This window comes from Phyllostomus hastatus, unplaced genomic scaffold (genome assembly GCF_019186645.2).
Source record: "Phyllostomus hastatus isolate PE091 unplaced genomic scaffold, TTU_PhHast_1.1 phas_contig_37, whole genome shotgun sequence".
Taxonomy (NCBI): domain Eukaryota; kingdom Metazoa; phylum Chordata; class Mammalia; order Chiroptera; family Phyllostomidae; genus Phyllostomus; species Phyllostomus hastatus.
Window position 1 is genome coordinate 515,459 of NW_025333867.1, and position 72,089 is coordinate 587,547.

The 72,089-nt window shown below is 37.5% G+C and overlaps 1 protein-coding gene and 1 long non-coding RNA gene across 4 annotated transcripts; one reads left to right on the forward strand and one right to left on the reverse strand.

Annotated features, from left to right (window-relative positions):
• Nucleotides 1-5,120: 5,120 nt before the first annotated feature.
• Nucleotides 5,121-32,623, reverse strand: ECI2 (enoyl-CoA delta isomerase 2). Of its 3 annotated transcripts, XM_045841691.1 has the most exons (11): nt 32,496-32,623; nt 30,772-30,879; nt 30,382-30,544; nt 25,200-25,298; nt 24,780-24,968; nt 22,784-22,853; nt 11,908-11,998; nt 11,039-11,159; nt 6,870-6,959; nt 5,955-6,098; nt 5,121-5,366 (listed from the first exon to the last, which is right to left on the reverse strand). In XM_045841691.1, the coding sequence occupies exons 3-11, from the start codon at nt 30,487-30,489 to the stop codon at nt 5,211-5,213; spliced, it is 1,068 nt and encodes a 355-aa protein (XP_045697647.1). In that variant the 5' UTR covers nt 30,490-30,544; nt 30,772-30,879; nt 32,496-32,623; the 3' UTR covers nt 5,121-5,210. The 3 variants fall into 3 exon arrangements, with proteins under 3 accessions (XP_045697647.1, XP_045697648.1, XP_045697649.1); XM_045841692.1 differs by lacking the exon at nt 30,772-30,879 and having other exon boundaries at nt 32,496-32,621; XM_045841693.1 differs by lacking the exons at nt 30,382-30,544; nt 30,772-30,879 and having other exon boundaries at nt 32,496-32,560.
• Nucleotides 32,624-32,641: 18 nt separating this feature from the next.
• On the forward strand, nt 32,642-34,562 carry LOC123820761. Its single transcript, XR_006786015.1, has 2 exons — nt 32,642-32,788; nt 34,347-34,562. It is a non-coding gene; the product is annotated as an uncharacterized LOC123820761 (long non-coding RNA).
• Nucleotides 34,563-72,089: the final 37,527 nt, after the last annotated feature.

Below are 72,089 nucleotides of genomic sequence, written 5' to 3' on the forward strand. Positions count from 1 at the left end.
TAAGTCACATGTTCAGAAGAGCCGTCTCAGCAATTGTTTATTTACAACAATCTGATGCTTCCCTGTACAGGTGTTTCATCAAACTGATGCTCCAGCACAATCCATCTTCTTTCAATTTCAACATCGTCAAGTAGTTTTTTTTTCATATTTTTGTCAGATTTTAGTTGAAATTAGCGGGAGAGATAGGCAGTCACTGGCTTATGGTGACATAGTGGAACTGACACCCTGCAACACTTACTGGGAGTTTGACCCTGGAAAAGCTACTTAAATCTCTATGCATCTGAATCCCTAGTTGTAAAATGTTAGCAGCAACTGTACCTACCTCATTTTTAATTTTTGGCACTTTTTTAGAATAAAATGTGATTATAGGCATTAAGCATTAGTAACAGACAGTAAGTCCTCAATAAACATTGTTCTTACCATTAATGCATGTTCATAAGAGTGAACACTTTGGATTAGGATTACTGGAGTAAAAAAATTAAAAACTAAAAGTTAGAGGTTTGTTGGGTTGGCTACCTGATGCTGATGCTTGAAGATGAAAATAAAAGGAAGATATTTAGGAGACCAAATTTTTTATGCCAATTTTGCAGCCACTGGAATTATACCCTCATCATTTTCAACTGATACATATGGTAGTAATCAAAACAGTTTCAAGGATAGTTAGGGCAGCTTGCAGGTATGCCTTTTTTATAAAATACCAAGTTAAATGAGAAGGAAGACTTTACAGGGTGGGGCAAAAGTAGGTTTACAGTTCTGAATACACAAAACATAGTTTATCCTGATATTATTATCATTTTAGTCCTTACCCAAGGATAGCTTCTATTGATTTTAGAGAGAGAAAAAGGAAGGGGAGAAGAGGGAAGAGAGAGAGATAGAGAAACATCTATGTGAGAGAGAAACATTGATTAGTTGTCTCCTGTACACTTCCCAATGGGGGATTGAACCCACAACCTAGATATGTGCCCTGAAGGGGGATTGAACATGCAACCTTCTTAGTGTATGAGACAATGTTCCAACCAACTAAGTCACTCAGCCAGGGCTCTTAATTATTGTATTCCTTTTTCTTTTTTTAGTTGTAAGCAAAATTTAGGTCTTTTATTTTTTGTTTATATATGTATTTATTTTTTAAGTATATTTTATTGATTATGCTACAGTTGTCCCATTATTTTCTTTCCTTCATCCCACTCTGACCTGTACCCCATTCCCTCCAGCATTCCCCCTTAGTTCATGTCCCTGGATCATACATGTAAGTTCTTTGGCTTCTCCATTTCCTATACTGTTCTTAGCCTCTCCCTGTCTGTTTTGTACCTACCAATTATGCTTCTTATTCCCTATACCCTTTCCCCCCCACTCTCCTCCCTCCCCCACTGATAACCTTCCATGTGATCTCCATTTCTGTAATTTTGTTCCTGTTCTAGTTATTTGCTTAGATTTTTTCTTTTAGGTTCAGTTGTTGATAGTTATGAGTTTGTTGTCATTTTAATGTTCATAGTTTCAATCTTCTTCTCTGTCTTAGGTAAGTTCCTTTAACATTTCATATAATAAGGGCTTGGCAGGGATGAACTCCTTTAACTTGACCTTATGTGGGAAGCACTTTATCTGCCCTTCCATTCTAAATGATAGCTTTGTTGGATCAAGTAATCTTGGATGTATTCCTTGCTTTCATGACTTTGAATACTTCTTTCCAGCCCCCTCTTGCCTGTAAGATTTTTTTTGAGAAATCAGCTGAAGGTCTTATGGAAACTCCTTTGTAGGTAACTGTCTCTTTTTCTGCTTTCAAGGTTCTCTCCTTATCTTTACTCTTGAGTAATTTAATTGTGATGTGTCTTGACATGTTCCTCTTTGGGTCCAACTTGTTTGGGACTCACTGAGCTTCCTGGACTTATATGTCTATTTCCTTCACCAGATTGAGGAAATTTTCTCCCATTATTTTTTTTCAAATAAGTTTTCAATTTCTTGCTCTTCCCCTTCTCCTTCTGGCACTCCTATGATTTGGATGTTGGGATGTTTAAAGTTGTCCTAAAGGTTCCCAAGCCTCTCATTTTTTTTGAATTCTTGTTTCTTCATTCTGTTCTGGTTGAATGTTTATTTCTTCCTTCTGCTGCAAGCCATTGAGTCCTGGTTTCCTTTCCTTCACTGTTCATTCCCCGCATATTTTTATTTCATTTTGTATAGCCTTCACTTCTTCCTTTATTTTGCAGCCATATTCAATAATTTCTGTGAGCATCCTAATTACCGTTGTTTTGAACTGTGCATCTGATAGGTTGGCTATCTCCTTGTCACTTAGTTGTTTTTCCAGAGTTTTGATCTGTTCTTTCACTTGGGCCACCTTTCTTTGTCTTGGCACACCTGTTACATTGTAAGGGGCAGAGCCTTAATATCCCCCAGGGTGGAACAACCCACATTGCTGCATTGTGGCACAGTATGTGGGGGAGGGGTCAGAGAAAGAACTATGCCACTTGTTGAGCTCTTGCCCTGCTTTCAATCACTTTCTCCTCTACCCACAAGCAAATTGAACCCTTCTGGTAGTGATTCCCCGGTGGGTGAGCTTGTGTACATTCTAGGATCCTGTGGGCCCCTCCAATGAACTCTCCTGTGAGGCTGGGAGTTCCTCCTGCTGCTGCAGTCCCCACGGATTTTCGTAGCCAGAGGTCTTGAGGATTATTTGCCTGGTGCTGGAGTCCTGGGTTGCAGTCTGTCTTGCTCCCCAGTTGTTCATCCCGGTTTATCTGCATGTGAATGTGGGGCCACCCAGTTCACCAGCACCTGCCTCGTCCTCTTGTCCACCACTTGGTTCATCAGAAACTGCCTTGCCTGCCCATCAGGCAGTTGCTTCCTTGCTGTGTATCTTCTCCACCATGGCTGCCCACCTCCACCCCTCCTACCAGTCTGGATGAATGCTTCTTTAATCTTTGGTTGTCAGACTTCTATACAGTTCAATTTTATGGCAGTTCTTGTTTTTTTAATTGGTTGTTATCCTTCTTTTGGTTGTGTAAGAAAGCAAAGCATATCTACCTATGCCTCCATCTTGGCCAAAAGCTCCCTAATTATTATTTTTCATATGAATAACTGTAAACCTTTTGCCCCACCCTGTATAATAAATAAATAGTGATGTAGAACACTACTTTCCAGTGAAATTACCCAATTTTCCCTTCATGCCTTTTTATTAAATTATGGGGAAAAATGACAACTAAGCTTATATATTTTCTGGTAATACTTCTTCTTCCATTTGCTCTTCTGCTAGATGGCTGAAAAAGAACATGCAGCCCCCTGAAGATATTCAGTTACTCATCCAGACAATGTCCATGTTTGGGCCAATTACGTCAGTCAGACTTTGTGGATGGCAAAGTGCTATAGTGGTGTTTGAGAACATGACTTCCGCTTGCAATGCTGTGAATGCTTTTCAAAGCAGGACTCCCAGCTCAATGTTCTATTGTTCCTGGCAACGACGATTCATGTCAAAAGATGTAAGACTCCCTGTTACCAAAAACTGTTACCAAATAAATTCTTACTTTTTTAATTGTCAAAATGTTTATTGTGAAATAGAGTCTTAAAACAAAAGAAAGCAATGTTTACATCCAAATGAAATGTATGAAACCAACTTGGATTTCTGAATACATGTGGACTCTGTGCTGGAATACCATATTCTGACTATAAAGTCAATAAGTGCACAGTCCTACCACACAAGAGTAAAATTTAATCTTCCAAAGATTATACAAGATTTTTTGGCATAGGATTTACTCAGGATAATACTACAATAGAATAAATTAAGAAAAACATTGTTAAAAAAGAATAAAGTGATAATGCCATCTATTTAAGGCTCACAAAATATATTTTTAGTAAAAAAATTTTAAATCCGCAAAAGCAGTATGTACAGTGCATTGTATCTGACATTAAAGATTATTCTGCACATCGTGTAAAATAATTAATTTAGGTGCTTAAAACTTTAGTTTGAAGTATGATAAGTAATCACATGTCAGAAAGCTCCTCATAAGTAAGAGTGTAAACTACAAGTTGGAATCCTAGGAAACAAAGCTAGTTCTCCAGATTTCCTGGTAGACACATCACAGAAATGCTGCAACCTCTTCCCATTGGTTATTTATGTAAAATATTTAATAGTGATTTTGCTAAAGAAAAAAAAGGATTAAAAAGATTGTTAGGAAAAAGGGCAGCTTTTATATGAACTTGGCTACTTTGCAGAATTGCAGCTACCTCAGCATTTTTTTCACGAAAAGTTTATTGTGGCATCAGTGTAGCAGGTGAGTCAATTAGCTGGTTCAGTTTCCACCAGCATTCTTATGGGGAAAGAAACCATTTCCACAAGTGGGGATTTAAGATAAATGCAACAAAACTACAAAATTCAGATTGTCTACTAGTTGTAATTCTGAAAATGCATCTTTGGACTTGGGTAACTCTGTTTGGGGAACAAAAATTAGATGTGGAATGCTAAAATTGCCAGGTTGAACATGTTTCTCAATAAAGAAACAACACTATGGGTGTTTTGGATGGAATTCTTTATTTGGTGTGATTGTCCCTAGCATGCAGGATGTGACCATATTTGGCGCTGGGCACTAAATACACCATGAAAACCAAAAATATGGCCCAGCACTCCCAAACACCATTAAGTGACAGTACTACCCCAGCAGAGAACCGCTAGTGAGGTGTCATCAAATACTATATGATCAATTGACTCCTGGGCAGGGTGGGAGCAGCAGCTGGGGGCACCGAGCCCCTGCACATGGAGAGGGCAGGGGCGGCAACCTGGGGTGGAGAGGACTACAGCCCCACACAGCTCCCACGCTTCTACTGGAGTCAGGAGTTCAACATGAAACTTAGTTAATTTTTTAAATTTTTAACAATTTATTGCTTTTTAGAGAGAAAAGAAGGAATGGGAAGGGGAGAGAAATGTTAATTTTGTTCCACTTATTTATGGACTCATTTATGGACTGTATGTGCCTTGACTGGAGATTGAACTTGCAACCTTGGCATATCAGGATGATGTTCTAACAGGAGTATCCAGCCAGGGCAAACCTATGTAAATTCTTAAAGCTTATTTAACTTTTCATCAGGGCTCTGGTAAAATATAATCATCATAAATCATAATTCATCACTGAAAAAGGCACAGTGAAGTTCATTTATTTGAAATATTAGAAATCAGAAATCATAGCACATCCATTCCTTTGAAACATTTAACTTTCCTCTAGTAGTCATCACAGTTTTGCTTTTCTGGATAAGAAGTTCACGGCTGCATTTATGCATTCGTCGGACAACAATCTTTCTTGGAGGACACTACATTCTTCAGCATTAACAGCATATAGCTTTTCTTTCTCCATATTTCTGATGACCTGTTTTGAAATTCTCATGGACTATAAAAAACAAAAATCAACAATAGGTTTAAGAGGTATTCTAATAGAGTGGGAGTATTCTAAAATTCTAATTCTTATTTCTTCATTGTTCATTTAATCCAGTGATACATTACGATATATATGTAATGTAAGACAGTGCTTCTCAAACTTTAATGTGCATACAAATCACCTTAGGTACTACAGCTTCTGGTTCCAGGACCACAATTTTGAGCAACAAAAATGTAAGAGCAATCAGTCACTAGCTATCTATGACATATGAAAATGAAAGTGCTACATTAAGAATCTCCTAAAATTCAACCTATCTTATCTACTTTCTCAACTAGATTCAAGACTAAAAGTGTCCTATAATTCTCCTCAAAGTTTTCCCCATAAGGAACTGCCCCTGTGCCTTCATATCATAGAAATGGAATGCCTATTTGATAAGTTTTTGTAAAAATCAGAATTGCTAACATTATTACAGTTATTTTTAATTGCAAATTTAGATGTACTCAAAGCCAAACAAGTATTTTTTTTGGGTTGCTTATTCTCTTAAGGTTAATAAGATTATTTCCCTGTTTCATACAAGTAAAAAAAGAAAGGAATACTAACATTTGCGGGAAGCTCTGAATATGCTTTCAGCCTGGCCCAAACTTCTTTCTGAAAAGTACTATCAGGAAAAACTTCAGTAACAAGTCCTTGAGCACATGCTTCTTCTGCTGTTAACTTCTTTCCAAAAACAAGCATCTCTATTGCCTGAAATGAAAAGCAAGACTAAGAAATTAACTTTGAAATGTGAACTCAGCCTGTGACAGAATAAAGAGATTAAAAAAATATATATTTACAACAAAACCCTAAGAGCAATGAAAATAGGCTTGATTCCTACTCCCCCTTTCAGATCTTGAAGAATGTTTGCTGAGCCTTGTCATGATCCCTTTGGAACCATGTACACAGAGTGTGGGCAATTATGTTTCCATAAACTCAGTGACAGGTCTGAGCAGCCACTTAACTGCTCTAGGAGCCTTAATGCCCTGGTGAAACCAGCTGATGACTGGAAGTGGAAAACCCCCTGGGGCCTCACATCTGCTGGTACTTCACATGATTCTGAAAGTAAAGATGCCACTGTATCACTTTCAGCAGATGATGCTTATCCAGGAAGAATTTAAGAAGAGGAACGAGTCCAGCAGACCAAGGGAGGCTGGCACAGCCCTGGTCCTTTACCTGAGGAATACCACCCAGCTGTGGAGGATGCAGCTTGTGCCACTTGTGATGTCCCTGCCACTTACCAGCCAGCTGAATGATCAGTTTCCCAGATTTGGGGAGCTGCAGAGACAGTTTCTAATCTCCCTCCATACTAGACATTTCCCATAGCCTGGTTCTTCATATTTAAGACTTTTAGGAGTTGAGGAGCAGATAATTTGTTTTTCTTTTGTTTGAATTATCAAGTGAAAGAAGAGAGAGTATAAGATTACTTTTGGAATAGAGATGGGTCATTAAAATTTATTTTTTAAGGTTTCCAAAGGTTACCTTGGCTGGGCCCATTATCTTCGGAAAAGTATAAGAGGAGCATCCTTCTGGACTTAGGCCTAGGTGACTAAAAGGAGTATGAAATGTTGCCTATTTAGAGAAAAAAATAAAAAATAATAACTTTTGTAAGTGATTTTAAAAAATCATTACTTACTTAGTTGAGAAACTTTTTAAAAAAATTAGTATTATTGCCCTGGATGGTGTAGCTCAGTGGATTAAGCACGGGCCTGTGAAGCAAAGGGTCATTGGTTCGGTTCCCATTCAGGGCACATGCCTGGGTTGCGGGCTAGGTCCCCAGTAGGGGGCATGCGAGAGGCAACCACACGTTGATGTTTCTCTCCCTCTCTTTCTCCTTTCCTTCCCCCTCTCTAAAAATAAATAAATTAAAAAAAATTAGGATCATTGTTGTATTATATACTTACAAAATTCACTGTTTTAATGTACACAGTTTGATGACTTTTAACATATGTATAGTTATGTAGACACCACCAAAATCAAGATCCAGAATATTTCCATCATCCCTGAAAGTTCCCTTGTGTCCCTCTGCAGTCATTCATTCCTCTCACCCCAACCTGATATATTTGTCCCTAAAACTGACTTTTCTAGAAAGTTATATAAATGGGATCATATACTGTGTAACCTTTTATCCTTTTGTAGGCTTTCATCCTGAGCATAAGGCTTCTGAGAGTCACTGTTTGTTGTATATGTTACTAGTTTGTCCCTTCCTATTTCAAGTAGTATTGTATGAATGTCTTAATTTGTTCATCCTTTCATTAGCTCAAGCCATCAGGATTATTTCCAGTCTTTTGGCCTTTATAAGTGAGATTGTTAGGTACATTTGTGTACAGGTCTCTGCAGGAACATGTTTTCAGTCCTCATGGGTAAATAACTAGGAGTGGAATTGTTGGGTTGTGCAGTAAATTTTGGTTTACTTTATAAAAAGTTTATATGGTTTAACTTTATAAGAAGCTGCTAAACTATTTCCAAATGGTTGTACCATTTAACATTCCCATTAGCAATGTATGTGTTCCAGTTGCTCCACATCCTAGCTAAACCTTGTTAGTCTTTGTAACTTTAACTGTTCTAGTAGGTATGTAGTGGTATCTTGCTATGGTTTCAGTTTACATTTCCCTAATGATTAATAATGTTGTGCATCTTTTCATGAACTTATTAGTCATCTGTATGTTTTTGGTGAAGTAACTATTATAAGTACTTTGCCCATTATTTTTAAGTTAGTTTATCTTTTTATTATTGAGTTGTAAGAATTCTTTATATATTGTGGTTAATAATCATTTTCTCAATGGTGTCTTCCTTGTATGTTTTTAAGAGCTATTTATACTTTATTTTCTGTAGGCTATTTATGCCTCTCCATCATCCATTTTTATATTAAGTTGTTGACCTATCAGTTTTTAGATGCATTTTAAAAATATATTAGAGAGATTAGCCTTTATTAAGTGAATTAAAAAAAGTTTTCTCAGTGTCATCTGTCTAAATTTTGCCCCAGAGGTTTTTTGACTGGCTTTAAACTGGAAAATATTTCGATACTGGTTATTTAAAATATAGTCATTTTTTTAATATTTCAGAAATATCTCTGTGCTTCTTGATGAATATTGACAATATGTAAACAGAATATTTACATTTCATTTCCCATAATCATATATTATGTTTTTATTTTAATGAATATTGTTAAAAGATGTAATTATATAATTATGCAGCATACCACTCAAAATAATAAAAATATAAAGTAAAAAGTTACCAATGTTTTCTCTCCCCTTTCCCCTAAAAGAAAGCTTATTCAGGAAAACATACTGAGGAGTCACAGCCTAAGGAACATAGCAGTAAACCGAAACAAGAAAACCACAAACAGGTACATACAAAGCTGATGATAAGCAGCATTTAACTTATTTATAAGCATGTTATAAGTATGCATTCAGCTTATCTGTAGAAATGGAGCTGTAGATGTAGCTAAGGGTTTAGTCTAATGCTTTGGCGTCAGCCTGCTCAGTGGCTCTGCTCGTCCCTTAACCTCTCTGTGCCAGCACGCCCGTCTTCGGACTGGGGAAGAGGGCCCCTCTCAAGGGGCTGCTGCGGGCATTACATAAATGTTGCGCTGCGTACCGACAGAACGCCTATTATAGAGTGACTACTCAAATACTTATCATTTTTATGATTTCAACTTTTTTACTAACTTACACAATAAAGGTTCCATTTGTCGACAAAATAATAGGAATTCACTATTACTCATAATAAAGAATAATTTGGTTATATGGGTTAAATGTTAACCCCCATTTAATATGGTGTTTATTCATGAAGCTAATAATGATAAATCCTATTCAAAGAATTCTTCTCTACTGGTTCTTTCTTCTGTATCTTTCCCTAATTTAAAATTAAAACCTGTTTTAATTCATTTGGGTGAACTCTTAGCAATAGTCACTATTTGTTAGGTATTTTACTTTGGGCCAAATCTTAGCATTAAAAATGTGTATATACTTATATTTATATTTAATATAATAAGTACATTTTAAATATATATTTACATATATGTTCTCTAATTTCAATTTTAATTCCAATTTATATCAGAAGATGGAAGTCCTAGAAATCTTAAAAAAAATAATGTATATGATAGTCATTTCCATTACAGTGGGCAAATCAGGACAAGGTTCAAATATGATATTTCCCCTAAAAGTAATGAAGGATGAGACCCGAAATTCAGGCCAGGTATTCCTCATGCCATCCCTGTTCAAAGCAGGTCAATTAATTGGTCATTTAACACAAAGAATGTGACCAAGCACTATTGAGTTTTGCCTTTGAGCAGAAACTTCCACTTATAAAAGTTAGGCATGTAGCTCCTAGGATTTCATCTGCTCCCATTATGGGAAAATTATTAGTAAGAATCAGATATGCCAACTTGCCCACATGGTTAAGTGGGATCCGGAAAAGATAAACCAAAGAGTGAAGGGCACTATTATACAGTCCCATCTATCAATCAGTGGGGAAAACACCTCCAAGCACAACTAGGAATCTCGTGAGTGGTAAAAACCACAAGTTTCCCACCAGGTTGTAGATCAGCAAATCTTACCATCACATAAACAAGCATCACTCTAAAAATCGGATAACCCTGCAAGTGGTTATTAGTTCCACAGTAAACATTCTAGGGTAAGAGCTCTAAGATAAACATTCATCATATATTTGCTTCTAATGACAAAAATTGAAAACAGTCAAGGGTTCCAACAGTCAGAGACTGGTTAAATTAATATGTTAAATAACTCAAATGTTGCCCTGACCAGTGTGGCTTAGCTGGTTGGAGAGTCACCCCATACACCAAAAGGTTGCAGGTTCAATTCCTGGTCAAGGCACATCCCTAGGTTGTGGGTTCAATTCCCTATTGGGGTGTGTATGAGAGGCAACCAGGTGATGTTTCTTTCTCACATCAATGTTTCTCCCCTCCTCTCCCTTTAAAATCAATAAACATATTTTAAAAATTAAAAAAAAAAACGAATGTTAACACTGGTTATCTCTGAGTGGTAAGAAATAATTTTTAACTTTTTTCTTTGTACTTTTCCTTATTTTTCAAAGTTTTATTTTCTACTGATACTGATACATTCTACTGATATATACTGATACTGAAGTAAAAACAGAAATTAAAAATCTATGTAATTCAATGGTGAACACAACACTAAATTGTATTTTGGGCAAGAAACTTCTCTGAGCTTACGTTTTCTTATCTGCAAAGGAGGGAGTAAGAGCAGATAATGCTCTAAAGTCATCTTCATATTCTAAAATTCTAAATTCTAGAGTTCATTTACTTAGGGAAAAAAGTATCAAATAATCTACTTGTATAACCTGCAAAGATGCTACTCTCCCCTCCCCCAGCAAGTTTTCAAGGTCTCTGGACTATTTTACGGTAATATGAAAATTAAATGTCTGTTGTATAATTAGATTAAAATATAGAAACAAGAGTTGAAACAATGCTCTCAACATGCTCGATGTTTAGAAAAATTCAACTTAAAAACGCAAAATGAGTCAAATTAGCATAATTCTTTGGAAAAATTTAAATTTAGTCCATTCAACAACAACAAAAAATATCCGTTTACTACTAGCAACAATACAGGAGAATTCAAAGAATCTCATTCTTACTTGCATTAATAAGTTTCTGGGAACTAACGTACCCTGTCAGAGGCATACACAGCATCAAATAGCCCAAGGATGGTGACGGCGATTCCCACAGCTGGACCGTTTACCACTGCAATCAGTGGCTTAGGAAAATCTATAAAACTGTTTACAAAAATCCTACAAATAAATACAAAAGCATGTTTTAATGTTCCAAAGCAGCATTACTGAAGTATAGGCAAGACAGCAGGACTCTAGAATAACAAAAGTTTCTGGCTAGGCTGGATGTTTCCATATCGCCAACAGCACCTCCCCATCTTGTCACACCAGATTCATCCAGGACACCCATCTGAATGGCACCTGATGGAAGCTCACAGTGAGCCCTATAATTTGACCTTGGTTCAAATATTGTATTCTGGGCAGTTAGGTCAGGACTGTAGCCCAGCTGTAGACTTAGAGATTCAGATGGCAGACTAGGCATACACTCCAACATTAGAACTCAGAGGGACAGGCTCAGAGGGGATAAACAAAATGGGAAGAGAGAAGCCTTATATCTTCTGTGCTTTTTGAGACTACTTCGAAGTATTCTACAACCAGCAATCATGGAAGTCATGCATTCCTCTGGCTGGATGATAATTTGCTAAACTCCTCTCCTCAATATGAGAGAATTCTATTTACCTTATTTACTACAGTTTACTTTTATGTTTTCCAATCAAATCTCATGTAGGACAGCAGGATGAGCAGGTAACAGAAGTTAAAGTGATAGAATGAATTACCTATTGAAAGAGGCAGTCTGGAGAAATATGCATGTTCAAGGTCATAATTAATTACACTGACACAAAAAGTATTTATTTTACTTTTGTTTAACTAAATACCAGTTTGATGAATACAGATGAACCCTTTAGGATCAGACAAATGGTACTCTTACCTCACCATATCAAGATTATTTTTAACTTTCTCCTCTATTTTGCCAGCGAAGTCAGTGAGATCATTCCCACTACAGTAATAGTCACCATTTCCTGTAATTAAAATCACAAACTCACCATTTATTCATTTTATAATTATTGAGTATCTACTATGTACCAGGCTCTATGCTAAGCACTAGAAACACACCGGTGACCCAGCTCTGGTTCTTGCCCCAATGTACAGATTAATGAGTAAAACAGACACTGATTTTATAACACATTAACAAATGTGTTAATAATAAATGTAACCAATGGAACTATCATACAAAGGAAAGGTATATGATGATGATGTGCATATATGTCACAGGGGATTTGGTCTAATCAAGGGAGCTTAGGTAAGGGACTTTTCTAAGAGAGAAACAACTGAACTGAAATCTGAAGGACAGGCAAGGTTAACTAGAAAAAAAGGTGTGGGAAGAATATTCATGCAGAGGAAATAGCACATGCCAAGGTTCTGTGGAGGGGGTAGGCCCGGTGTTTATGATGCAAAGCAGTGCCATTGTGCCAGAGCAGGAGAAGCCCCGGGGAAGAAACTGGTGTAGGATGAGGATAGGCAGGATATAGCACGCGAGTCTTTGTAGCTCCTTCCTTCGAAGAGCCATAGTGGTGTTTTCTTTTTGAATGTTTTAAAGTATGATACATACAATAAAATGACCAGTTTTAAAGACTCGGCTCAGTGATTTTTGATAATTGTAAATACGTGTGTGATCACAATCCAAAACAAGAGATAAAACATTTCCATCATCCCAGAAAAAGTTCCCTTAAGCTCTTTCGCAGACATAATACCACCTCATCCTGTCCTGAGGCTCTCTGGCCTCAGTCTCCATAGTCTCGCCTATACAGAACTTATTTAGATAAAGCAATACAATATGTACTTTTTTGTGTCTACCTTCTTTGCTCAACCATATTTTAAAGATTCACCGTGTTTTCTGTGTGTATCGGTTATTCATTCCTGTTTATTGCTGAGCAGCATTCCATTGTATGAATAGTTAACATGTTCACTTATCCACTGATTGGTGGACCTTTTGTTGTTTTTGGTTTTTGGCTACTGTGAAATACGGCACTATGATTGTTCTTGTACAAAATTTTTAATAGACATATCCTTAATTTACCTTCAGTAATTGCCTAGGCATGGATAGGTGTGTCACTGGGCTGATGTGTAATGCTAACAAGTTGCCAACTAATACTCCAAAGTGTTCTCATATCAGAAATGCCTAAGAGCTCTGGTTGCTCCACATTATCACCAATATTGGGTATTGCTTGTTTTTGGATTTTAGTCGTTCTAGTGGGTGACATATTACATTGTAGTTTTAATGTATATTTCTTTGATGATTAATGACATTGAGCACCTTTTCATTTCATTTTTTTAATGAAGTGTATAAATCTTTATCCAGTTTTTAAAATCTGGTAGTTCATCTTATTAATTTGTAGGAATTCTTTACGTATTCTGAACATTAGTCCTTAATGAGATTTATGCACAGCAAATATTTTTTCCCCAGCCTGTAGCTTTATGCTCATTTTATTACTATTGTCTTTTGATAAGCAGACATTTTACATTTTGACAGTCTAATTTGTAAATTGTTTCTTTTATAATTAATGTTTTTTCTGTCCTGCCTAAGAAATCTCTGCCTTCTCCAAGGTCACAAGACATTGTTCTGTTCTAGAAGCTTTATATTTGTGTTCTATGTTTAGATAATTTTTAAATTCATTTTTGTGTAGGGTGTAAGACAGGATTGAAGTTCATTTCCCCCCATATAGAAACTTAGTTGTTCTGGCACCATTTGTTAAAAGATTTTCTTTCTCCACTGAATTGTCTTGGTGCTACTTAAGAGTTTTTTTTTTTGTTTTTTTTTTTGGAGGGCACCTTTCTTTTTATTTATTAATTCAAATGCCAGAGTTGATGTTTTGTAATGCACAACTTTTAAAAATTGCCATATTAATAGAAAATAGAACAAACATAGGAAGTATCTAAGATTTCTCCTGTCCAGTTCTCATAAAAATTTCACCGTGCATCCTTTTGTTTTTCACTCAGGGGTGCAAAGCATTACCATATTATAGTAATACATCATAGTAATATGTTGCATACTCATATTAAATAAGAACAAATCCAGGGTAAAACTTCTTATCCTGGTAACTCCATGGGATGCTTAGAATTAATGCAATTTAGGAACTTAGTTCTTATATCATGTCAAATGCTTAAATGTTGTTATTTAAATGGAAGGAAAGACAATTTCCCTAATGAGAAAACTTTAAGGAAAGCTGAATTAATTTAATGAAGCAGCAGCTCCACCAATGGTATCTTTTTCTTTTTTTTTTGATATGGTCAAGGTACTTGTTTTTTTTTGAAGCCCAAAATATTTATAGGAATACAATACAATCATCACTCAAGAAGGTAACCCAACAAGGTAAAATTAGTCATTGGTATCATTCAATTAAAAAATTAATTAAACATGGGACAACTGTAATAGCATAATCAATAAAATATATTTTAAAAAAATTTTATTGAATATGCTATTACAGTTGTCCCATTTTCCCCCCTTTACTCCCCTCCACCCTGTACACCCTCTCCCACCCACACCCCCCCCTTTAGTCATGTCCATGTGCCATACTTATAAGTTCTTTAGCTTCTACATTTCCCTTACTATTCTTACCCTCCCCCTGTCTATTCTCTACCTACAATCTATGCTACTTATTCTCTGTACCTTTTCCCCCTCTCTCCTCCTCCCACTCCCCTGTTGCTAACCCTCCATGTGATCTCCATTTCTGTGATTCTGTTCCTGTTCTAGTTGTCTGCTTAGTTTCTTTTGGTTTTGCTTTAGGTGTGGTTGTTAATATTTGTGAGTTTGCTGTCCTTTTACTACACATGTTTTTTCTTTATCTTCTTTTCTTAGATAAGTCCCTTTAACATATCATAAAATAAAGGCTTGGTGATGATGAACTCCTTTAACTTGACCTTATCTGAGAAGCACTTTATCTGCCCTGCCATTCTAAATGAAAGCTTTGCTGGATAGAGCAGTCTGGGATGTAGGTCCTTGTCCTTCATGACTTGGAATACTTCTTTCCAGCCCCTTCTTGCCTGTAAGGTCTCTTTTGAGAAATCAGCTGACAGTCTGATGGGAACTCCTTTGTAGGTTACTGTCCCCTTACCTCTTGCTGCTTCTAGGATTCTCTCCTTCATTTTTTACCTTGGCTAATGTAATTATGATGTGCCTTGGTGTGTTTCTTCTTGGGTCCAACTTCTTTGGGACTCTCTGAGCTTCCTGGATTTCCTGGAAGTCTATTTCCTTTGCCAGAATGGGGAAGTTCTCCTTTATTATTTGTTCAAATATGTGTTCAATCTGTTGCTTTTCCTCTTCCCCTTCTGGTTCCCCTATAATTCGGATGTTGGAACGTTTAAAGATGTCCTGGAGGTTCCTAAGCTTCTCCTCGTTTTTTTGAATTCTTATTCCTTCATTCTTTTCTGTTTGGTTGTTTTTTTCTTCCTTCTGGTCCACTCTATTGTTTTAGTCCCAGTTTTCTTCCCATCACTACTGGTTCTCTGTGCATTTTCCTTCACTTCTTTTACGGTAACCTGCATTTGTTCATCTAATATGTGCCCAAAATCAACCAATTCTGTGAGCTTCCTGATCACCAGTGTTTTGAACTGTGCATCTGATAGATTGGCTATCTCTCGGTCGCTTAAAATGATGAGTCCTGGGGCATTGATCTGTTCTTCTGTTTGAGACATGTCTCTCCCTCTCTCTCTTTTTTTTTTTTTTTTGGTCTGGTTGCTCCTGTTACGGTGAGGGGCGGAGCCTTAGGTGTTCACCAGGGCTGGGCACCCCAGTCGCTAGATTGTGATGTTGTGTGTGGGGGGTGGGGTGGGAGGAAACAATGGCGGTAGCTCCGTTCTCCATGGGACCTCAGTCCCTTCCCTGGGATCCTGGGTTGCACGCTCTGCCCTGCTCCACAATTGCCGCCTCACTGGGTCCTGCCAGCTGCTGTTTGCGTACTCAGGGTCCACCCGCTGCAATCTCTCGCGCCCCAGATGCCTTACGTGCCCCCAGTTGCCTTGTGTGCCCAATTCTCTTTGCTCTCCTTGCGGCGATCCGCACCCGGCTGCTCCTCTCCACCCCTCCTACCGGTCTGGATGAATGAGTCTACTTCAACTCCTTGGCTGTCTGACTTCCATTCAGATAAATTCTCTATCAGTTCTGGGTGTTATTCTGACTCTAAATTGTTGTTGTTCTAATCTTGGTTGTGTGTGGAGGTACGGTGAGTCCACCTATGCCTCCATCTTGGCCGGAAGTCCCCACTTAAGAGTTTTGAATGTAGTGAAGAGATTGTACTGGGCATGGGAGAGAGGAGGGCAAAAGAGGATCAGAGAGACTAGACAGGACTCACCAGTTCAGACAAGAGTCCATGGTGGCTTGTACTAGTGCAGAAAAGACAGGAAAAAAAAAGGATTGATTCCAGAAAGATTGATAAAGTGAAATGAGATTAGACTGGACTCGGGAGGCCAGGAAGGGCCAGGGGTCAATAATGAATGTCAGGATTCTGATCTACATAATAGTGTAGATGTGGAGCCACCACTGTGATATGGAAAACTGAAAAAGATCCAGGCAGTGAGATGTGAAGTACCCATTATGAAGTACCAGGTGGGTATACCAGTCTGGAGCCCTGTGGAGTGTCCTGAGATACTAACACAGGAATCACTGGCATATATATAAGACTTTTGTTGAAGTGTGGGCGTAAATGAGAGGGTCCAAGGAGGACATAGAGCAAGGAAAGAAGAGTGCCTGGGGTTAAACCTTCAGGAACTCTCCCATGTGATGGCTACAGAGAAGATGAATCAGCAAAGGATATTAGAGGTGCAACCAGGGACAGGGGGAAATCAGGTGCAGGCTGTGCTACCTGAGCCTAGGGAAGACAGAGCTGAAGGAGGCAAAGTCAGATAAAGCCTGAGAAATATATGAGGATTTAATTATACAAATGTCAGGAGAGACCAAAGCAAAAAATGGAGATTGCAATGGAATGGGCTCGAGGGCCAGTTTCAAAGATAAGATTTAAAGAATGAACATTTCTTTTTGTAGCAGGGCTTTACACAGTTATATGTGGGGTACTGAAAAGCAAAGAGCTATATTTGATTTCGATAATATTATTACATAATAAATTTATTCCTCAATTTTTTTCCTGTTTCCACCAGGAGCAAATAATGTCATAAATAGTATTTTCAATAATATTGTGAGCAATAAATCCCCCCCCCCCAAATTTTATGGCGATCTTCTAAATATATTTGTGTGTGTGTGTGTGTGTGTGTGTGTATGTATAAAACATTAGGAACTTAGATGTCCTGTGGATTCAAAATAGAAGTGATGAACCATAGAAAGAAATGAAAAGGTGTCTAAGAGCTCAGGAAAAAAATAAAAGAGAAAATCATTAAAAAATGAGGCCATCAGAAGCAGCGAAAGAAGGAGGAACATTGCTAAAAATACAATGAGGGTACTGGAGTACAGGATTGAGACAACTGAGCAAAATAAATGGAAGAGAACAGCATTAAGAATTCAGAGAAAATAACAGGTAACAGACCCAGCAGACCAGACATTTCTTTTTCATAACTAGAATTTCTCTCAAAGAGAACAGATCAATTGAAACCAAAACATTCAGAGATATTATCAAAGAAAACTTAAAATAAGGCCTTAATAATCAGTTTTTAAAATATATGCATTGCCTAGGAAAAAGTGATACAAATGGAAAAGGATTCCATGGCCATCTAGAGAAAAAAATGATCTTAACATCATTTTTAAGGGCTAAAAACAAAATTAATGGTAGCCTCAAATTTCTCCCCAGCAACATTCAATGCCAGAAAAATTGGGGCTTTATTTAACAGACCATACGCTTGGAAGAGAAGTTTAAGGATGTCAGGAAATTCATGTTCACTTCCTTGCCCTTCATAGAGACAACCGACAGATACTGTCCAAAGGGAATATACAAGCTAGAGATATTGACGTATACCATATAAACACATGGAAGTAATTGCTAAAAGCAGTAAAAAAAAACAAACTTCCAAACTATGAGAAGTAAAACACAAAGAGAATACACAATACAGACTATGAAATAAAAAATAACAAAGGAAGCATTATAAATAGAAAGCATGTGGGACACTACAACTAAAACTCAACATTTCTCTCATACATACAAGTCTAAATAGGTAAATGGCCCATTACAAGAAAAACTCAGACTGCATCAAAGGAGAAAACCCCAAAACATCTGCATAAAACTCAGTCAATAAAAAAAAAAATCCAGAAAAATGTAAAGTTAAAAGATGGGTACAGGTTCGCAGACAAATGTAAACAGTACTGAAGCAGGTGTTATGGTATTAATATTTGAGAAGGTTGGTTTTTCAATGTGAAAAGCATTAAATAAGCTAGATGGCCATTGGTAATAAAGAATAAACTCCACAGTGAAGGCATAACTATAAATCTTGTAGTATCATTAAGATAAAAACTTGTTTTAAAGCAAAAGCTGTTTTTTTTTTTTTTTACATAAAGGAGAAATTGACAGAAACACAACAGGAAACATCTATTAAGATGCCCCTAATTCACTTTTTTTCAGCCCAAGACAGAGTCATTATAAGGAAAAAACAGAATTTTGGAGAATCTAAATGTATATATAAATCAGAAAGATATGTCCAACTGACATATTTTAAACACTATACCTTAAGAGTAAAGAAAACTTACTTAATTTTTTTTTCATATAACTTATTATATTGTAGATTATCACATATGTAAAATAGCATGGAACTTACTTTTGAAGTTCTGGATGATCAAAAAAATGGGCCATTGTCTACTTTATTTTCAAGACAGAGATGTCAATAGATAGCAATATATACAAAACTTTAATATATTCTAAAAAACTAAAATTAGTAAAACTGATAATCACTGATTATAATGAATAAAGCTAGGAATTAAAAACAGAAATGGAAACTTTCTAGAAATTAAAGGAACTACTATTAAGTAATGCTTAGATCAGAGGAAACAGAAGCCAAAAGTGAAGTATAGAAAATAACCAATAAAGGCACTATTTCTCAAAACTTATCTTTCAATTTTCTCACCTATAAAGTAGAGTAATAATAGGGCCTACTCTCATAGCACTGTTGCAAGAAACCTTAGAAAAATTAAGAAATTAAAAGAAAAACTTAAAGAGAATTAAAGTGTTTAGAGTGCCTGGCAAGCAGAAAGTATTACCAGTATATAAATATTAAACATTATTAACATTGTTACTAAACTGACAATTTTACTTTCAGTAATACTAAAAGTAAAATTTAGCAATATAGAATATTGCTATAGATATTTTTGCATGTTAGTTGAAAGACATACATCCAAGTTTATTCACTGCAACACCTTTTTATTTTTTTTATTTTCACCCAAGAATATTTTTCACTGCTTTTAGAGGGAGAGGAGGGGAGAGAAACATCGATGCAAGAGAGAGGCATCATTTGATTGCCTATTGTACACACCCAGACCAGGGCCCAAACTCACAACCTTTTGATTACAGCAGGGGTCCCCAACCTCTGGGCCATGGAGCAGTACTGGTCTGGGACTGTTAGGAACTGGGTCGCACAGCAGGTGGTGAGTTTGAATGTAATGTGCTTGACTCATCCCAAAACCATACCCCACTTCTGTGGAAAAATTGTCTTCCATGAAACTGGTCTCTGGTGCCAAAAAAAAATTGGGACCGCTAGATTACAGGATGATGCTACAACCAACTGAGCCACTGAGCCCAACCAACTGACACCGGGGCTGCAACACCATTTTAATAGCAAGAGACTAAGTATAATCTACATGTTCCTCAATAGAGGAATGATGAAATCAATGATAAAATTCAAAAAATTTAGTACTTTGTAGCCCTGAAGAGAAAAACTTAGATGTGTAGGTACTGATGGAACAGTTTTCCAGGGAATGTTAAGAAAGGAAGTTGGGTATATTTATGTGTTGTATGCTTCCTTTTCTGTTTTAAAAAAAGTGGAGGAAAACTAACACACACATGCTTGGACAGTATATGCCTTTCTTCCTGAAAGGCATCAAGGAGAACTGAATTTTCCTAGGGAGCAAGACTGGGGTTCCACGGAGAGTGAGATTTAGTTTTGTCATGTACTTTTCATACATTTTGGTTTTGTAAAAACCATGTGCCTATGTTATACTTATATTAAAAAAATAGTTTAGAAAATATCAAACATTCTCCAGTATTAAACAAATGCTACTTCTAGACTACTGTTTTTCTCATCTTCACTCTCCTAAGTTACCTGGGCAATCACATGGACTATGAGGGCCCCTTCAACTCTTTGCTTTCATTCATCCCCTAGAATCAGCTATTGGATTTCTCTCTCTTCCCCTCTGCTTTTTAATAAAAGCTATCTGGTACCTCTAGATAATACTTATTTTACAACTTTTAATGATAAAGAAAAAAAATCACTCCTGCTTCTGCCAGGCCAACTTCTAACAAGTTTCTGCTGTGTGCCATGCCTGTTACCTGCATCATCTCATGTGATCTTCTCAACCATTCAATAGGGTTAATAAAACACTGACTTCTCCATTCAAAATGAGAGGTCACCCATAGGTAGTAGGGCATGAATCCAGGATTTAACCTCAAGTTGATCTGAGTCCCCACTAAGCACGGTGCCCTTTCCAAATCCAAACCTTCATTTTCCTTATTCTCATCCATTCAGGTCCATGGGCATCCATCATATGTTCCAGTTATAATCACAGCACTGATATAATTTCTAATGTTTTTTTATTATATCTTAAACATTTTCTATATTGTTGGTCTTTACACAATTATACTTTTTAATGCTTGTCTTTTATACAGTAGTGGGTATTCTGTAATTTGCTTTATTATTCTAATATGGCAACATAATTTGGGATGTTTTCTTTTTTAAAAGTATATTTTATTGATCATGCTATTACAGTTGTCCAATTTTTTTCTTCCCTATATCCCCCCTTTACCCTGCACTGCTCCAACCTCCAGCATTCCTCCTCCTCCTTAGTTCATGCCCATGGGTTGTACATATAAGTTCTTTGGCTTCTCCATTTCCTATACTATATTTAACTTCCCCCTGTCTATTTTATGCCTACAAATTATGCTTCTTATACCCTGTACTTCATCCACCCCATTCCTCCCTCCCCTTCCCCACTGATAACCCTCCAAGTGATGTTCATTTCTGTGATTCTGTTCCTGTTCTAGTTGTTTTTGTTTTTTTTTAAGTTCAGTTATTGATAGTTTTAAGTTTATTGTCATTTTCCTGTTCATAGTTTTGGTCTTCTTTTTCTTAAATAAGTCCCCTTAACATTTCATATAATAAGGGCTTGGTGATGATGAACACCTTTAACTTTATCTTATCTGGAAAGCACTTTATCTGCTCTTCCATTCTAAATGATAGCTTTGCTGGATAGAGCAATCTGGGATGTGGGTTCTTGCTTTTCATGACCTGGAATACTTCTTTCCAGTCCCTTCTTGCCTGTAAGGTTTCTTTTGAGAAATCAGCTAACAGTCTGATGGGAATTCCTTTGTAGGTAACTCTCTCCTTTCCTCTTGCTGCTTCTAAGATTCTCTCCTTATCTTTAATCTTGGGTAACTTAATTATGTTGTGTCTTGGTGTGTTCCTCCTTGGGTTCAATTTCTTTGGGACTCTCTGGGCTTCCTGGATTTCCTGGAAGTCTATTCCCTTCACCAGATTGTCAAAGTTTTCCCTCATTATTTGTTCAAATAAGTTTTCAATTTCTTGCTCTTCCTCTTCTCCTTCTGGCAGCCCTGTGATTCAGATGTTGAAACACTTAAAGTTGTCCCAGAGGTTCCTAAGCCTCTCATTTTTTTGAATTCTTCTTTCTTCATTCTGTCCCAATTGGATGTTTATTTCTTCCTTTTGTTCCAAATTATTGATTTGAGTTCCAGTTTCCTTCCCTTCATGATGGTTCCCTGCACATTTTCCTTCATCTCACTTTTATAGCCTTCATTTCTTCCTTCATTTTGTGATCAAGCTCAGTCAACTCTGTGAGCATCTTGATTACCAGTGTTTTGAACTCTGTATCAGAGGTTGTCCATCTCCTTATCACTTAGCTCTTTTTCTGGAGTTTTGATCTGTTGTTTCATTTGGGCCACATTCCTTTGTCTCAACACACCAGTCTGGATGAATGTTTCTTTAACTTTTCGATTGCCAGAGTTCCATGCTATTTGATTTTCTGGTGGTTCTGGTTGTTTACTGTTTTAAAATTCATTGTTATCCTTCTTTTGGTTGTGTGAGGAAGTGAAACATTTCTACTGTGCCTCCATCTTGGCTGGAACTCCCTAATTTAGAATGTTTCCACATTTTCACAACTATAAGTAATGCTGCAAAGATTATCTTTCTTACATTAAGACCATCCCCTTTGTTAAGTACCGAATTTTAGTACCAATAGTATATTTCTTACCAATATGTATCTGCTTTTTATAGACATCAATTTTGTGTCTATTAAATTTTTCATATATTTAGGAATTAGAGTATCTATTACTGAAAAAGATCTTAGAGCTTATATACTTAATTTCTTATCTAGTAGGAAATCCCTCAAAATAAATATTTAATTAAGAAACCTAAGAAAGGTTCTGTTCTTCTTCAACTACTTGAAATTGCCCATTCTCACTTCTGAAATCTAATACACCATTACCCTTCTTTTGTCCTTTGTCCAAAATGTCTTCTTTACCCAATGTTGCTTCACTGTCTTTGAAATTTTCATGGATTTATCATATCTGTGTGGATTCCCCATGCACATATATTAATATTTGGTTTTCTCCTGCTTAAAAAAATAATTTAAGAAAATGTCTTACCTGTTAAAACAGTTAGGACTGAGTTATCCTTGCTTGCAGCTTTAAGTGCAAGAATGATTTCTTGATACGTCTGTATGAAAGGGGGAAAAAGGGAAAAGAAATCCTGAAAATGATAACTATCACCCAGTAGATTCACCAAATGTCAGTCTGCAAGCCTATTCTCTGCAAAGTGCCAAACATTTATATTGGTTGTATTTAAATGATCAAAAAGCCAGCCCAATAAACTTGAAAGAATTGTCATTCCTTTTACAATACAACTTGTATTATGTACCAAGTGCTACAGTAGATGCTGGGAGAATGTATCCACTTTTTTAAAAAATCCTCACCTGAGAATACGTTTATTGATTTTAGAGAGAGAGGAAAAGAGAGAAATATCAATCGATTGCTTCAGGACACTCCAACCAACTGAGCAACCCAGCCAGGGCTCCACTTTTTGCCAAAAGTGAATAAGACACAATCCTTGAGTCTTTGGAAGTAATAGAAGAGGTAACTCTAAACTGGGTGGGAAGTACAAAGAAGCAGAGGAGCTCAGAGAAGGAGCTGATACTTATGTAGGGTAGACAGAATGGGAGGTACCCAGAGTAAAATTTCCCCAAAGCAGTTTTTCAACTGCAACCTGAAGAAAGAACACAAGTATCCCAGGCAGTCTGGGAAATATTAATGAGTATTAAAAGGCTGGGATTTCTAAGACACTGTAAGGATAGTGAAGCACAATAGGCCCAATATTTTAAATCAGCAATATTTCTGAAAATCTTGGATGTGTACTTGTTATAGCTTTTAATGCATTTAACACAGGTATAGTTTCTACCTTAGATAAGACTTCAGTGTGGGAGAGAATGATGAAGAGGGCTGATATTTATAGATACACAGACAATGAGAAAAGAATGCATAAACTTCAAAATATATGAATAAAGATAAAATCATTTTCATTGAGGGAGGGAATGAGGAAGTCATTTTAGTATTATTATAGTTATGATGATACAGCACAACAGGGTAACTGGCAAGAACCAGGATTAGGAGGTAGATATATTGGGGTTTCAAGTCAGGTTCTCCTGCATATTAGTTGAGTGAATTTGAACAAGTTACCACTTACTCTAATTATTTTATTGTTAAATAATAACAGTAGGCTCCTTGTGGGAACTAAACAAACCTTTGCATAAAAAGGGCTGACACATATTAAGCTCTGTAATGAGTAGCTAGCACTACTGTCATTACCATGATAACACAGAAGTGACTCAGGATAAAAGGGAAAACAGTTTTGAGAACCAAATGTTTTATTAATTGAATGGCACATCCAACTTTATGAAATTCTTATTTAAGACTATTTTAAATTAGTATACTCTTTCTACTATGATGTAGATGATAAACCCAATGAAAGGGGTTATAGCCCTCTCAAATTTTACTACTAGTTCGGCACCAAACATCCAATTAACTCCCTATAATTTTTTTCAAGATGAAAGAAATAAAGTGCTTATTTTTATTATCATTCTAGTTCAATGACAGATTCAGAAACTAAAGTTGCCCTTGTGAAGTAGCACATTTCAAGCAGAGACAAGTTATGATCTGTTTCAGATGAAGTCCTTCTCTCCTTTCTCCTTCTACTTATAGGAAATAAAGCTCCATACAGGTAGAACATCACTCACTCTCAAGTCTAAGTGACATGAAGATACTTCTGGGGGCAATCTATACCAACCTTAGAGAACCTCTACACACATCCTCTTATATTAGTGTAGGTTTCATTTATTTAGTCTATCTGTGCTTCTACCATTGGGAAAATTGTAGTTCCTTTTTGGCATGTAGAACCTACCTGAAGCTCACAAATTCTAAATAATGAAGGCCTAGCTCTGTTGTATAAAGAAGTAGTCGCAATTTCTAATCTTCCTGCACAAATCAAACAAGATAACACAAAAATAGGAAATGATGCTGAAACACTAATTCTGAGGGTAATAGGAGAAGGAAAAAAAGGAGGAAGAACCCCCAGGGAAGGTAATGTCACCTGAGTGTTGATTGCATTCTTTTTGGTGGGCCGGTTCAACATGATCTTTGTGATGCCGTCCTCAGAGGTCACCACCAGGTTTTCATATTCCTGCTGTTTCCTGTCTGCTCCAGGCTTCACTTGGCTAGAGGACGTAGAGGAAGAACTCAAACTGGACACCAAATCCACATAGCTCTGCCTGGCAGTTTCCTGAAGAGAAGATGACAAATAACTTAAGCCCATGGTCAATGAATAAGCATTTTGAGAAACTTACTATACTAATAAGTAGCACCTTGCAATGAAGAAAGAACAGAGGTTCTGACTCAAGAGTTACATGAAGATCTTAAAGTTTCCGTCTATAATGGATTGATAATGAGAAACACCCAACTTCCTTTAGGAGTACAGGAAGTAAAATAAAAGTAAAATAACAAATAAATTTACCTTGGGCATATTGCCAAGAGCATTCCATGCATCCCATTTAGCCTTATTGATAAAGTCAAACACACCTGGTTTGGGCATATTACAAGGTCCCTCAGTGGCCTGTGAAAAGGACAGGAGCAATTATTAGACAAATGTCCATGCAGATTGGAACCTTAAATTTTAAGATCCGTAAAACACACAACTAGGATGAATGTGCCTTCCCTACCAAATAGTTTCACAAGGTATATAAAACAATCTGAACTTTCCCCTTGTTTATCTGATACTGTTGCTAAAAAGGCACAAACAACAGAAAGAAGCCTGGAGGAAGACAAAATGTTCCATTTGCTATGAGTCCTTCAAATAAGTTATAACTGCCTACATATGAAAATACTGCAAAAGGTGGTAGGAAAGCACTTTCCAAAAATTCTAATAGTTCATTAGTTTTAAGTCAATGATCACATTTTTCACACACAATTAAAATATTCAAGCAAACAATATTCAAAGGTAATTAGCCAACAAACATTCAGAAACCCACAGTATACTCTGAAAGCCCACTCAAAGGTAGAAAACACTACCACTAATTCAGTGGTGGATTTCTGGTAACTGAGCAATGGAGTTGTAGCCGAGAGAGTAGGGTGAGGCTGTCAGAACCCCTGGCCCGTAGGGAACCAATCTAAGGGACATGTGAGTAGAAAGCAAAAAACAACTAGACTTTACTTGTTTGACAGTAGGCGAAGTGAATGTTTTCAGATGAATTAAATATCCTAGTCAACTACATTTTAGAAATGGTGATTAAAACTCCACATAATAACCATATTAAAAATGTTAAATATTATAATGTAATCAGCTAAAGAGGAAAGAAGAGCTCTGAAAAACAAAGGCAGTAAATGAGGCTAAGACTTACCAAAGACAAAGAGACAAAAGTGACTCCACAAGAGTTAACCACCTGAGAAATTAGAGGCAACGAAGTCCACAAGACTTCCCCTACTTGCAATGCCAAGTGCAAGGTTTGGGCGCTTGTGGTACCACCCTCAGGTTCAGTAATCTGCTAGAATAACTCACAGAACTCATGATTATAGTTTATTACCAGGAAAGATTACAGTTCAACATCAGCAGGGGAGAAGATGCGTAAGGTGAAGTCTAGGGATGGATACCCTCCTGCCCCCACTGTGGAGTCAGGACAGTGTACCTCTCCTAGAACTGAGTGACAATATACATGCAGTATCATCCACCAGAAAAGCCCACTCAGGCCTCAGTGTTCAGAGTTTTCAATTCAAGCTCCACTTCAATTAATTATGTAAATGAAGCCCCACCCTAAAACACAGTAGGTTGCTACTACCCTGTGGCCAGTCCCACTCTAAATCACTGTTAGACTGTAAACAAAGACACTCCTATCAGGCACAGCATTTCAAGGGTTTGGATATTAGGTGTTCTAGGTTTAGATATTAGGTAATCTAAGGTAACTTTGCCCAGAAGCCAAGGGCAAAGGCCAGACCTCTTTTTGGACAAAGTTAAATTCTTTACTATACACACTCATATGAAAGTAGGAGAGGCTCATAGCAATCACAGAAAGAAAAAAACAGGTAACACACAGAAGCCCAGAGGGGTTGACTTCCAGGGTAGTCTTTGGATATTGCTACTTAAACTTACATTTTTAAATTTTGTTACAAAAATTTTCAAACATACACAAAAATATTATAATGAATTCCTAATACTCATCACCCAAATTCAACAACTATTATTTTGCCATACTTGCTCCCTCCATTCTTTTCTTTCTTTTTTGCTTTATTTTAGTGACTCCCAAACACTATTATTATTTCACCCCTACATAGTATGCATTCCTAAAAAAACTACGACATTTTCTTATATAACCATGATATCATTAACAACAGTTCCTAGGTATCACCTACTACTCAGTCCATTTTCAAATTTCCCCAATTTTTTCAAAACAACTTTTTCGGTTGATTTATTATAATCAACAGCCATATAAGGTCTACAAATTTGGTTGTTACATCTTTTAAGTCTCTTACTCAGGAAAGAACCTGAAGGGTTTTTGCCTTAACAGGATTTAACAGTACAATATATAAACACAGGTATGTATGTAATGGGGTGCAGAGCACAGCCCCCACAGTCCTTAATTGAGGGGTGGGGGAGTGGATGATACAGCAGTTAAAATGCATTGCATAACAATGGCAAGTTAATAGCTGTGCCCTCCTGAAGGGAAGAGGGTGGCCGGCTCAGGGCCAATTGTGTACATAACTGAGAACTTCAGGGGCTTGTGATATGGGCGGGAGGGAGAGCTTACAGTTGAGATTGGGAGATTGGCATTCAGGGTGCTATGGCTGTAGACGAGGCAGAGAGTTTATAGAGCACCCGTGTGAGAGAGAGGCGGCAGATACCCTCCTTGGATGTCCCTGCATCACTGAGAATTTTTGCCCTGACTAAAGATGGCAACCAAAAGAAAGTGAAAGACACAGGGAACTGGCAAAAATGGCAGATACTAACACATCACAAGAGGGGCCAGATATGCAGTCATGCAGGTAGTTCCACGCTGAGCATTTAAATGAGAGCAGGCTGAAAGAGAAAAGAGTCACATAATCTGAAATAAGAGAAAGAAGGCCTGAAAGTTGGAAGTCGAGTGAGTTGCTGGAGCTGGCAGTATAGCTGAGGGGAACCTGCCCAGACACCCAGATTCGAGTCCGCCTGGACAAGACAGTGGCACAGCTGGGGGAACTGCCTGGGGGACCCACCTCGCCACCCAGATTTGTGAGGGATGTTTGGAGCTGAACCGTGATGGGAAATGCTGATCTGTGGACTTGTGCTTTTCTGAAAGGCAGTAACGTACTGGCAGGTTCTGAAACTAGCCTGGTTTGGCAAAGGGAGGTAGGACTACACGTTTTGGGTGGTTTTAAAAGGGGGTGGGACTTAATGGCACATATCTGCCATTATCTAAATCTGTATAGCCTTTAAATAAACAACCCCTTTTCTTTTTCACTGAACTCTTGCATTGAGAGTCATGCTTCCTGGTGGCAGGCAATTGAACCCCACAACTGTTCTAGAACAGCATCGGTGGGGTTCTGTAACAGCAATGGCGACAGCAAAGGGATGGTGATAATTGGCTTTAGCAGGCTGACCCCCTCAGGAGTGGGAGTGGGACTGTGGAGTTTCCCAGTCTCTGAGAATTTTTCTCTACATACCTTTTGAGGGCATTGAATGCCTAAATATGCCTGGCAGATAGAAAGGAAATGGGTCAGGGAAGGGGATGGGCTCTGAGAAGTGACCTTGCTTGGCAGAAAATTTGCTTGTGAGCACTGCCTGGAATAATGGAGTTGTGGGTTTTGCTTATATGTTGCCAGTTTACCTGCATTCTTTCAGTCATAGCTTTGGACTTGTACATCTAGGCCAATAGGGATGGTTCTATGCTGGTCCCGAGGGGTAGCCCACTGGGTAGAATTTTGGAGGACTGGAGTATGTACTGCCATTATCCCTAAGTCCAAGGAGGCACTGGTTTATTACTGTAATACTGTTTGACCTACGTATGTTTTGGATTGTGGGGAAAAGTGGCCCATGTATGGTTCCCTGAGTTGCTGTACCATTTATGCAGCTGGAACAGTATTGCCAACAGTTAGATGGGATGAAATTCATTATGTCAGTGCATTTATGTCGTTATATAATAGGGTTTTGTCAAGGTCAGAGGATCGCTTGATGGTACAAAGAAGGGAAGTGGCCTCAAAACCTCCCCCTGATGGTAAAACACAGGAGGGAAGGGAGAAAGAGGAGATAAACTTTATCAGTGTTCTGAACCCAGGGGACCAAGGATGGGTGGCACGGGGGAGCTTCCTTGCCATCCCCTTCACAAGCTGCCAAATGAAGAGACTACAGAGCCAATGGCTCCACCCCTGTATAACTGGGGAGAGGTCGCCCCACCGAAGACCTGTCAGGGCACCCAATTAGACCAGAGAGCCAATTCAGAGCAAACCAATGCCCTTTGAGTCAATATCCCAAAGGTACCCAAAGGTACCACTTTTGGGCCCATACTCTGTTCTCCTCTTGAGACTTACTGAATTGGAAGAACTCTAACCCCTCGAATAAAGATGATCCTCAGAGAATGGCAGATCTTATCACCTCCATTTTTGTCACTCATCATCCAAACTGGGCAGATGTATAGGCTCTCTTAAATATCTTGTTAACTGCATATGAGAGATGGCTGGTTATAAACAGGCCTAATGAAGAGGCCCAATATCTCCAACAAGAGGATCTCAATGGAACTCTCAATTCAGTTGAGGCAATTCCCCTGACAGAGCCTAACTGGAATCCAAATAGTAGGGGCCTAGCCTTCCTGAAACATTACAAAAAGTGTGTACTGGAAGCACTTAAGAAGGGGGTGTCCAAGCTAAAGAGCCCAAATATGGTATAGGCCCTTCAGCAAAAGCCAAATGAGGATCCTTCTGAATTTTTACAACGGATCTATCAGACTAAAAGGAAGCATATTGACACTGATCCACAGGCACCAGAGAATGTGCAGATGATGAACATGACTTTTATTGGGCAAAGTGCCCCAGATATCAGAAAGAAACTCTAGCGTATAGATGGGGCATTGGGAATGAGTCCCTCTCAGCTGGGGGACATAGCATTTAAAGTTTACAATGCCCAGGAAGAAAGGAAGACAAAACAGGCCACAGTGTTTTTAGAAGCAGGCTGGGGAGGCCAAAGGAAGAAGCAGGACCCTAAAGGGAGGAGGAGAGGCCCAACAGGCATCAACCAATGTGTCTATTCCAAGGAGGAGGGTCGTTGGAGGAATGAGTGCCCAAAATTCAAGAGGGAAAATAGAAATGAGAACCCCCACCAAGAAATGCTGAAGATGAGAGGAGAGTCTGATGATGAATGAGGAGGCCCAGGGGTTCTACTGGACATCTCCTGACGTATTACTATTTCCCCATGGGAGCTCCAGATACAGTTGACTGTGAGGAACAGGCCAATTGATTTCCTTGTATATACGGGAGCTAGATACTCAGTGTTGAACACAAAATTGCCTCTCACTTTGGCATTTTATTTTTAGGTTAATACAGTCTTTAAACAAAAAAGGCAGCAAAACAAACCCTAAAAATATTAAAGCTGAATTTCAGTAAAACATATAGCATATCTATTTGAGGAGCCATTTGCTCATAATGTCTCTAAATTATATCAGACCTTAGGCATTTACCTGCTTATACAGTGCATAGAGTTTTAGCTTCACTTCATTTCCTGGATCCTTCTTCAACAGTTTTACCTGATTCACTGCATTTTCAAACTCCTTCTGACTGGATCTCATTGCTGTTGCACTCACGTGCAACTGAAGTGATGGGAAATTAATGACCTGCAAAGGACTACAAATAGGCAGACTGATTTCTAATTATTCCCAACCTGTGTTTCTCTATAAATATTTTCCCTATACTTGCCCCAAGCAAGCTGGCTGCAAATGGTTAGTGGTTTCCAAAATGATCCCTAGATAAGAAATCAATACAGAAGCTAACTGCAGTAATTTAAAATAAAGGTAAAGGAAACTACTATCCAGCATGCTACCTGTAGCAATTCAAATTAAATACAAACATACCCAAGAGATAATGCTGGTTTCAGAGCACAGCAATTTTGCAACAGAGCAAGTTGCAATCTTTCTGCTGGTGGAGGCTCTTGCCTTCAGTTTGTAAAAAGATTGCAACACCTGTGAAGTGAAATAAAGTGCAGTAAAATGAGGTGTGCCTGAGCCCAAATAGCCATGTAAATTTTGCCACAGGCAAGAGGTAAATAAAAGGAATACAAGACAGAAGAGAGCATAAGACTGATCCAAGGGGGTAAAGTACACACAAAGAAGTTAGTAGTTTGTTTTCCAGTGCCCAGAAACAGCCTTTGCACTCACTGATTTAACAATGAAGCATGGATGGACCTGGAAACTATCATGCTATGTGAAATAAACCAGTCAGAGAAAGACAAGTAACATATGATTTCACTTATATATGGAATCTAATGCATGAAGAAAACTATCAAACAATATAGAAACAGATGCAGAGAATAGACTGACAGCTGTCAGAGAGGTGGGCATTGGGGACTTGGTGAGAAGGGTAAAGGGATTAAGTAAAAAAAAAAAAAAAAAAAAGAAAGAAAAAGACGGACACAGACAACAGTCTGGTGACTGCCAGCAGAAAGGCAGGTGGTGGTGGGAGGTAGAAGAGGGTAAAGTGGAGATAAATGGTTATGGAAGGACACTTGAGTGGGTGGTAAACACATAATATACAGATCATGTATTGTAGAATTGTATACCTGAAACCCAGATAATTTTATTGGGGTAACCAATGTCACCCCAACAGATTCAATAAAACAAAATAAATAGGAAAATAAAATCACAAAACCAAAAAGAACAAAAAAAGAAGCCCAGCTGAGCAGATGCAGATTCACTCCTAACCCCATGATGTTTTAACCAGTCAGCCAGGAGCAGAAACAGAGCTTGGCCAGATAAGTTTTTAAGCACATACAGTTAGCAGAGGGAAGACGAAAATTCACGGTACAATATTGAGGACACAAGCAAAAAAATGGTGTTCACAATGATGATCTTGAATAATAAAGTTAATGGTATCAAAGATGATTAAAATAATAGTTACAAACAAAGCCCAAACATAGCATATGTATTACCTCATCTACAATACCGTAACCTTCAAAGAGTATGAAGTCTAGGTTCGAACTTTGAAATATTATTGCATAATTCAACAAAACTGGTCTGCAGTAAGTTTTATTTTAAATATTTGATTAAGGTTTTCTTTCTTTCTGGAAAAACTCTGTATCCTACATGAATTTGGTACCTAGCATGTTCCACGGATAAGAAGCAAAATTAAAAATGTCCATAGAAGACCTAAATGTACAAGTTTTCAGAAAATAATAGTGCAAAGTTATTCTCCAAAAACACTTAGTTTAACACCACACTGACAAAGGATTTGCGTTTCTAAAGCGTTCAGCAAATAAGCAAAGCCCACTTAGAGGTCTTCCTAAGTACGTTTGTAACCTAGAAGCAGCCAGGGTGGCGGTGTGTATACAGCGTGCATACGCGCGGGGACGCGGGGACACACACCCGCCTAGGTGACGCAGCTTGGGCCTTCCAGGGGAGGAGAAGGCTGTGCATTTCAGAAGGGCACTGAAGGTCATTCTCAACTTGAAATACCATTAAAAGAATAACACTGATGCTACGAAGACAAGCTAACAGATATGGAGTCTCCCTACAGCGGGCGGCCACCCCCGCAAGGATGGTAGCATCCCATAGGCGACCTCGGGCCCCGGGTCAGTACTTACCTCTTTCTGGACACCAGCGCCGAGCCAGTGTTACTGCCAAGCTGCCTTAACGATTCTGGGGAAGTTGGCGGAACTATGTGGGTGAGGGTGCGTTTGGGAAGGGAAGGGACCCGATAGGTTCATCTGGGATGGGGCGGGGCCAGTGCGTAGCGTGATTAGGGGAGGGTGTGCAGAGTGCAAGGCCGAGGGCGAGGAAGGATTCCACGCCCCAACCTTCCCTTCCCGGAGCCGAGAGGAGGGTCCTAGAGGCCGCAGTTGGCGTGAGGCCAGGGTGGGGCCAGCGCACAGTTTGGGTAAGGGGGCGTTGACAGGAGTGCGGGGCGGGGCAAAGCTGGGGGCGAGGAGAGGGACAGAACAGGGAGGAGCGGCCTGGAAGCCAAAGGTCGGGGCGAGGCAGACGCGGGGCTAACTTGAAGGGGCTGGGCTCCGAGGCGGAGGGTTGGCGAGGATGCCGCAGATCTTTGCTTTGTATCGCTGGTGTGTATATTGAAGTCCTGAGATGTCAGTTAAGTGACTTTCCCAAGGAGTCGAGACTTGCAAGTGGTCAGAGCCCTAATTCAACCTAGTTCTCTGAGTCTAAGTCCCAAGTAATTTTACTCCTTGCCAATAGCCTAGTATTATTTGCGCTTCATCAGCAGATCAGGCAAATGGTGTAGGTGGGGGCAAGCTTGAAGGCCAAGTATAACAATTTGGACTTATTCTAAATATTTTTTCAGCTATTACAAGGTGATAGTTGGTAGAATGAGCTTAGTCAAAGACCCTGACCCCTCTCTCAGGCTAAGTTACGTGACCCGGAGGTAACGGAAATACACTAGTCAGAAATTGGCGATACTGGAAAATTCATTCGGCTCCAGAAGATGAAATATCTCTCATAGAAATACTATTTCTGTTTTTAAAAGGGCCTTACTGGTTTGGATTGCAAAACCTTTTGCAGTATATGTAGACCCTCCTCAGGCTTATGCCTACTGTAATTCACACAGAAAAGTGAGCTATGTACAACTAGCTATCTTTATCAACAGTATAATTTAACAAATATAGAAGGAGCATGTGCCAGAGATTCACCTAACTTACTAATTAGGGAACTAGCAGGATAGTAAAAAGAGTTTGAAAGAATGGTTTGTATAATCACTGTAAAAATGAATGCTGGAATAGATTGCAGGGTTAGATACAAAAATGATGACTGTCCTGCAGAGCAACAACATAACCTTTGGGGCATTTTTCCCACTGTTGGGCAAATTATTTGCATCTTTATCAACTGTCATTTACTAAAGACATATTAGATTGCAGTGTTGCAAAGATAGACATTCTTGGCAGATAATTCATTTTGGGTCCACCTTGGTCTTTAAACTGTTACCAGGAGTTCAGGCTGTGCCATTTAAACATGGTTACCATAGCCTAGTGAGTGAAGAGACAAGTTCTCAGTAAAAGGAAACCACCTGAGAATGAAGATCATTGATTTCATGGTACAGATTTTGGATTCTGTGTTAAGAGCAGGGAAGAGCCATTGAAGATATAGGAGGGAGGACTCCCCCCCCCCACTAAAAAACAGGAATTACCTTCTGGAGGGCAGGCCCCTTATTGTACAGCCTTTCCCCACTAGATAAGTATTCTAGGAACCCATCTGTATCAGTATACCAGCTGGTGTTGTTGTGAGAGGCTGCATTCAGCCTCAATGAATTTTATTTGAGAACTCAATGTGTTTTCCCATTTCATGATGGATGATTCACCAGCACATCTGCCTACACTGCACTGAGTGTTCAGCAGTTTTTGACCAAAAATGGCGTGACCCCTGTGTCACACCTCTCTATTCACCTAATCTTGCCCTGAGCGACTTTTTTTTTGTTTCCCTAGGTGAAAAGAAGATCCTCAAAGTGAAACGTTTTGACAGTGTGGAAGAAGTAAAATAAAAAATGGCAGAAGCAATAAAAGACAACAAAATCAATGAGTTCAAAAACTGTTTTGAACAGTGAAAAAGATATCTCAGTAAATGTATTGCATCAGATAGAGAGTATTTTGAAGGTGACTGAAATTTAAACATATAAGAATAAATGCAAAATTTTTAGTAAATAAATTCTTGTTTTTGGGGAGTCCTCGCTCATAAGTGGTGTGTCTGGTTATCCAGTTCTTAGTGAGATCATATACTCCTACTATATCCTCAGAGTGAAATTCTTTCAGATAAGAGTAAGAAATGAAGAAGTCCAGTCAAGACCTCATCCAAAGGTCTAATTTCTACTCTGTTACATGACTGGTTCCCTGGATGTAATGAAGGCCTTGGGAGGGGGGTATCCTATTAGGTTACATCCTATTTTACAGTATTGATTGTCAGGAGGGGTCTGCCTAGAATGGGAGTTGATGCTGTTGTTTGTACAGAATCCCAGACCCCCTGGGTGGTCACAGGTGCCTGGGAGGAGCTGTCCCCTGCTGTAATGACAGCTGTGTTCAGTGGTGGGGCTAAATATTTATTTTTTAAGAACACAAAGTAGAATTTAACATTTTTTACCCTCCTGTCAGTCATAAGGATTATTTTTATTTCTGATATTTAAATGTCATCAGATACGGTTGTTACAACACACAAAAAGTCTGCCGTATTCAGCCATGAGGAGCTATTTTGGCACCCTTGTCCAATTAACAGCGTAGAGTAGGAACCTGGAAGCATCTTGGATGCCTTCAGTCTCACTGATACCTCACTTCTATCAGTTTCCAAGTCCTAGTGATTCTGTCTCCTAAATACTTCTTCATTTTCTCTCTTTTCTCTTAACCACTGTCACAGTTCAGGTCCTCATGGTGTTTGGATTACTGTTACTTGAATTATCATTACTTAAGTTGCAAAACAGCCACTTAACAGTTTTTCTTACTTCAGCTCCACATTTGCAGTCCATTCTCTACCTGCTTCCTGAGTGATCTTCTGAAATTGTAAACCTGACACTACACTCATAATTTTTCTCCTTTGATAGAAAATCTTGTATCGGGATCCTTTGCCTTCTGAACAAATCTAAACTTCTCGGCCTGACTTATGAGGCCCTCAAGATTTGGCCCTTGCCTACCTGCCTAGTTCATCTCTCACCAAGGTTCATAATTAAACCTTCCACTTCAGATAAACTTGAGATGCTCAGCTTCTCTAAATCTCTGTATTTCCATGTTCTCTTAGTTCACTATCTTATCCAGGAAGTCCCCTCTGACCTTCCACTGGGTATGTTCTCTTCCAAATTCCTTTAATCTCCACAGGTTTCTCTTTCTAATAGTACCTGTGTCACTATGTATGCATATGGTTACTAATATATCTCATTAGTCACCCAAGAGCACATGCTGGGAGGAATTCTACCTTCACAGTATACCCATTTCCCATCTTCTGCCATGCTGCTTGACATAAAATATTCTGTCAATGTGTATGGAATGGTGAATGTGCTGTTGAAAGTTTCTATCTAGGCCATGTTTTTCCACATTTAGTAGTAAGTTGTGAATAAGTTGCTATCTTTTTATTAAGTTGTCATAAGGAGTAAATAAAGTGTTTTTGTGCTTTGAATTTTTTTCAATGAGCATGGCTTGAGGAAAAGGAATTTGACTATTGCCAGGTTCCTGCACTAAAGCAAACTAGGAAAAGTGATACTAAGGTAACTATAGTATTATTTAACTCTACATTTCTGAAGGAAAATTTGTGTTCTCCTATTAGTCATTAAAGGTATTAGTCTATGTTCTGTTTTCTGTATAACTGGTTTGGGCTTTAATTCTATGACATTGTTGGAGGTCAATTAAACCTGTGTATTATTATGCTCCCTTTACCAAATTATCCCTGCCTCACACCACGTTAGGCTTTGTATCATCTTTCTGTGTAGTCTTATATGTTCATGTCAGATAAATTAAAAAATAATATTTGGAATCTTATATGCTTTTGAGTATTCTCATTCCTAATTGTTATAATTTGGAGAAAAAGACATTTCAGAAGTAAACATTTGACTCACTGTATCACCTCAGCTTCAGTTTTCTGTGCCTGCAGGATTTGTTCATTCACCCAAGGCTATTTTATGCACTTGTGTGTGTGGGTGTGTTACACAAACTTTAAGTCCACTTTGTTCTCAGGGATTACTTTTTAGCTATTCTTATCTAGCAAAGAAATCTCTCTCAGGCATCTCCCTCTGAGAATGATTGAAACTGATAGATATTATCGTGTAAGAAATGGCTGCTTTTTTTCCAGAGTCTTTCCAGTTTTTCTTGTTCCAGAGCTTAATTTACAACCTGTCCAAGTGCTTAGAAAAGAATAAAAGCAATGGCTGCAGTAAATATTATCTGAGGAGATCTCACAAAGAATCATAAGCTATGTGTTCAGCACAATGCTATGTAAGTTGATTCTAGGCTTTGAAGGAAGTCAGAGGACGGCACCTGTGGGTACTGGAGCAGATGGCACCTTTGTTGACCAGCAAAAGTCACCCAGCCTCTCCTTTCTGTATAAGAAAGAAGTAAATTAAAATTCTATCCACAAATCACAAAATTAAGACTTTGAAGAGACATAGATAATACTCAATATATTCAGATTCTACATTTTTGAGAATTTACCTACTTGCTAAAACGTGTTTGTAACCTCAAAATACTTGCTTCCAGGCCTCCAGCAGTTATTCACACATGTGTGCAGAGATTGGAAAAATTCAAGTCTCTTTATATGCTTGTTCCCAGCTGAGGTCATCATGGTGATGCTCTGCTTTCTTCTTCTGGCTCGTACTATGAACAAGAGTCCTTTTCATGGTGTACTTAGTATCGGGTTTTCCACATTTTCATGTTTTTGGTGATTTTATTGCTTCCACACGTAGTGCTGATGTGCTGCCCAGCATACCCAAGAGCAAGAAAGCTGTGTCATGCCTTACGGAGAAAATACATGCTCTTGATAAGCTTCTTTCTGGCCTGAGTTGTAGTGCTGTTGTCCATGAGTTCAATTGTATTGAATCAATATATGGATTCATTAATAATTAAATTCATGTCTTTCAATAGAAGCACACATAAAGCAAGGTTATGTAGTGATTAGTTCATGCAAATGTGGTTCAAGGCTTGCAGAAACCTAACCCTGTATTTGCCCTAGGAGCAACAGTTTGGTACTCGTTAACTTAGCATTCATTGCAACTTTAGAAAATCTAACTTCCACCAATAATGAGAATTAACTGTATATGCAGCTATCTTCGCCTGAGTTGTACTAGAGATAAACCCCCCAAAAGTAGTTTACTTGGGAAATTATCCCAGGATATGTTGGTGCAGGTAAAGCAAAGGCAGCCAATGAGGGATCATTTATCAAGCAAATGCCCTCTGAGGGCAATTGAAGCTCAACCAGGTGAACTCTGGGAGTCAGTGAAGAACATGTGCCTTAGAGTTTAATTCCATTATGACCCAAGAACATACTATGTATGAATTCAACTATTTCAAATTTGTTCAGTTTGTTTTATGGTCCAGCATATTGTCTATTTTGCTGAATGTGTCATGTGTCTTGGAAAAGAGTGTGTATTCTATCATCATGAAGTGATATTCTTTAAAAGCCACTTACTGATGTCTCCTTCTTCTGTTGATTACTGAGAGAGGAATGTTGATGTTACCAAATGTAATTGTGATTTTGTCTATTTCCCATTCAGTTCTTTCAGTTTTTGCTTTATGCTCTTTTGTAAGGTACATATAAATGATTGTATGTCTTGATGAATTGATCCATTTATCATTATGTGTTTTCCTGTTTTATCCCTGGTAATTAAGTTCTTTAAGAACTACATAGAAGGTAGAGAGCTCTAAAGATAGGTATCTACTATATAATATATTCAAAGGAATAAGGACTCATTAGGATGGTGTATTTTTAGAGAAATAGTAGATAAAACTTGAGATGATTCATGAACTGTTTCAGCTTTTCTGTCACTGATCCTGGGTATTTAAAAGTAATAAATTCCTTCTTAACTCAAAATAATGAGAGATACTCCAAAAGCCATAAATCTTTTTAATGTTGCTGAAGTTAATTTGCTTAACTGTGTATTTCTAGTCAATGATTTCTTAAACTTTGTGGGTACTCAGCTTTATTAATTTTCAGAAGCCAGGATCAACTTTGTCACTGCTATACTTTCTAAAATTTCATATGAAGTACTAATTGTTGGTCTCAAGCCCATTTAAAAAGTATACATTGTATTCTGGATAACTTTATTCCTTTTTATTGAAATTTTCCCCAGGAAAATTTTTACTTTTTTGCTAAATTAAAGATATTGAAGATTGGAGTTCACTCCTTTATGTCTTCAAGAAGTGCTTATTGAGCAGTTACTATGTGCCAGGCTTGTCCCAGGCACCAGAGAGATGGTTGTGAACTACACGGATAGGGTATTGCTCCCATGGAGCTCCATCCTAGTGCAGGGAGGCAAAAATAATAGGTATACAAATAAAATAATGACAGATTTTAAATATTGTATAGAAGATATAACAAGGTACTGATTTTAAAATGTGCTGGGAGGGAGTTTGTCAGGAAAGACTTTGCAGTTGAAACCTGAATGATGAAAAAAAGCTACATATGTAAATATCTGAAAAAAAATGTTACAAGCAGAGAAAACAACTGCCAAAGCCCTGACACAGGAAGAAGCTCGGGGAATTCAAGGAACAGAAGAAAGACTAATGTGGCTTGAATGTAGCAAGTGATAGGGAGAATGGACAAAGCCAGGGAGCAAGAGTTGGAAATGACCAAATCATTTAGGACCTTGTAGGTTATGTTCAGAGTTTGGATTTTATTCTAAGATTAAAGAAAATACATTGGAAAACTTTAAGTAGGAAGATATCTTGATAAAATCAATCTGGCTTCCATGTTGAAAAATGGATTGAGAAGGAAAAGAGTAGTTTGCAGGTGGTGGCAATGTAGTTTGTATGGATAAGAGATGAGCTTGAACCAAGATGGAGCAGTGAAGATGGAGAGAAGTAGGCCAATGTATTTGGGAGGGAGAATCTACAGGGTCTTAAGATGGATGAATGGACAGATATGGAATATGAAGGAAAAATGAGAGTTAAGGATGACTTCTAGGTGTTTGACTTGAAAGATATGTTGGTACCATTTAGATAAAACTGAAGACCATATATATCATATATATATATATGATATATATATGATATATGATATGATATATGATATATGATATATATATATATATGATATATATATCATACTAGGGTATGTTCCAGCGATGGTGTAAATCCTAGTTAAATTACGCATTATTACTGCAAATATAATCTCAGGGCAAAACTGTTGGTCTTCAAAAATCCATGCTTGAATCAGCTCTTTGAAAAATATTGAAGTGACTGTTTTAGTTACCATGCTATCAGAGAAGTTATAATGAGAGAACTGGTGCAGACCTGACCTAATCTAGATGATGGTCATTAGGAAGAACATTCATTTGTAGCCTGTCGCCTATACTGCAGACATCAATGTGTTAGGTTTTCAGAAAACCCAGAAACAACTAAAGTTGTTTGTTTTCGAATCCCTTAGTCATCTCGCTCAAGGACAGATTACTCGAATTGACTGTTTATTATTTCTTAATTACTCAGTTTAGATGAAAAATATAAAGTATGACTCTCTGTTTCCAGGCTGTAGTTGTCTTCTGCTGTCTCTCCCTTCTCCTATAAATCCTGTTTTTGCTTTTGTCTCTTGACTGTAGTCTTTGCATCTGTGCCTGTGTCTCCCTCATGTGAACTATATGTCTCTAAGTTTATCCTTGGTACCTGTCATGTCTCTAGCATTGCAGCAGACTGGGATCAATGTATATTGGTGTTGACATGCAAGAAGCACTCCGGTCTGGTAAGGGTTGGGGGAGTGTGATGGCAAGAATAGCCTCAATCCTTCAGATATTCCAGAAAAAAGAATGATAGCTTTTGCTCTCCCTTTTTTAAATTATAAAACTTCCTGTCTCTTCTTTTATTTAATAAATGAGAACAACCTGATTTACTTTATGTGTTATGAAGATCGCTGGTATAGAAGATGGATTTGAGAGGCTGAACATGTGAAGGTAAAGAGCCAATGGAGTGACTACCTCTGTGTCCATCAAAATGGAGGGACCTGGCTAGTGGAGCTCTGAAAGGGTGAGAAGTGGGCAGATTTGGGATTTATTTTGGGAACAGAGTAGACAGGACTTCCTTATGGATGGTTGGGGGAAACCAAGGAAGGGGAAGAATTAAAAATGGCTCTTAGGTTTTTCTGGGCTGGGGAAGACTGAAAGTTGGGTGGGGAGGAATCCAAAAGAAGGGTAAACATGTTCAGGAGGTTATAAATCAGTTTAGTGCTGGATGTATTACAGACAAGTACAAATAGCTATATAAGTAGGGGGTTGGAAATATGGGTTTGCAGCTCAAAAGTCAGATTAGAAATATCTTCTAACTGGTTACTACTGATATGCAGGAAAGACATCAATATTTATACATAATGACTCCTATTTAAATATGATTGATGTGTTTCTAAGAAAATTTGAATTATCAAAATTTATGTTGGAAAAGAATATTTCAATGGAAAAAATATCAGAGCAGAAGGTTTCAAAAATACAATAGTATAATTTTTCTGGCAGCCATCTCTATGATAAAGATTTTATTATTTATACTTACAGACTCTATTCCCTAGTGTAAATTGTGTATCATTAAAACCTCAGAAAAATCGAATTTGTCTTGTATCCAAATATTTTTATACAATTTAAAAATATTTAATAGTTCTTATCCTTATTCTGTTGCTGAAAAATTCTATCCTAAAGCCACTACAAGGGTAAATCAAGGTCTGTGTCTGTGGAGGGGGTGGCGGTTACAGTTACATTGTTTATGTAGGAGAATGTCCTAGTTTATAAGACATATGCACTCAAGTATTCAAAGGTGAAGATTATCATAACAACTATTATCAAATAATTTAGGAAAATAATTTGTTGTACTAGCAACTTTTTAAATGTTTGATATTGTTTCAATTATTTTAAAGTAATTAAAGTAATAGTTTTTACCTGATGTACTTGGACTTTCTAGTTGCATAAATTTAAACATTTTTAATGCAAGTAACACAAACAGAACTTGAGCTAGTATAAACAAAAAAGGGAATTTATTATGAGGATTTAAAAAATGCTTCATGCAGCCCAAGAGCAAGAGCCTCAGGAATGAGTTGGAACCAGGGACTGATGTGAACGTCTTCACTTTCTCTCAGAATATCCTCTTTAAATTTTTTTTTTAATTTTCAATTGCAGTTGACATTCAATATTACTTTATACTAGTTTCAGGAGTACTGCATAGTGGTTAGACAATTATATAATTTACAAAGTGATCCTCCTGGTAATTCTATTACTCACCTGGCCCCAAACATAGTTATTACAATATTATAACTATATTCCCTGTGCTGTACTTTACACTCTCATAACTATTTTGTAACTACCAATTTGTACTTCTTAATCCCTTCACCTTTTTCACCCAGGCAGGCTCAGTTTTCTCTGTATCCATGGGTCTGTTTCTGTTTTGTTTGTTTGTTTCTGCTGTTTGCTTGTTTTGTTTAGATTCCACATGTAAATGAAATCATATGGTCTTTGTCTTTCTCTCTCTGATTTATTTTCCTTAGCACAATACCCTCTAGGTCCATCCATATGGTTGCAAATGTAAGATTAATACTCCATTTCATGTGTACCACCTCTTCATTATTCAGCTGTTTATTGATAGGCACTTGGATTACTTCCATATTATAGTTATTGTAAATAACAATGCAATGAACATAGGGGTGTATCTATTTTTTCAAATTACTGTTTTAGATATCTTTGGATAAATACCCAGAAGTAGAGTCACTGGTCATATGGTAGTTCTATTTTTAATTTTTTGAGGAAGCTCTGTATTGTTTTTCATAGTGGCTGCACCAATCTGCAATCTCATTAATTGTACACCAGGGTTCCCTTTTCTCCACATCCTCACCAACACTTGTTGATTATTGATTTATTGATGACAGCCATTTTGACAGGTGTGAGATGATATCTCATGTTGGTTTTAATTTGCATTTCCCTAATGATTAGTGATGCTGAACATCTTTTTATATATGTCTACTGGCCATTTGTATGTTCACTTAGGAGACATGTCTATTCAGGTTATCTGCCCATTTTTAATCAACTTCTGGGGGATGTTAAGTTGTATAAGTTCCTTATATATTTTGAATATTAACCCCTTATAGGATGTATCATTGGTGAATATCTTCTCCCATTTAGTAGGTTGTCTTTATGTTTTGTTGATGGTTTCCTTTGCTGTGCAAAAACTTTTCAGTTTGATGTTTATTTTTGCTTTTGTTTCTCTTGCTTGAGGAGACACCCCAAAAATTAGTACTAAGGGTTTTCTTTCTGTGTTTTCTTCTAGGAGTTTTATGGTTTTGGGTCTTACATTTAAATCTTTAATCTATTTTTATTTATTTTTGTTTAAGATCCAATTTCATTCTTTTACATGTGTCTGTCTAGTTTTTACAACATCATTTATTGAAGATACTGTCTTTACCATATTATTATTCTTGCCTCCTGTGTCATAGATTAATTGACCACATAGGCATATGTTTATTACACATATTTAAAAAATCATATTCTTGTTTCCCATGATCATATTTTCTACTTACATTTTTTCCCCCAATTTAGGTTTTTCTTTGTTTATTTTCCTCTTACAACACAAGTAACTAGGGCATATTTAAGTATATCTTGTCAATTTTACAAATATCCTATTTTCTGATTTACTAGCTTCTACTTTGGCCTTTTTTTTCCTTGTGCTTTTCTTGAAGATGCCTCTTTGTTTTTTTCCTAACTCTTTGAGTTGGTTATTTTTCTTTCTTTTAAATTACTAAAAGTATAGGTGTAAGAATTCCCTTTCAGTACAGTTTTGAGCCCATTCAATATGTTTTGGGTATGATTAGTAAAAAGTTATTTGTTTATTTACTTCTTTATATAGAAAAAAAAGTATATTTATTTCCCTATATGGCAATACAGAATTTATAACAGAACTATGTGTGGAGAAACTATTAATTACATTCCAAACACAATTAGTGTGAAAACAGTGTCACATAAAGATGCTTAAAAAAGTGCAGTGTGTCAATAAAGACACCATGTAATAATATACAACTTTTTGTGACCAGCCATATTAATATTAATAGTTTGATGACTAGAATTTAAAAGCAGTGATTTAGGCATTTCACATAGAATGAAATAATTATATTATATGCATTTCACTGTTTCATTTACATTTTAGTAATGTAGTTGGGGGGTTTGGGTGCCATATCAAGCATTATGTTTTTCTATTTAAATTATAAATTATGGTAAATTAGCTCCAAATTAGGGTTTTCATCAGGAAGTGATTCATAACTTTATGAGGGAGATTCCTAGATATATCTGTATGTATACATAAAAAAAATTTTTGGTAGTAATTTACTGGTTTCCTACCAGACATTTACTTTCCCCCTTTCCCTTCCTCTTCCCAACACTACTCCTAACATTTGAATATTGTCCCTTACCCCATGTAGCCCAGGTGGTTTGGGGGAAGCTGATCACACCCATGGAGGCAGGTAATGGTTGGCTGGAGCAGGACCTCCTCCTGTTCCCAGAAAGCCATATACCAGCCTATCATTCACAATTTAACAGTATATAAGGGTGGGTTTTAGATATAAACTTCTATTAGAAATAGGGCAGTACCCCCTAAATGTAAACCTTTTGTTTACACTAACCCAAGTTGTAATTGTTTAGCATGTAGTACAGATAAAACTGTTCTCTTATATCAAAGCACAAGGAAGGATTTGCTCAGTCCAAGGATGATATTGCTGGCTCTATATCCATTAAGATGTTAATGACCCTTCTTCCTTTCTACCTTGGAAAAATTAATCATGTTCATAAAGTGAACATTTTATTTCTAAAATGTAATTCAATAGTTTCACTATCCTTTATGAACAAAAATACTACTAATCCTCTAAGGGGTGATGAAAATTGAGCTTAACTACATGTCTTTCATGGGTATCATGAAATATTTTATGCCATAATAGCGAAGGTGATTTTTCCAATTAAGAGTCAAGAGACATATATTATAGTTCAACTGTTGAAAATGAACATATATAGTATATTGCAATATAACACACATCTTATGGTAGGGACGAATGAGACAGTGGCTCAGTTCTTTTCTGTAAATCAGTGAGCTGATCTATTTAACTTAGTCTCTATTGACACTTCGTATCTGCAGATTCTAATTTAGGGCTCAGATGGCCTTGCCATCCAAAAGAGTTAGCAATCATAATAGCAAATTAAAAGATACAGCAATTTTTCTATTTTAGATTATTATATATTAAAAAGAAAAAGTCTATAAAACTCGTGTTGCTAATAAAAATCTACAAAGTTTGTGACTATGCATCATATAGAATTACCTCATAATATTGTTATGTTTCAAGTAGTCCTTTTTAAGGACAGTACCTATCTGTTTCTCTTTCTTACATTCATACTTTCCTTGGAACTTTCATATCTGTGTAAATCTTATGACCATTTTTAATAAGATACAAAAGAATAAAAACATCTATGACATTTGGACAAATACATTACCACTCTAAGGTTCTTAGTTTAACTCATTCACTTATTACAAAGAGCTTCATAGAGCTGAATCTGATATTGAACACTAGTAACATCACTGCCCTCTGATGGTATCACTAATGTATAATTTTAAATTCAGCAAGCAAAAAATTATTGTAATGTAAAACGATGTTAAGTTTATAAGCTGCACAAATAATAAATTAGGAAAAATTCAGTATTTTCTACAAATATTCATTACTTAATGAATGACAAAAAATTAGTGTTCCTTCATATAAGCCCTTCAAATGATGTTTTAAGATTTTCCCTGATGATCAGTTTAAAGGCACTAAGTCCATACGTTTAAGGAAAAGTCTGTTTATATAACAAAACAAAAGGAAATGTAAGGCTAAGCAGCACAACTATAAATCACTAGACCATTTTATGAAGGAAAAATGAAATGGCAAATTTTAGTGTTTGAGATGTATGCAGAATTTTTACATGTGATGTACATATATTCAGTATTTAGTTTTAACTATTAAAAATGGCAAATTAGCCATTACCTGCAAAAGAGCAAATGTAGGAAAATAAGTATTCACTGAAAGATTTGGCATTTCCTAAGTCTGAAAATCAGAAGCATTTTCAATATTTCGATATTGAAAAAGCACTACTTTTCTTTCTGCTGTAGTCCTTTATTTTTTTCTTCACATTTTTTAATTGTTGTTCAAGTACAGTTGTCTTCACTTCCCAGCCCCCCCATCACTTTCCCTCACCCCAGCCGTTCCCACTTCCCACCCTTGATCCTACTGTACCCCACTTTGGTTTTGTCCATGTGTCCTTTATACATGTTCCTGAAAACATGTTCCCCTGCTTTTCTTTCCATAATCCCCTCCCACCTCCCCTCTGGTTACTGTCAGTTTGTTCTTAATTTCAATGCCTCTGGTTATATTTTGTGAAAAAGCACTACATTTAAGGGCACTAAAATTACAAAGTCTGAATCTTCATTTATTCCAAGAAAAGACATTAAATGGAGGATGTTCACTTGATTGCAGATATTAGTTATTGGCAGTAAACTCTCATTCATATTATCTTTTAGGAAACTGGCCATCTAAGTCTGCTCTCTGATGGGAGCCCAGGTGAAGCAATTTGTTTTCCTATTTTTTCCTTTTTCTTTCTCTTTTCTCCCAGAGACTGAACATTCAAAATGTCCTGAGGTACAGCCTCCTTCTGTCTTCTCTCTGCAGCCTTTGCAAGCTTTGCTCTTCTTACTTCCACGTTCTGGGAGGGAGATGTGGACTCCCGGAGATCTCAGACAGGGAAAACATAGCCCTGTCTAGAAAGCCAGTAGAGGTCCTTCCCACCACACACTGGTGAGTGCGAACTTCGGGGTAACACACGCGTCCCCAAGAGTTAGTAATTTTAAATCCCCTTTTGTCCCAAGAAGAGAGTTCTTTTAATGTCGTGTCCTGTCCTGCCCTGCCCTGCTTTCCCCTCTTCTCTCTCTCTCTCTCTCTCTCTCTCTCTCATTCTCTCTCTTTGACACACTTGTTATTTCCTTTGTTCTCTTTTTCCTTCCTTCTCCTCTTTCTTCTATTGCACATACACTATATTTTGGTTTATTTTCATCTTTTGTGATGATTTCAAAGATAGATGGTTATTTTTAAATTTGTTAAATATATACTTAAACATGTATTTCTTGGCATACCAAAATCAAGAATAAAACCACATTTTAAACTTATCCTTTATCAAACTTTTATTCCTCTAATCCTTTCTTGTTCAATTTTTAGTCTTTTAAAATTTATTCAGGGGTTATAAATGCAGATTTATCTTTCTGTCTGGATGTATAGCTTTTCTAAAAGCTTTTTATTTTGTAAATACACCGTAATTGCAGAAAAGTACATAAAACATGTACAGTCTATCAAATAACTATAGTATAACAACTTTTTCATTATTGAAATATCTTAAAAAATAGTTTTGTTTTTGTAGTCAATTTAGTATCATCTCTATGATGATTATTTTAACTTAATGCTACATTTAAATTAGTTTCAATGCTCAGTATAATTATTATTTTTTTCTTTTTAAAAAAATATATTTTATTGATTATGCTATTACAGTTGTCCCATTTCCCCGCTTCACTCCCCTCCACCCTTAACACCCTCTCCCACCCGCATTCCCCCCCTTTAGTTCATGTCCATGTGTCATAAGTTCTTTAGCTTCTACATTTCTCATACTATTCTTACTCTCCCCCTGTCTATTTTCAACCTACAATCTATGCTACTTATTCTCTGTACCTTTTCCCCCTCTCTCCTCCTTCCACTTCCCTGTTGCTAACCCTCCATGTGGTCTCCATTTCTGTGGTTCTGTTCCTGTTCTAGTTGTTTGTTTAGTTTCTTTTGGTTTTGCTTTAGGTGTGGTTGTTAATAATTGTGAGTTTGCTGTCCTTTTACTATACATTTTTTTCTTTATCTTCTTTTTTTAGATAAGTCCCGTTAACATTTCATAAAATAAAGGCTTGGTGATGATGAACTCCTTTAACTTGACCTTATCTGAGAAGCACTTTATCTACCCTTCCATTCTAAATGAAAGCTTTGCTGGATAGAGTAATCTGGGATATAGGTCCTTGTCTTTCATGACTTGGAATACTTCTTTCCAGCCCCTTCTTGCCTGTAAGGTCTCTTTTGAGAAATCAGCTGACGGTCTGATGGGAACTCCTTTGTAGGTTACTGTCCCCTTACCTCTTGCTGCTTCTAGGATTCTCTCCTTCATTTTTACCTTGTCTAATGTAATTATGATGTGCCTTGGTGTGTTTCTTCTTGGGTCCAACTTCTTTGGGACTCTCTGAGCTTCCTGGATTTCCTGGAAGTCTATTTCCTTTGCCAGAATGGGGAAGTTCTCCTTTATTATTTGTTCAAATACGTGTTCAATCTGTTGCTTTTCCTCTTCCCCTTCTGGTACCCCTATAATTCGGATGTTGGAACGTTTAAAGATGTCCTGGAGGTTCCTAAGCTTCTCCTCGTTTTTCTGAATTCTTATTTCTTCATTCTTTCCTGTTTGGTTGTTTTTTTCTTCCTTCTGGTCCACTCTATTGTTTTGAGTCCCAGTTTCCTTCCCATCACTATTGGTTCTTTGTACGTCTTTTTTCATCTTTTTTTATGGTAGCCTGCATTTTTTCATGTAATTTGCACCCAAAATCAACCAATTCTGTGAGCTTCCTGATCACCAGTGTTTTGAACTGTGCATCTGATAGATTGGCTCTCTCTTAGTCACTCAAAAGGATGAGTCCTGAGGCATTAAGCTGTTCTTGTGTTTGAGACAAGTCTCTTTCTCTCTCTCCTTTTTTTTTTTTTTGGTATGGTCATGCCAGTTACGGTAAGGGGCGGAGCTTTAGGTGTTCACTGGGGCTGGGCACCCAAGTTGCTAGATTGTGATGTTGTATGTGGGGGCGGGGGGAACAATGGCGGTAGCTCCATTCTCCTGGGACCTCAGTCCCTTCTCTGGGATCTTGGGTTGTGCGCTCTGCCCTGGTCCACAATCGCTGCCTCACTGGGTCTGCCAGCTGCCGCTTGCACAGTCAGGGTCTGCCCACTGCGATCTTGCGTGCCCCAGATGCCTTATGTGCTCCCAGATGCCTTTTGCGCCCAACTCTCCCAGTTCTCCGCGCCAACCCAGCGCCTGGTTGCTTGTCTCCGCCCCTCCTACCGGTCTGAGTGAACGGGTCTACTTCAACTTCTTGGCTGTCCGACTTCCATTCAGATAAATTCTCTATCAGTTCTGGGTGTTATTCTACCTCTAAATTGTTGTTGTTCTAATCTTGGTTGTGTGTGGAGGTACTGTGCATCCACCTATGCCTCCATCTTGCTGGAAGTCTCAGTATAATTATTTTTATATTATGCTGGTAATTCCCAGTCCATTTATAGTGATAGAAGGGGAATCGAATAAAATCTTAGAGGATATGATACATCTTCCATGGAGAGTGCATGTATTCATATGTACATAATTTGCATATACTTTTTAGGGGATTTTAAGGGTACCATATAGCATAGTATCATACAACATACTTTTAAGGGTACCATACAATGTAGTAAGAAAATATGGACTTTAGCACCTTTTGTTTATTGAGTTCCTACTTTTAATTTAACTTTTGGTCTGATGGACTTAAGCCATGTAAATCTACATTAATGATGAAATCCAGGGTCTTGGACCCCTTCTTGGTGACTGCACAGAAGGAGAAGTTAGGTGGTTTGGCTGAAGCTTTTGTTCACTTTTTTCTTGCTTAGTTTGGGAGAATATTTTGAATGCTTTATTTTGTGTTTATGTTTGCACACTTGCATATGTGTGTAAATGAGTATCTGTATAACTTCCTTTGTGAAATTTTCTTATCAGATAAATTTTAGTTAACAGTTTGCTTTCAGTAAATAACTTTGTAGTATAGGAGATAGAACAGTTCATTGATACTTCCGCTGATGATAATTGACAAGAAGAACCAGAAGGATAACATGAAGAACATGTACACAATGCAGGTAATTAAATGTAAGTGATTGTATTCTTTTTATCTTAAAACTGGATATATAGAGTTATAATAAGTAGAAAGCTTAATGTAGGGAGGAAAGCATTTTAATTTACTGAAGGATGAGTGAGGCTGAATGAGGGAAATTTTTAACTGAAAGGTGACTGGTTTTCATGCTACAATAGAGATGAACAATGGAAAAATGCCAAGACTGAATATAGAAAAAGGACTTATAAATGTACAGCAAGAATGGGAGTAATTAGCTGTAAATTACAAGGAGAACAAAGAGTGGTATTTTGTGTGGTACTGATCACTTTTATGGCCCATTTGCACAGGCTGACTTGTAGTCCAGCCTTCCTTTTTATCTTGTTTCCTCTCCCCTCTACTTTCCCTTTTCTGTTGGTAGCTCGTCAATTTGGTTACCAGAGTATTCCCTAAGAGGTGACAATGGCTTATTTCTTAACAAAATTTTTAATAGAAAAATATATTAGGAAATGTTTAGTAAATCTACTAAGAGCTGATAATGTCATATTAAGATATTTTATATTGTTGTATATTTATATTATATGTGGCCTAATAAGATAGATTAGTCAATATATGGCAATGGGATTTTTATTTTGATTAGCTAAATTGTTTAGGGTCTGTGCTGGAATTTTACAAAATACAAAAGCTATTCCAAGATGAACCCTCATAAAAGATATAAATGAGAGCAACCCATATGTGGCTGGACCTTCATTAAAAGTTGCTAGTTTGCCAGTGCCAACCTAATAGCAAGAAATTGCACATCACTGCATTCCACCAATTTTTTTATTTTAAATTTTTATTAAAATTATACATACATATGATTTAAAGAGTTCACTGATACTATAAAATTTGTCAAGACAGAAATCTTCAACACATCCACCCACCACACCCATGACAGGTACTTTCAGCCTCTCAGCTGATTTTGGTACTGCCCTTTATATTTCTAAATACCTATTTCTGCTTTTTTCATTTTCAGGTATTTGCCTATTAACTTCTGGCTCTTGGAGGTGTTGATTTATTTTTCCTTCCACCTCCCTTTCCAGCTCTATCCAACTTCCCCTGTACCTTCAAACTAATATATGTGTTACATGCCATTGACTCAGCTCTGACTGTGGCAACCTTATGAATGAGTGAGGTCCAAAATGTCCCCTTCTCAGCAGACCTGCTGAGGTCCCATAGACTCCTGCCTATAGCTTCTTTTATGAGGCCAATCCATCCTAATATAGTCATATTGTAATTTTAATTAGGTTAATATTAAGAGTTTAATTATTCTGATTTTTTCCTGCTATTAAATTGAGTTGAGTCATGTAGAAAAGTGTGATTAATTTTCTTTCCTGTACAGTGTTTTGTTTTCCCTGGAGATTATAATGTTTTTGTTGTTTGCTTGATATCTTTTTTATATACATATTACTAATCCATAAATTCTTCACCATTTATCTAAATTTCCCCTCAATACATTAATTTGCATAAAGTAATCTATTATTTTATCTTCCAAAAGAAGCCTCTCCTAAATGTTTTCACCTGTTCTAGTCTGGACTTGTTGTACTGTGTTGGGGCCAGCTGTCAATAAAACTCTTCATTCACCATTATGGTGGGTGTTCCCTTTGCCTCTTTCCAGTTTTGGATTTCCTGTTTCCTATGTTATGTGTCACCCTCTTTCTCAATTTACTTTCTTGTTTTGGTAGAGTATATCTTCTGGTGGCTTTCTAAACACTGTATATAGAAGTAAATTTTTGAAACTGCATCTCAGCATGTCTTCATTCTACTTGGCACATGATTAATAGTTTGTCAGGGTATAGAATTCCAAGTTAGAAGAAGTTATTTTCCTTCAGAACTTTGAGTGTATTGCTTTATATCTTCTGGCTATCAGTATTGCTCTTAAGAAAGGAAGGATATTTTGATAACTGACCTTCTAATATGGAACCTTTTTTTTTTCTCTCTCTCTCTCTGGAAGCTTGTAAGATTCCTTTATGCCCAGTGTTCTGAAACTTCACACTGAATCATCATTACACTGGGTACTAGTTGGGCCTCAATAAAGGACTCCCACAGTGGGCTAACTGAATACTTTCCCCAGTCCAGATTTTCCTTAGAAAACAGTTCCAGGGCCATCTAACATGAGGTTATGAAGATCCCTTCTATAGAACATGAATCTGCAGCATATTCCAAAAGCAGTCCTGGAAGTCTTCTATCAGCTAGGTATAATATGTAAAGGAAAGTTTCCCTAAAATCAGGCACTCAAAGTGAAAGTGAGAATAGCACCTTGGGTGTATGTAATATTTGCAGAATTGACTCCCATGAAGTAATTATGGTAGTATCATGGTTTCCAGACCTTGCTGTGCATTGGAATCACCTGGGGATCTTTAAAATGTACTTATGCCTGGCTCCCACACCCCAACATTTTTGTTTAATTGGTATGATGTGAAATCTGGGCATTGGGAGCCTTTAAAACTCCCCAGGTGATTCTAATGTACAGTAAAGTTTGGAAGCCTGTAAAGAGAATGGCTAATTGGAAATCCTGGTTTGGTCTACGTAGTTGTAGAAGGGAACATAACTAATTCAAGATAGAGTTGCAGGAGGTTAAGTGCTTCAGAAGAATACAAGAGATCAAACTTGAAGCTTCACAAATAAGGTAATGAAAGCAAATCATACTGCTACATCAAACATATCTTTCAGTTTCTTTGACATATATTTTGTTTCTCTAAAACTATGTATCAGGTAATGATTCTTTAAAAAATGACTTTTTGTGATGTCTTGCTGAAATATAGCAAATATCTTGAAAGCCTCAGGAATTATCAGGGTCTTCAGTAGTTCTCAGACATCTACAAACTGTAATATGTAATGGACAAAATTGAAACTCCCTGTCACCATGCATGATTTGCATCTCAAGTCTGGTTCCTATGGACTGGCCCACAGTCCTGTAGCCAGGGGCCTTAAAGTATGGAAACGAGATAGAGACAAGAGCTAGATGATTCCTGGAGCAGTTATTACTGATCGCTGTGACATCCAGAAAACTTCTGTTAGGAAACGATTATTGAAAAAGTTTTCCCAAGTTCCAGTCCACAAAATGGTTTGACCAGCCGAGACTGGGCAGTTTTTCCTCTTTACATCTTTGTTTCTTTTACCTAAAACATTTCTATTTTTATTAAAGTAATACTTAATATTTATACAAATTTTAAAAGTCAATAGTATTGTAAAGCTTATAATAAAACTACCCAGAGGTACTGCTTTTAAACTCTTTTAACTATTTCTTCATTTATTCCTAAATACTATCTAATTAAAAAATTTCAATATATGAATTTTAGAGATTAATGATTGATTTCATTCTGTATAAAATCAAGATTTTTACCCTTAGTTTTCCCTTTTCTCCATCCTCTCAATGGAACTTTATAACATTTTTTGGTTATATCAATATTCAGACATTGTTGTAATTATATTGATATTGTTCACAGCTGAGCCACCCTATGTACTATAGTTATATTTCTTTGATTTCTGACATGGTAGCAATCAGGTCTGGAAAGAAAGGAAAGGCCCTTAGTGTCCACCACTGCAAACAGGGATGCCTTTTGTGCTTAATCCACCTTTAAGATAGAGTGAGAAAAAAACCTCTGATGAAAAAGACTTCCAGGTTTCCTTGTGAGTAATCTACTTTAAGACACACTATACATTTTTATTTTAACGTATGCTAGGGGAAAACTATCTCTAAAACTATAATTAAAGTAGGATCTGACAAAGCTTTACCTGTGCAAATTCTTAATACAAATGAAAAAGTTCTGATTTATTTCAGGGACTGAAACAAATTTCATCAGCACCACCACTTTCACTGCTACCACCTACACTAGAACAACAACAAAACGGAGGAAGAGAGCCTGCCCATACTGAGTAATGTCATGCTGAGTTGTTCTAATATTTAAATAATCTGTCTCGTCACTGATAAATAGAAATCTCAAGCCTAATTTTTTGTTCATGGTGATATTATTTCTGTAATTTCTTTCAATCCTAAGTACCTAGTGTTCCTACAGTATTTTGTATTTATGTTGCCATGACACATTGCATTGTTTAAATTTTTTCTCCATTACCGATATCACCTCATAAACAACCAGGTCTATTCACTTTAAATTCTTAGTGCCTGGCATAGGGCTCAGTACATAGGAGCTGCCCAGTCCATTTCGCCAAATAAGTAACAGGAGTAAAGATAAATTCCCTGAATGTTAGGGATTTTCAGTTTTGCTTTCACAAAGACACAGGTATTCTAGCCCTGGAGGTGGACCCCAATTTCTGCTTATGACTCTGGCTCTATAAAGAGGAAAATAATAAAGTATGTGTTTCTGCCAGTGCTACACATGGTCAGGACCGCTAGTCAGTTTTATTTTAGGTTAATAAAATAAACCTGTAGTAACCTGTAGACGGTAGTAACATCTCTGGCTGAAAAAAAATAAAGTAAGAAGGAGGGACCACCTTTTGGAATGTGATGTCTGTGGCAGGAGGGCGCTCTTGACACAACTCGACTCTCCTTCCCCCAAGAAGCACACCCTGGGGGTGAACATGAATGGAGTGGGAGGGGTGAGTGGGCCTCTGGAGTTCCAGCCAGGTTGGTTACACCTCGGTGATTGATGCCAGAGCGCTTTCACAGATGCTCTGGGGAGATATACTGACGGATTAAAAATGCAAGTTATCAATTACTCCACCAACTACAGGTGACCACTGTTAACATTTTTGTGTATCTCATTCCAGCTTTTTTGTTATCTTTTATAAATGGAATTTTACTGTAATACTGTTTTGTAATCCTTTTCTATTATATATCTAGTGTAAACATTTCCATAGAGATTATATTTTCCCCACAAATTATTGTTTGTTTCTCTGATCTCTATTTTTTCCTATCCTCTGGTTAAATTGTTATTTTTATAGTTTCTTTTTTTGGTTTTTATTTATGTATTTCTAGTTTTCATTTTTCTTTAGATTAAAAAATCTTTTCAATTACAGTTTACATTCAATAGTATTAGAGTTTCAGGTGTAGAGCATAGTGATTAGACATTTATATTACAAAGTGATCACCCTAAGTCTAGTACCCCTGACACCATACAGAGCTATTATAATATTATTGACTATATTCCCTATGCTGTACTTTATATCCTTGTGGCTACTTTGTAACTACTTCTTAATCCCTTTACCTTTTTTACGCAGTCCTCCAAAATCCCTCCTACATAGGTAATATCAATTTATTCTCTATATTTATAAGTTTGTTTCTCTTTTTGTTCATTTATTTTGTTTAGGTTCCACATATAAGTGAAATCATATGGTATTTGTCTTTCTCTGTCTGACTTATTTTACTTAGCATAATATCCTGTAGGACTACCAAGTTGTCACAAATGGACAGATTTCATTGTTTTATGGCTGAGTCATAGTCCATTGTATATATGTACCATATCTTCTTTAATCATTTAATGATGGGCATGGGTGGAATCTATATCTTAGCTATTATAAATAATGTTGCAATAAATGCAGGGATGCATATATCTCTTTGAATTAGTGTTTTGGATTTCTTTAGGTAATCCCAGATGTGGAATTGCTGGTTCCTACATTAGTTCTATTTTTAGATTTTTGGGAACCTCCATACTGCTTTCCACAGTGGCTGCCTAAGTTGCATTCCCATCAACAGTGCAGAAGGGCTCCCTTTTCTCCACATCCTCAGCAACACTTATTTTTTATTGATTTATTGGTGATAGGCAATCTGACAGGTGTGAGGCTATATCTCATTGTGGTTTTAATTAGCATTTCCTTGATGATTAGAGATGCTGAATATCTTTTTTTTATATGTCTATTGGCCATCTCTATGTCCATATGAGAGAAATGTTTATTCAGGTTCTCTGCCCGTTTTTAAAAAATCCTTACCCGAGAACATTTTTTTCACTGCTTTAGAGAGGGAGAAATGGAAAGATAGATAGATAGATAGATAGATAGATAGATAGATAGATAGATAGATAGATAGAGATATCAATGAGTAAGAAACATCAATTGGTTGCCTTCTCATATGTGCTCCAACCAAGAATTGAACCCACAACTTGGCTATGTGTCCTGACTGGGAATCGAACCTGTGACCTTCCTTTTATGGGATGACATTCCATGCAACTGAGCCACACAGGCCAAGCCTCTCTCCCCACTTTTTAATTGGATTCTTAGATTTTTTTTTTTGGTGTTAAGTTTATGAATTCTTTTTTTTTAAGAATTTATTTATTTTTAAAGAGGGAAGGAGGGAGGGAGGGAGGGAGGGAGAGAGAGAGAGAGAGGGAGAGGGAGAGGGAGAGAGAGGGAGAGAGAGGGAGAGAGAGGGAGAGAGAGGGAGAGATCGATGTATGGTTGCTGGGGTCCGTGGCCTGCAACCCAGGCATGTGCCCTGACTGGGAATCGAACCTGGGATAGTTTGGTTCACAGCTCGCGTTCAATCCACTGAACTACGCCAGCCAGGTAAGTTTATGAGTTCTTTATAAATTTTTGGTGTTAAGCCCTTGTCGGATACATCATTGGCAAATATCTTCTTCCATTCAATAGGTTATATTTTTGTTTTTTGATGTTTTCTTTACTGAGCATAAAACTTTTAAGTTTGATGTAGTGGCATTTGTTAATTTTTTGTTGTTGTTTTTCTTGGCTGGGGAGACATGTCCATAAAAATATTACTAAGAGCAATGTCAGAGTTTATAGTCTATGATTACTTGTAGGACCTTTACAGTTTTGGGTCTTATGTTTAAGTCTTTAATCCATTTGAATTTATTCTTCCATATGGTGTAGTTGCAATTTTTTTTGCACACATCTGTTTAATTTTCTTAACACCATTTATAATAAACTATCTTTACACCATTGTATCAATATATTTTTGCCACCTTTGTCATCAATTAATTGACTATATAGTCATGGGTTATTTTCAGGCTATTTTGTTTCATTGATCTATGTGTCTATGTGTCTATGTGTCTATGTGTCTATGTGTCTATGTGTTTTTATGCCAATACCATATTGTTTTGATTTCTATAGTCTTGTAGCATAGTTTGATATCAGATAACATGATACCTACAATGTTGTTCTTTTTTCTCAAGGTTGTTTTGGCTATTTGGGTTTGTTGTTTGTTTGTTTGTTTCCACATAAATTTTAGATTTATTTGTTCTAGTTCTGTGAAAAATGCCATTAGTATTTTGATAGAAATGGCATTGAATCTGTCAACTGTTTTGGGTATAATGGACATTTTAACAATGTTAATTCTTTCTATCCATGATCACGGTATATCCTTCCATTTACTCTTCAATTTATTTCTCTAGGATCTTATCATTTTCCTAGTATAGGTCCCTTACCTCCTTGCTTAAATGTATACTTAGGTATTTTTTTTCAAGTAATTGTAAATGGGAATGTTTTTAAAATTTCTCTTTCTGGGCCCCGGCTGGCATAGCTCAGTGGATTGAGCGCGGGCTGTGAACCAAAGCATCTCAGGTTCGATTCCCAGTCAGGGTACATGCCTGGGTTGCAGGCCATGACCCCCAGCAACTGCACATTGATGTTTCTCTCTCTCTATCTCCCTCCCTTCCCTCTCTAAAAATAAATAAATAAAATCTTTAAAAAATTTTCTCTTTCTGATAGTTCATTATTAATCTATAAAAATGCAAACAATTTCTGAATATTCATTTTGTATCCTGCTATTTTGCTAAATTCCTTTATCAGTTCTAATGGGTAATTTTGGTGGAATCTTTAGGGTTCTCTCTATATAGTATCATGTCATTTGCAAATAGTGACAGTTTTACTTCTTCCATTCCAGTTTGGATGCCTTTTATTTCTTCTTGTCTGATTGTTGTGGCTAGGGCTTCCAATTCTATGTTGAATAAATGAGGTGGAAGTGCATATCCTTGTTTGTTCCTGACCTTAAAGAAAACACTTTTAGCATTTCCTCATTAAGTATGATGTTAGCTATAAGTTTGTAATATATGGCCTTTATTATGTTGAGTTCTGTTATCTCTATTCCCACTTTGCTGAGAATTTTATCATAAATGGGGGCTGGATTTTGTCAAATGCTTTTTCAGTGTGTATTGATATAACTAAATGATTTTTTTCTCTCATTTTGTTTGTCTACTATATCACATTAATTAATTTGGGGATATTGTACCAACTTTGCATTTAGGGAATAAATTTGTCTTGAATGTGGTAAATAATTGTTTTAATGTTTTGCTATATTTGGTTTGCTAATATTTTTTTGAAGATTTTCACCTCTATATTCATTAGAAATATTGGCTTATAATTTTCTTTTTTTGTAATGCCTTTGTCTGGTTTTTGGAATTGGAGTTATTCTAGTCTCATAGGATAAGATTGGGAGCCTTCCAACCACTTGAATTTTTTGGAAACTTTTACAAGGATAGGTGTTAATCCTCCTTTTAATGATTTGCCAGTAAAATAATCCTCCTTTTAAAATTTGCCAGTAAAGCCATCTCACCCAGGTCTTTGTTTGTTGGGAATTTTGTGATTAATGATTTGATTTTGTTAGTAGTTATCAGTCTGTTCAGATTATATGTTTTTTTTATTTAGTCTTAGAAGATTGCATGTTTCTAGGAATTTATGCATTTCTTTCAGACTGTCTAATTTCTCGGTATATAATTGTTCATGGCAGATTCTTACTATTCTTTATATTTCTGTGGCATCAGTTTTCCCTTTTTCTCTTTTATTTCTAATTCTATTTATTTGGGTCATCTTTTCTTTTTTTCTTGTTGAGTCTGGTTAGAGGCTTATCTGTTTTATTTATCTTTGAAAGAACTAGCTCTTGGTTTCAGTGATTTTGTTATTGTTTATTTTATTTTTAATTATATTTTATTGATTATGCTATTACAGTTGTCCCAATGTTTCCCCCTTTGTGGTTCTCTACCCAGCAGCCCCCACTCCCTCAGGCAGTCGCCACACCATTGTTCATGTCTATGAGTCATGCATATAAATTCTATGGCTACTCCATTTCCCATGGCTATTCTGTAATTACATATTCATACTTCTTATCCCCCACATCTTCACCCATTCCCCACATACCCCTTCTATCTGGCAACCATCAAGATTCCCTCCATTTCCATGATTCTGTCTGTGTTCTTGTTTGTTTAGTTTAAGATACAATTATTAATAGATATATGTTTATGGGCATTTTATCGTTCATAGTTTTGATATTCTTATTTAAAAATAAGTCCCTTTAACATTTTATATGGTAATGGTTTGGTGATGATGAACTCCTTCAGTTTTTCTTGTCTGGAAAGCTCTTTATCTGCCCAGCAATTGTAAATGGTTTCTTTGGTGTGTAAAGCAAACTTGGCTGTAGATCCTTGCTTTTCATGACTTTGACTATTTCTTGCCAATCCCTTCTAGCCTGCAAAGTTTCTTTGGAGAAATCAGCTGACAGTCTTATGGGAGCTCCCTTGTAGGTCATTAACTTCTTTTCTCTTGCTGTTTTTAAAATTCTTTCTTTATCTTTAACCTTTGACATTTTGATTATGATGTGCCTTGGAGTGGGCCTCTTTGCAGCCATTTTGTTTGAGACTCTTTGTGCTTTCTGGACTTGCATGTCTATTTCCTTCACCTTTTCTTTCACTCTTTCTTCAAATAGATTTCCAATTTCTTGCTCTTTCCCTTCTCCTTCTGTCACCCCTATGATGCGAGTGTTAGACCTGTTGTTGATGTTGTGCCAGAGGCTGCTTATACTATTCTATTTTTTGTGTGTTCTTTTCTCTTGTTGTTCTGACTGGTTGTTTATGGTTCCTTATGTTCCAAATCATTGATCTGATTCTCAGCTTCATCCACTCTACTGTTGTTTCCCTGAAAATCATTCTTGATTTCAATTAGTGTATTCTTTGTTTCTGACTGGATCTTTTTTTATGAGGTTGAGGTCCTCTCTAAGTTCCTTGAGCACCCTTATAACTGGTGTTTTGAACTTTGTATCTGATAGATTGTTTATCTCCATTTTGTTTCGATCTTTTTCTGGAGTTTTGTTTTGTTCTTTCATTTGGGCCATGTTTCTTTGTCTCCTCATTTTGGCAGCTGTGCTGTATTTGTTTCTATGTATTAGGTAGAGCCTCTATGACTCCTTGTCTTGGTAGCATGGCCTAAAGTAGTAAGTGTCCTGTAGGGTCCAGTGGTACTGTCTTCCTTATCATCCAACCTGGGTACTTAAGGTTACCTTTTGGGTAGGCTGAGTACACCCTCGTCTTGTAGTTGAGCTTTGGTTGCTGTTGGCAGATCAATGGGAGGGATTTACCCAGGCCAGTCAGCTTCAAGGATTGGCTGTGACCACTGACCACCAACCTGTGCCCTCTGTGGAGGATCAGCTGTGCAGGGGCAGGGTGATGGTGCTCTGACATGGTCTGTACATGTCCACTGGGTGGGCTGGCCCTGGGGTTTCCCAGGTGGTGCAGGCCAAGGTCAGCCCCCACCTGTGTTTTTCCCCAGGCACCCTGCCTGAGCTATAAAGTAATGTGAGATGGCTGCTGCTTGTGCTGGGCTTGGAGATTCCCAGGCAAACCCAAGCTGTGAATCTAAGCTGTCTGCTGGTAATTCTGGGCAACAACTGAATCTAGCTGTTGCTTGTTTGAGAGGATTTAGGAAGTTGTGAAGCATGAGCCAAGATCAGCCATTCATATGGAAAAGTAGCTTGGGTGGTTCTGCAAGTTGGGTGAGGCAGAGTCTCTACAGATCCCTAAGGTGGTCAAAAAGTGTTAGCCAGGTTGATGGAGTCTCAGATATAGCTCCAGCTTACTAGCTCTGTGGGTTAAGAGTTTAAAAAGAGACAATGGCCTCTGCTTGCCTTGATGCCTGACACTTTAGTTTCTCCCTGTACACCACTGGTGCCTTTCAGGTTGCTACCCTAGTGCTGGCACTCAGAGAGAGAGCCTGAGTAGGTGAGTCTGTGTGTGATTTCTTTAAGAGGAACTGCCTGAGGCTACAGAAGTTTCTTCTATGGACTCAATTCCCAATGGTTTCTGCAGCCAGAAGTTGTGGGGACTTATCTTCCTGGCACTGGAACCCTGGGCTGGGGGGCTGAGTGTGGGGCTGTGACCCACATGTGGGGGTGGGACCAGCCCATTCCGTGTCTCTGCCTCCTTACCATCCTGAATGGATAAATGTGGTTTCTTTAATTGCATAGTTGTCAGACTTCCATTCAACCTGATTTTGTAGTTGTCAGACTTGCAATGCAATCTCTGATTGTTCTGAGTGATGGTTGTTCTATATTTTGTTGTAATTTTGATGTGGTTGTGTGAAGAGGTGAACCATATCTACCTATGCTGCCATCTTGACCAGACGTCAATAAATTTGTTTTGTTTTAAGTTACTAAGTTTATGGTGGTTGTAACAGTTAGAAACTGATACAGTTAGCATGGACTTGTATATATTTATTTTACTCTTTGCATAACAATTTTGAAAGATATTTTAGTTGGGTAAAGAATTACAGATTGACAAAAGGTGTTTTTTGCAGAACTTTAAACATATTACTTCACTGTCTGCATTGTTGCTGGTGAGAAATCTGCTGTCATCCTCATCTTTGTTCCTCTGTAGGTAATGTATCTTTTCTTCTCTATCTGTTTTTAAGGTATTATGTTTATCACTGGTATTAAGCAGGTTGATTATGATGTGCATTGCTATAGTTTTCTTCATGTTTCTTGTGCTGAAAGTTTGTACTTCTTAGATATGCGAATTATACTTTTAAACAAATTTTTAAAAATTTTAACTGTTTCTTTGAATATATTTTGTTATTCCCTCTTTTTTTCTTTGGAGACTACAATTTCATGTATATTAATCTGCTTGAAGTTGTCCCAGAATCTCCCTGTACTCTGTACATTTTTAAATCTCTTTTCTCTCTGCGAGTTTTATTTTTTATAGTTTCTATTGTTTTGTCTTCAATATCACTTATCTTTTATTCTGCAATATCTAATCTGAGGTTTGTTCCATTCAGCGAATTTTTCATCTTAGACACTCTGTTATCTCTAGAACTTTGATTTTAACATATTTACTGTTTTCTCTCATCCCTTGAACATATGGAAAACAATAATAATGACTATTTTAATAACTTTATTATTATTGTATCATCTATGCTATGCCTAATCTTTCTGAATTAAAATGTTTTCCACTTTGAATGATGGGAACAGGAACTATTCTTACCCCAGTTGTTCATTAGTGGTATTTATTCCACTGCTCTTGGAAAATTATTTTCCTGACTCTGGGTAGTTTCCTCATGTTCATCTACATTGGGAGAACCATCTTCATATAAATCAAACTGTCTTGTTGTTCAGCTCTCTCCTTTTTGATATTCAGCACTGTGAATTTTAGCTGCCCTCATCACCCTGGCCTCTTCTAAGTTCTTTTCAACTCAAAGAAGACACTCAGTTATGACTAAGTTCCCTCTTTCAGTGCCACAGTCTGAAATATTTATCAAGCAGTAAGCTGGGAGTAATTGTAGGCATGACTTCATTTTTTCTAGTTCTCTCTGGAGGATTGTCTTGTGTTGCTTGCTATGCAGTACCTGAAAACCATTGTTTCATGCATTTTGTCTAGTTTTTTTCAGGTGCTTTAGGTGAGGGTGTAAATCTGGTCTCTCTTATTTCATCTTGTCTAGAAGTAGAAAATTTATTCTTCCCACTAATAATTTTAATTTAATGCCTGAACTGTATTTTATTCAAGAAGAGCCTTTGTTATTTATTTGTAGTTGATAAGTAATATTTTATTGTATTGATGTGCTATCAATCATTAATAAGCAGCTTGTCATTTGACATTGGGATGAGTTTTAGTTTTGCTTTTTATAGAAAGGGTATAAGTCTATCTTACAGCCACATGTTTGTGACTTACACATTTATTTCCTTTAAATATATTTCTCAGTATGGACAACTGGCTCAAAGTGTATACAGCAACTCAAAACAGTCATTATGTGTTGCCAAGTTGTACTCCAGGGAGATAGAAACACTTATATGTTTTCCATATGTAATATATTTGACTGATGAATCTTCCTTAAAATCACCTTTTCTCTTGACTTTTTAATGTCATAATCTTTGTACTTTCCCCTATTGGTGGGACTCTGTCACTTTGAGTTCCAGGTTTCTGAGCACATTTGATGCTCTGAAAAAAAATGAATATTTAGCACCATTGTGCAGGTCAGGCTAGTCTTGATTAATATGAACTTTTTCCAGTTTTAGCATTCTCCAGACTTTTCTGCTTATTAAAATTTTTCTGCTTTAACTAATTTGATTTATATGTAATGATTTCTTCATTTATACCAAAATAATTCCTTTCCTAGTAAAAAAACATAAAACTGCATTAGTCTTATCGTTATCAATATTAGTACTCATAAATTAACTTCAAATCAGCTCTGTCATGGGTGAAGCCAGACAAGAGTCTAGCAACAGCCAAAAAATTAAACCCTGACAATTGAGGCATTGTTATTGAAACAAGATTTTGCCTGGAACTCTTTCTTTAGGATGTTATATCTCTCCCTCATCCTCAGTCTGAGTGGACTTGCTTTACCTGCACTTGAGCTTACTCTTTCAGTAGAATTAAACTGAGTTGGGGCTCATGACTACACATAGAGCATAATCCTTCATAAGAGGAAAATTGTTGCAAAGGTGAGACTACTTCTCAGCCCCAGAAGTCATCACCCTAGATGGGCCACCAGGAATGTGGTCTGGATTCCCTTGTTTTGGATTTAAAGTCTTCTGCTTTCACCTGGCCTAAGGGAAAATTTCTTATTTTTGTAGTCTTTTTTTAAAATATACTTTATTGATTATGCTATTACAGTTGTCCCAGTTCTGCCCCTTTATTCTCCTTTGCCCTGCATATACCCTCCCACCCATATTCCCCACCTCCCTTTTTTAGTTTATGTCCATGGGTCATACATATAAGTTCTTTGGCTTCTACATTTCCAATACTATTCTTAACCTCCCCCTGTCTATTTTCTACCTACAATTTATGCTACTTATTCCCTCTACCTTTCCTCCCATTCTTCCCCTCCCCCTCCCCCACTGATAACCTCCATGTGCTCTCCATTTCTCTGATTCCGTTCCAATTCTAGTTGTTTGCTTATTTGTTTTCATTTTTGTGGGGTTTTTTTTAGGTTTAGTTGTTGATAGTTGTGAGTTTGTTGTCATTTCACTGTTTGTATTTTTGATCTTCTTTTTTTTCTTAGGTAAGTCCCTTTAACATTTCATATAATAAGGGCTTGGTGATGATGAATTCCTTTAACTTGACCTTATCTGGGAAAGACCTTATCTGCCCTTCCATTCTAAATAATAGCTTTGCTGGATAGAATCATCTTGGATGTGGGTCCTTGCCTTTTATGACCTGGAATACTTCTTTCCAGTCCCTTCTTGCCTGTAAAGTTTCTTTTGAGAAATCAGCTGATAGTCTTAAGGGAACTCCTTTGTAGGTAACTGTCTCCTTTCCTCTTGCTGCTTTTAAGATTGTCTCCTTATCTTTCATCTTGGGTAATGTAATTATGATGTTCCTTGGTGTGTGCTTCCTTGGGTCCAACTTTCTTTGGGACTCTCTGGGCTTCCTGGACTTCCTGGAAGTCTATTTCCTTTGCCAGATTGGGGAAGTTCTCCTTCATTATTATTTCCAGTAAGTTTTTAATTTCTTGCTTTTCCTCTTCTCCTTCTGGCACCCCTGTGATTCAGATATTGTAACACTTAAAGTTGTCCCAGAGGTTCCTAAGCCTCTCCTCATTTGTTTTGTATTATTACTTCTTCATTCTGTTCTGATTGACTGTTTATTTCTTCCTTCTGGTCCAAATTGTTGATCTGAGTCCTAGTTTCCTTCCCATCACTGTTGGTTCCCTGTACATTTTCCTTTATTTCACTTTGCATAGCCTTCACTTTTTCCTCTATTTTTGCAACCATACTCAAGCAATTCTGTGAGCATCCCAATTACCAGTGTTTTGAATTGTTCATCTGATAGGTTGACTATCTCTTTGTCACTTAGTTTTATTTTGTCTGGAGCTTTGATTTGTTCTCTCATTTGGACCTTTTTTTTTCTAGATGCACTTGTTATGTAGTAACCAGTGGAGTCTTAGGTTTGCTAGCTGCTAGGGCAGAGCAGGGCAACCCACATTGCAGTGTTGTGATGCTGTATGTGGGGGATGTCTGAGAGGGAACTATGCTGCTCGTTCAACTCTTTGTCAGCTTTCAGTCACATCTACCACTACCCACAAGTAAATTGGGCCCTTCTGGTGGTGATTCCCAGGTCATTGGGTTTATGTACATTCTAGAACCCTGTGGGTCTCTCTAACAAACTCTCCTGTGAGTCTAGGAATTTCTCCTGCTGCCTCGACTCCCACAGGTTTTTTCAGTCAGAGGTTTTGAGGCTTCATTTCCCTGCACTGAAACCCTGGGTTGTGTCATTTGTCTGGCTCCCCAGTTGTTCCTCCTGGCTTATCCGCACACAAATGTGGACTGCCTAGTACACTAGCTGCCACCTCACTCAATCCGCCAGCTGCCACCTTGCTGCAAGTCCTCTCTGCCTGGTTGCCTGTCTCCACCCCTCCTACCTGTCTGGGTGAATGTTTCTTCTTTAACTCCTTGGTTGTTGGACTTCCATATAGTTAGATTTTTCTGTCTGTTTTGTTTTTTTTTAATTGGTTGTTGTCCTTTTTTTGGTTGTGTGAGGAAGTACGGTGTGTCTATATATACCACCATCTTAGCTGGAAGTTGAAAAATTTCTTTCACACCACTTCAGCCACCTTCAAACTTTGTTCCCAATTCCTCTGCTTTTCATCAGTCCTTAAAATGACTACTGCAGACACTTTAGGTTTTCACAGGAAACTTTAACTTCAAGCCACAAAATTTAACCTGAATGAGTCAAAGTCAGGCTCACTGCTTGATATGGAGAGTGTGGAAAAAAACAACAGTCCAATCCATACTGCAGTGTTGGCAGTCAAACCATATACCCAAGTCCTTTTTCATTGTGTGCTCTTATTAAGTAGGGTTTATATATTTTTAATCCTTATTGTTTTGTTGAGGTAAAAGTCATAAAACATAAAATTACCCATATTAAAATATACAGTTTGGTGACATTTAAGACATTCACAATGTTGTCAATCATCACTACTATCTAGCTTTAAAACATTTTATATCACCATGAAAGCAAACACTATTATGTAACCACCAGTTTTTTTTTTTTTTTTGGTCTCTGTGGATTTACCTATGCTGCATGTTTCATGTAAATGGAAGCATATAATATATGGCCTTTTGTGAGTGACTTCTTTCAGTTAGCATAATATTTTCAATGTTTGTCCACATTATAACATGTACTAATAGCATGTATAATTAATATTTCATTCCTTTTTATGGCTGAATAATATTCCATTATAGGTATATACTTGTTTACTCATTTACCTGAATGAACATTTGAGTTATTTCCACCATTTGGCTATGCTAAAAATACTGCCACACACATACATTTGTTTATGTACAGTATTTGAGAACTGGTATACCTTGGAGACATTGTGAGTTTGGTTTTAGACCACCACAAAAAATTGAGTAATAATTTTTTTTGCTAATGGAGAGTCTTAATTCTCAATTTACAAATTTATAAATTGAAGGTTAATTTATAATCAGCTTATAAAGTTGCAGGTTTGATCCTGGGTCAGGACACATACCTAGGTTGTGGGTTTGATCCCCAGTCGGCATGTGGATGGGAGGCAACCAATTGATGTTTATCTCTCACATCAATAGCTCTCTGTCTCCCCCATCCAACCTCTCTAAAATCAATAGATGTATGTTTGGGTGAAGATTAAAAAAAATTAATTCAAATAAGTACAACATCTGTGAAGTTTAATACAGTGAAGAGCAATAAAGCAAGGTATGCTTGTATTAGTCCCTATGTTTAACTCCAGTGAAGACATTGTATTTGCCTTGATTGTTTTCCACATTATACATTTGCCTCAACTATCATATTCAGGAATTTTCAATCCTGTATGCATGCACATCAGTGAGGGAGCTTTTAAAAAATACATGTTGTGTCCCCCACCTCAGAACAATTAAACCTAATCTTTAAAGGTTCCCTTAGTGACCCTACTGAGCAGCCAGATTGGAAAAGAACAGGCCTGCTGCCTAGGGTTCTCAATTTTTACCATGCGTTAGATTCACTTGGGGGACTTGTTAAAACACAGATTGCTGAGTTTCTATCTCAGTAAGTCAGAAATGAGGTGTGCACATTTTTATTTCCAATAAGTTACTAGATGATGCTAATGCATGGTGGCCACACTTTGAAAATCACTGGCCTCTCTCCAACAGTGCAGGGGTGGGACATAAGAATCATCTGGGAAGGTCTATCAAATTATCTCATTTCCTTATGTCATGCTTTGGTTGAAGGCAATGGCATCAGTATTTTAGAAATCTTCCCAGTTCATTTTGCTTATCTGCCTCTCTTCCCACTGACAAACGAGAACCATTGTTTTAGCTTCCATGCCTTTCTGGATACAGTTTCTGCCATCCAACCTGTTACATACCTCCACAAGCCTCATAAGCCTTCATCTGTGTGTTTATATTGTATTCATGTTGTTCCTCTCATCTAAAATTCCTTCCACTGTTGAAGCTCCACCCATCTTTTCCCAACTAAAGTATCACCTGGTATTTCTCCAGTGTGATCTTTTATCCTCTTTTATCTATCTTCTCTCTAGATTCTCATGGTAACTACAAAGCCATGAGGCACTAGGCTGTGGAACATAGTGCTAATGGTGTACTGTTTTAAGTTATTTGAGGATTGTTTTGTCTGTATTATGAGTAGACAGTCTTTAATATTTTCTTTATATTTAATATTTAGAAACATTAATATTTAATGTTTCTTTAATATTTTCTTTGGTGCCTTTGGTTGTGCCATGTGTTGATTAAGACCTTAACAAAGAGAATCATAAAAAATATTAAAATATTTTCATAGGAGAGCATTTCTATAGTCATCCTGTTGTACAAAGATGATGAGTTAGTGAAATGCCTAGTTGAGAGGCATTCTACTACAAAGAGGCTCCACACGAGAGAGGCCAATGTGCAGTGTTTTTGCAGTAATAGACCATGGTACTAGGTCTGCTTTTCCTATATACAAACAGTGCTCATTACTAATTAAAAAAATACAACAACTTAAAAATGGCCATTTTCCTTGAAAATTGCATGCAGTGCAAGAGGAGAAAAATCTTTATGTGTTTCCCAGAAAAAAGTTGGATAAAAAAAATAAAATGAGGTGTCAGGTGCAATACCTAAAGCCTTGAACTTGTTTTGACTTTCAGTTCACTCATTGAGTCTATAGTTTTACCTATTATGTAACTACTGACCTTCACAGGGATTGCTGTGGCTTAGTGGCTCCCACCCACTTCTGTAAATAAAGTTTTATCAGAGCACAGTCACACTATTTGTTTACTTATTGCCTTTGGTGCCTTTTACCCTACAATGGCAAAGTTGAAGAGCTGCAGCAGAGGCTGTGTACAACTTCAATAACAAAGTACCACACCGTGTGGCTTAAACAACAAAAATTTATTTTCTTACTGTTCTGGAGGCTGGAAATTTGAGATCAAGATGTCAGCAGGGCTGGTTTCCTCTGAGACCTCTCTCCTTGGCTTCTAGGTGGTCATCTTCTTGTACCTTCATATGGTTGCCTCTTGATCTGTGTATGTCTGTCTCCAAATCTCCTCTTCTTATAAGAACATCAGCCATATTGAACTAGGGCCCTCTTCCCAATGACCTCATTTTAACCTAATGACCCTATCTCCAAATACAGCCACATTTCTCAGGTACTGGCAGTTATAACTTCAACATATGAATTTGGTGAGGGTACAATTCAGATCATTAACAGAGTGTACATCCACAAAACTTCAAATATCTACTATCTGGGCCTTTATGGAAAAAGTTTCTTGACCTCTGTTACACACTGTAATTTCTCCTGTACAGTACAGTAAAACACAACTCCAGGATATAATCACCAAAGTTTTCCTCCTCCCTTCCATGAGCAGCTTTGGCTCTGGCTGGAGCTGTCCTTAGCCACACTGTTATGCTGCAAAGCAGAACTTTTAGTGAGTCCATTCCTGTCAGAGACCAGAACTGAGACCAGAGCCATGACAGTGCTGTAATTAGCTACAACGTTCACTTCCTGGAAGAATCATTATTTTCTCACACATACACTACCTTTAGTCAACTTCCATCACCAACATAAGGGCCTGGCCCCCCTTGGGAGCTGTTTTAGTTTTTCAAAGAGGTGAATTTTTTATCACATCATGATGGTCGCTGAGTATTCTAAGGGGAGGTAGGCAAACAAAGCCACCCCCTATCTGTGGAGGCAGGAGATTCGCTGTCCCAATTCTTGGCCAATTAATTTAATAAAATAGGGTCCCAGGAAAAGTATCCACTTTCTATATCATGTAGACCTTTGGAGGTTCTTGAAGAAGTGCAAAACAGCTAATGTTAACCTAAAGATAGAAAAGGCTCCACTTGATTATTATCATTCAGAAAAGTAATTCAACAAGGCCTTGGTCAAAATATGTCTACAAGAAAGTCAGTCATGGCATTTTTTAAAAAAAATATATTTTATTGATTATGCTATTACAGTTGTCCCACTTTTTCCCCCCCTTCACTTCCCTCCACCCTTAACACCCTCTCCCACCCACATTCCCCCCCTTTAGTTCATGTCCATGTATCATACATATAAGTTCTTTGGCTTCTACATTTTCCATACTATTCTTACCCTCCCCCTGCCTATTTTCTACCTACCATCTATGCTATTTATTCTCTGTACCTTTTCCCCCCTCTCCCCCTCCCATTCCCCTGTTGATAACCCTCCATGTGATCTCTATTTCTGTGGTTCTGTTCCTTTTCTAGGTATTTGCTTAGTTTGTTTTTGTTTTTGTTTCTGTTTTAGGTGTGGTTGTTAATAATTGTGAGTTTGCTGTAATTTTACTGTACACATTTTTAATCTTCCTTTTCTTAGATAAATCCCTTTAACACTTCATATAATAAGGGCTTGGTAATGATGAACTCCTTTAACTTGACCTTATCTCAGAAGAACCTTATTTGCCCTTCCATTCTAAATGAAAGCTTTGCTGAATAGAGTAATCTTGGATGTGGGTCCTTGCCTTTCATGACTTGGAATACTTCTTTACAGCCCCTTCTTGCTTGTAAGGTCTCTTTTGAGAAATCAGCTGACAGTCTGATGGGAACTCCTTTGTAGGTTAATGTCTCCTTATCTCTTGCTGCTTCTAGGATTCTCTCCTTATTTTTAATCTTGGTAATGTAATCATGATGTGCTTTGGTGTGTTCCTCCTTGGGTCCAACTTCTTTGGGACTCTCTGAGCTTCCTGGACTTCCTGGAAGTCTATTTCATTTGCCAGATTGGGGAAGTTCTCCTTTATTATTTGTTCACATAACTTTTCCACTTGTTGCTCTTCCTCTTCCCCTTCTGGCACCCCTATAATTCAGATGTTGGAATGTTTTAAAGATGTCCTGGAGGTCCCTAAGCCTCTCCTCATTTTTTTGAATTCTTGTTTCTTCATTCTTTTCTGCTTGGTTGTTTCTTTCTTCTTTCTGGTCCACTCCATTGATTTGAGTCCCAGTTTCCTTCCCATCCCTATTGGTTCTCTGTACATTTTCTTTTATTTCACTTAGCATAGCCTTCATTTTTTCATCTAATTTGTGACCAAATTCAACCAATTCTGTGAGCATCCTGATTACCAGTGTTTTGAACTGTGCATCTGATAGGTTGGCTATCTCTTTGTTCCTTAGTTGTAGTTTTTCTGGAGCTTTGAACTGTTCTTTTCCTTTGGGCCTTTTTTTTTTTGGTCTTGACAGGTCTGTTATGTAGTAACGGGCGGAGCCTTAGCTATTCACCTGGGGCGGGGTAACCCACAACACTGGGTTCTGATGCTATATGTGGGGAAGGAGTCTGAGAGGGAACAATGGCACTTACTCCACTCTCTGCTGGATTTCAGTCACTTCTCCTGCTTCCCACAAGCAAATTGGGCCCTGCTGGTGCTGATTCCCAGGTGGGTGGGCTTGTGTACATTCTAGGACCCTGTGGGTCTCTCCAATGAACTCCTGTGAAGCTAGGAGTTTTTCCTACTGCATCAACCTCCACAGGTGTTTTCAATTAGAGGTTTGAGGCTTTATTTCCCTGGGCTGGGTCCCCGGGTTGTGTGGTCCATCAGGCTCCCCAGTTTCACCTGGTTTATCTGTGCCTGAGTGTGGGACTGCCCGGTCTGCCAGCCTCAGCCTTCATGGGAGTCCTCTCTGCCCTGCCTGCCGGACTCTGCCCCTCCTATTGGTCTGAGTAAGTTGTATTCTTGAACTCCTTGGTTGTCGGGCTTCCATACAGTTTGATTTTCTGTCATTTCTGGTTGTTTTTTGTTTTTAATTGTTGTTCGCCTTCTTTTGGTTGTGTGAGGAGGCACAGTGTGTCTACCTCCCTGTCAATCTTGGCTGGAAGTCCTCATGGCATTTTAATGAGAGTTTTAGGAATCTAGGTAATAGCTTCTTCAATTTTCTGGTTTCTTTGGAGATTGAGATATATCTACTAAAGTAGGTCTCTGAGTTTCTAAAACTGGGCTTAGCAAGTAGCTTCACCTGGAATGGGGTTGCTCTCAGAGCACGTATTCCTGGCATAATTACAGATTTTGAGGAGTGGGAGAGACCTGAGACACTCTGACCAAACATTCTCTTTTTACTGAAGAGATTATTAAAGCCAACAAATGTAGAAAGAACCTATTGAAAGTCAGACTAGGTCATATCCTAACTAACATTACGTAACTCTGGGCTGGCACCCTCCACTCCACACTGTCCAATGTCCCTAGTTAATGTACTCCATCCTGCTGCCTCTTTGAAGCAAAGTCACCTACTTCAGGAATTCTGGAAGTGTTACAAATGTTGTGATGAATTTTAATAAAAGATGAAGAGGTTTGCATGTTTACTGAAGACAGAAAGAATTGTTTCTTCTATGCAAGTGGCAGCCTGAGGCACTACAGTCACAGTGCAAAGGAATGGGCCCAAGAGAAGTCTTTTGTTTTGAGAGGTCATAAAGGGTAAAGATTGCTGGAATGAAGTTTGCTTAAGGAGTGGATCACTGCTTCTCTAGAACCCCCAAGTTTTCCTGTAAGTGTGAAGTTAAGATGTAAGAAGCTGGGAGCAGCTCACTGAGCTGAAAAATGGGCACAAAGACACACAGACCTGCAGGTGGCTTTCACCTGTAAAAAGTGGTGGGACTGAGGCAGACATCCATGTGGTTATTCATGCAACCATTGAGCTCCTACTGCATGTAACATCCTGCAGTTAAAATGCTGAGCACAACCAGACCTGGTCTCAGTACTTTGTAGCTTTCAGGCAAAAAAGGGAACCAGACATTGAAGAAATAAACACATGAATAAATATGAAATTATTGTGGTGATAAAGGCCTTGGAGGAAATGTGGTTGCAGGGATGGAGACTAGTGGAAGGGACTGGCTGAAGGAGCAATTCTAACCCAAGACTGGTGGTAAACACTGTAGCTACTGCTTGGATTCAGCCTCCTTCATCTCAGGGCTACATCCCCAAGGAATGCTC

What these genes read in the sequence shown, in the direction of transcription:
- ECI2 (XM_045841691.1), bottom strand. Translation starts at nt 30,489, where the DNA reads ATGAGATCCAGTCAGAAGGAGTTTGAAAATGCAGTGAATCAGGTAAAA. An exon ending in TCTATGCACTGTATAAGCAG is followed by an intron (nt 25,299 to 30,381) that starts GTAAATGCCTAA and finishes TCCTTTTCACAG; the next exon opens with GCCACTGAGGGACCTTGTAA. An exon ending in AGAATGCAATCAACACTCAG is followed by an intron (nt 22,854 to 24,779) that starts GTGACATTACCT and finishes CCTTTCATACAG; the next exon opens with ACGTATCAAGAAATCATTCT.